Source organism: Phyllostomus hastatus, unplaced genomic scaffold, assembly GCF_019186645.2.
Source record: "Phyllostomus hastatus isolate PE091 unplaced genomic scaffold, TTU_PhHast_1.1 phas_scaffold_129, whole genome shotgun sequence".
NCBI lineage: Eukaryota > Metazoa > Chordata > Mammalia > Chiroptera > Phyllostomidae > Phyllostomus > Phyllostomus hastatus.
Genome location: NW_025334009.1, coordinates 7162160 through 7223107, shown reverse-complemented (window position 1 = coordinate 7223107; position 60948 = coordinate 7162160). Strand labels below are relative to the sequence as shown.

Here is a 60948-nt window from a genome sequence, read left to right as displayed (position 1 = left end):
GCCCCTGGGGCAGAGTGCTTGGCAAAGGAGTTCAGCCCCAGGAACACGCATCCCGGCCCCAGACCCCAGCAAATGCCACCGTTTCCAGGCTCACAGAGGGGCCGCTCTGGCCAATCCGTGACGGAGCCCTGTCCTCCCTCAGGCAGCAGCTGGCACTGCAGTGAGGGGGGCCGTTCAGGCATCGAGAGAGTCTCCCTTTGAACTTGCTCAACCTCCTGGAAAGCAAGATCTCAGAGAAGCTGCCTGATTCAGGCAGATGGTCCTCCCACCCTTTGTTCAAACCAGATGGTGTCCTGGCCTGCTGGACACTGGCCAGGCCCCCAGGGCCAGGACGGCTGCCAGACATCTGACCAGGGGCACAGTGGCCTCATTCTGGAAGCCAGGGGCCGCATCCCTTTTAACTGTTTTTTTTTTAAGATTTTATTTATTTATTTTTAGAGTGGGAAGGGAGGGAGAGAGAGAGAAACATCAATGTTCAGTTGCTGGGGGCCATGGCCTGCAACCCAGGCATGTGCCCTGACTGGGAATCGAACCTGCGATGCTTTGGTTCGCAGCCCGTGCTCAATTCACTGAGCTACGCCAGCCAGGGCTTCCTTTTAACTGTTTTTAATAAAAAAATATTATTGTATTTTTTCCATTATCATGGATCCCCACTACCCCCGCCCTCACCCCTTTAAAAACGAACTGTGCATTCTTTTTCTCAGGGCCCCCAGTTTGGAGGGGCTCCCCAGGAGCAGCTGGCCGGGCTGGCAGGGAACCTGTGCACTCATTGGCTAGCACATCCACTTAGTGCCCTGGGGCTGAGCCCTGAGCATGTACCAAGCACCGGAACATCAAGATGAGTAAAGCAGAGACAGCTTCCTGCCTTGGGAGCTGACACCTTCATGCTCGAAAGAGGCCGTGAAGAAGTTTGTCTCCAGTCTCCTCTTTCCATAGCCCTCCTCTCCCAGGCTTCCACCCCCACCAACCCGATACTCACTCCTTTCAGGCCAGTTCCCCTGGCAATGGCGTTCTCAGACATCCTCCTGGGTACTTACTATGTGCTAAATGCGTTATGTGGACCATCGCATTAATCCTTCCAACACCCGACAAAGGACGCCCTCCATAGCCCCAGCCTATGATGAGGACACTGAGACACACAGTGATGAAAGGAGTGGCCCGAGCCGGTGAGTCGTGGGGCCTGTATTTGAACCCAGGACACCTGGCTGCAGAATTAGTAGTCGCTGAGCCGTTCCACCTCGCCGGCCCACCGAGGTCAAGTTCTTTTCTGCACTGAATCAGTCGGGTCTGCTGTCCCTTCCATTTTTCTCAGCACCAAAAAAGCCCCTCCTATGTTTGCCTTGGTGAGTTACGAGCGACTGGAAGTCCACATCACAGAAGCTTCCAAAGGCAAAGTTTATTTCTCTCTTGCGTACCAATCCAGGCAGGTGCTCAGGACCGACGTGTCCCTCCATGGCGCAGGCTCCTTGTCTCTGGTCCCTCGGCTGCGTGGGGCTCAGGTGCATCTGGAGAGCACAGGTACACGGAGGTGTGAGGTGTGCGTACCTCCACCCGACACGGTTCCTTTTTCAGGATCGCATCGATGAAAGTAGCGGCTTCGTTTGCACACCCCCTTAGGCAGTGCAGCTCAGAGTGGCTGAGGGCATTTTGGGATCCGGCCCCGGGGAAGTGGAACTGGGGATACATTTAACTGGGGTGCGGTGGGATGTATTCATGTAATTCACAGTCGCTTTCATGTGCGGTTAGGTCATTGCCTGCCCAGGTGTGTAGTGGTGGCTTCCAGGAATGCCCCTCCCAACTGCTGGGCTGACTCACTGGTGAGGTGACCGAGAGGCGTAAGGCCAGACGTGGTGTCACCCACACGTGGTGTCACCCACACGTGGTGTTGCATTACAAGCCTGCTGTGCAGGGCCTAACACCCGCGACAGGTGGATAGCGGGGGAGGAGGGATCAAGGTTGACGTGAGCCACGGCCCAGAAGCTAGTCTGTGGGAAATTCCTCCAATGATGAAAACCCAAAACCTAAGCAGAACATGCAGTTCTCTACAAAAGGCTAACAATGCATAAACCTTATCCAAAATGAAGGGGTTTTTTTTTTGGTCAGAAATAAATGAATAGTGCAGCTTGTAAAACTACACACGTACCATACTGTTTAGTTCTTTACATATAACAGGAACCACCCACGTAGAATTTGTAAGAACCTCTGCATCTGCAGATGAATTTCTGCATTGATCTTCAGCGTTTCTGTAAACGATGAGCATTTCTCTTGTGTGCACTCACATTTTATGCGTCTACATAAACCAAGATTGCATCTCAGCTTGTCCGATACATCTTCTCCTGAGGAAGTCCGGCGGTTGCAGGAGAAAGAGCACCTGCGTGGATGAGGCAACGCGACCCGGAGAAATGGACGCTACAGAGCTGCGCTGGCGAGCTGACTGTAAAGAGACTGTTAGTTCTCCTGGACTTTGTGACCATCTTCACCTTTTTCAGATTTGTCGTTTGTTGTGATTTCCTTTCTCATTCTAAATAAATAATCATTTTCCACACCTGGTTTTCTATTTGTAACTGCATTCTCTTTCCTGGGTGATTAAGTTCAGCCCCGTGGACCTGCATCTACTCCTGTTTCACGCATCAATGTTTCTTGTTTCTTGTTTTCCTGGAACACCCGCCTCCCCCCCCCCCCCATATTTCCCTGAGAGAAGGTGTGTGAGAGTTTGTTGTTTGAGGTGTTGGGTTTCTTTTGTTTGTTTGTTTTAGATCTTGGGTGTCTAAAGGTGCCCCCTGACTTTTTAACTCTTTCACTTAATTGGTAGATTGGCTGGGTATAAAATTTTAAGTCAGAAGTTATTTTTGTTCAGAATTTTTAAAAAGGATTTTATTTATTTATTTTTGGAGAGGCGGGAGAGGAGAAGGGATGGAGAAAGAGATGGAGAGAAACATCAACGTGTGTGTGAGAGAGAGAGACGTTGACTGGTTGCCTCTCAAACGCGCCCCAACTGAGGACCGAACCCACAACCCAGGCATGTGCTCTGACTGGGAATCGAACCAGCAGCCCTTCACTTTGCAGGATGACGCCCAACCAACTGAGCCCCACCAGACGGGGCCAAGTTCGCCTCAGTTTTAACCTTCCTAGAAAACAGCACTCCCGATTTCCTCTGGGGTGGAGGAGGACGGTTGCCCACCGGGAGGCGTGAAGGACAATCTCCAGGGATCTTACCACTGAGTTTCTAAAACAGCTTCTCCCCAGCTTCCTTGGTTTAGCCCCTCCTGTCCCAGAACACCCTGTGCTACCAGTTGCTGAGCTGTCTTGCTATTAAAGAATTCCACTGTATACATCATGCTGTTTCTCAGTGTCCCCCATTTCTGGCTTAGGGTTCCGCTGTGTCCACGCTCCTAAGGCTGTTGCCGTTTGTCCATCTGCTTTCCAGCTTCCTGGAGGATTTCGCTGCTGTCTTCTCTCTGTTCTCCCCATATCTGTGGGCTCATGCCTTAAAAAAAAAAATCTCTGTTTTGTAGCTCTGTAGGGCTCCCGGAGGGGTCAATACTAGCTGGGACTGTCCGTTTCAAAACTTACCCTTCAATCTGTCATTTTGCTTTAGCAACAGACTATACCTGCCTGGATTTTTTTTCCAGTTCAGAAATAATCTTCAAATGGACTCCTTCCATTGAGCCGTATTTGTAAAGACAAAATACTCCCACACCTTAGCAATCGTTGCTCACACTCCTTCCCACGAACCAAGATGTTACCTGAAGGTATCCTGACTTCGACCATGCAGCTGGGTTGTCGTGCGAAGGATGCTCAGATGCCTCCCGCCTTTTATTTCTTTGGCTTGCAATTTATTTAACCACTCTCTATTGCACCACATTGAGGGCTTTTTAAACATTATTAGACAAGCTGTGATGGGCATACAAAGATAGTTCAGTGGCCACTATTTGAATATTTCTTTTTTTCTAACATAGTTTATTTTTTAAAAGATTTTATTTATTTATTTTTAGAGGAAGGGGAAGGGAAGGGGAAAGAGAGGGAGAGAAACATCAATGTGTGGTTGCCTCTCACATGACCTTTACTAAGGACCTGGTCCCCAATCCAGGCACGTGCCCTGACTGGGAATCAACACGGTGACCCTTTGGTTCACAGGCCCGCACTCAATCCACTGAGCTACACCAGCTGGGGCTGAATATTTTATAACGTGTGGAATTACCGAGATGCCTCCCTGCTTTTTCATCTCTTTCTCTTTGGCCCCGCTGTTTGAGACCATCTTCACATCTGAGAGTTATTGGCTCTTGTGTTATTTACGGGAAGTTAGTTTCACTGTCTCGGGGAGGCCAGTTAAGCAAACTGTGGAGAAATGAAATAACTCGTTCCTTGAGGTTAGACTTGTTAAGCAATATTCCCAATATTTTCAACTCAACATACTGCCACTCATCATTATTATTGTTGTTGTTATTATTGGGAAAGCATGGTGTCCTGGATGCTAGGGAAAGAGGCTGGGGCATAGTTCCTGCTTAGAATGAGAAAAACAGACAATCTTTGCTTTTACTCCCCTGGTCTGCATCACCATTTTAAAAGAAAGTTAGATTTCTTTTTCTTGATAAATTTGCCCTCAATTCCAGGGTCGGGGGGGAGAACCAAGAGCCTCCCTCCTTTTCTCACCCTTCCCCTTCTCTCTAGGACTGGTCTCCTCATCCGTCTGCCTGATGGGGACCGCGGACCAGAAGAGACACGCGGAGGGCCCCTCCTGCTCACAGCCCAGGCCCGGAGCCTGGGTCGGGTCATGTCCCCGGTGTGGACATCTCCGCCTCCGTCTGGACTGTGTGCTCCCTGAGCACAGAGTTTGCTAAATTCTCCCATGGGAGACACAGAGCAGGAAGGGGGAGATGCCCCTAAGACATGATGTCTCACCCCGTTCACAGTGAGAATTGGAGCAGCCTGACAAGGTTCTGTTTCCAGAAGAAAGAAACCGGCGCTGGGGCTGGACTGTGGACGGATGCTCTGCACCAGCTCCCGGTCCCGGCCCAGCCCTCCCAGGTGGTTCCGCCTGCCCTGGGCACCGGTGGGCAGGCCCTAGGGGGGCTATGGAGGCATTTTGGCCAAACCCTGGTTTGCCAGCTCAGAGTCCGTAAACCATCCACCGCCTCTCCCAGTGGCCCTGTAACCCTGAACTTGGTGTGTGGCCCACAGAATAGAAGGAGAACCCAGAGGCCGAAGGCACACGGGCCGCTGGGAGGAGGGAAAGGAGCCAGCACCCTTAATTTTTACAACCCAGCAACTGGCCTGCCTGCTGCCCACGCGGACCGCAGGGACTACCCGGCTCACAACCGATAAGAGGGGCCCCGTGGACCTGTTAAGTTTTCTTCTCTCAGCGGTTTCCAGCCTCAGGCATTCATTCACGAAGTCACTCAATCTTCTTCGAAAAATTGAACAAAGCACCTTCGTTTGCGGAAAGCCCATCCAGCGCCGCCAGCTCCTGCCCCTAAATTACTCACTGGCCGAGAGAGGCCGGGGAGGTTGCGACACTCGCAGCGGGTCTGATTCATCTGCGATGCGGGGGGGGGGGGGTCTCGGGGAGCGTTAGGAATGCTCCCGGTGAAGTCCCGGGGAGTGGGCGGCAGGCTCGCAGCGGTGGCGCCGGCTTTGGAGGCCAGTGCGCTCCTCCGTCAAGTCAGGTGGCCGAGGGCAGAGCGCGGAGGAGGAAGCCAGGGCCTGGGGGATCCGCACACATCCCGGTGCAAAGTGGGGAGCGCAGTGGCCTCCTTCTTCTGGACAGCGAAGGGAAAAGGCAGGCTGGCTTCCGCCAAGGGCGACCACCACGGCTTTAGACCAAACGGGAAAAACAAGTGAACAAACACCACCACCAACAAACGGGTCCCTCTCAACCTTGAGTGAGGACTAGACCCCGAAGGTGGAGACAAGTCCCAGCACCCTGGGCTCGGAAGAGGCGGGTGCTGACGCAGGAAGGGGAGGAGGGGAGAGGAGCAGGGACAGGTCCCGCCAGCCAGAGCTCCTGCGGCGCAGGGCGGGACCCCGGCCGGCCCGGCCCGCCCGCCCGCGCGCAGGTGAGAGAGCCCGGGCGGGGCGGAGCGCAGGCGGTGCCAGGCTCCCGTGCCCGAGGCCGCCGCTCCGGACCACGGGCCACTGTCGCTTTCCCCGCCGAGGCCGAGGAGCCCGGAGCCATGGCCGGCCTGAACTGCGGGGTCACACTCCCACTGCTGGGGGTCCTGCTGCTGGGAGCCGTGCGCCTGACGCGCGGAGCGGGTGAGTGAGGCGCTGCGAGTGCGCGCGGCGCGGAGGGGCGAAAGTGGCCGGTGAGCGGACGAACGTGGGTCGGGGGTGGAGAACACAGGGTTGGGGCAAGGGGAAGAGCAGTCTCCCGGTGCGGGGACAGCGCGGGGTCCCCCGCACCGCCCGATTCCCGGGCGCGCTGCGTCGGGCGCGGTGGCTGTGCCCTCCTGGATTTTGAGCGACCTCGCCCTGGGCGGAGGCCGCGGCACGTGGGAGTGTCCTCGAACCCGGAGCCCAACAGTTTGGGGCATAAGCCCGGCGCCAATCGGGAAAGGAAAGAAGAGCGCCTGGAAGCCGAGCCCGGCACCTGCCCCGGTGGCGCGCCGCGCGCGCGCGGGGGCGCTTTACCTGGATTACTGGCGGCGCTGGGGAGACAGCGCGTGGGGAGGGGACTTTCTTTTTGGCCCCCAACTTTTCGCCCGGACCAGGGAGAGGTGCAAGGAAATAGGCTTTGGTGTGGGGATAACCCAGGGGTTCATCTTTCCCCCTCTCCGTGCGCTCCATTCTCGCTCCCCTGAAGTTCAGGAACATTAACAGAAAGTGACAGCGCCAGGTGGAAGGCCGCGGAGGCTCCGGGTTCCCCGGCCCCCGCCTGGTGTAGTGGACCTTGACCGCTGAAGGGGCCTGCGGAGCCCGGCGTCCCGACGTCTCTGAATTAACAGCTGTTCCGGTTGGGGGTGGGACCGCCACACCCCAGCCGTTCGTGCGCTAGGACTGTGGAGACAGTAAATCACCTGGTTTCTTGTGAAGAACTCGGTGTGAGGCCTTTCCGGAGACTGGCGCAGGTTTCGGGTTTTGGAAAGCTGTCCGGGGAGCGATTCGGGTCTTCGGCTGCCCTTTCGCTGTTCCCGAGAGGGCTGTTTGTATGCGGCAGGTGGGTCCATTAGGGTAAATCATACACTGAGGGATAGCACTGAGCCCAGGAGGTGAACCTGGGCGCCTGGGTAACTGCCGTCATTATAGATCCAAGATAGGAAAGCTTCCCGGTTCCTTCCAGAACATTGAGAGACGTCATTTAAAACACGGTGGTCGTAGCTACTGTAATTTAAGACTGAGTTTTCAAGATTTCCGTTGAAGGGAAAGAATTTAAGAATAAAGTCTGTGCTCTGGCTGGGGTGGCTCGGTTGACTGGAGCGCTGTTCCCGTCGCCCCGGGGTTTCGGGTTCCACTGGGGGTCAAGCACACACAGGAATCAGCCGGTGAGTGCCTGAAGAGGCAGAACAGCAAATCTAGGTTTCTCTCTACCTCTCTTTCCTTGTCTCCCTCGCTCTCTCTCTCAAATCAATAAATAAAAACATTTAAAATAAGAATAAAGAGTAATTTAAATGTATGAATGTCTCCTTAATGTACCATATTTTACCGTGTGTAATGCTCACCCATGTTTCAGCGTTGATTCCCCTGTATCCTGTGCATCCTTATTTTCCCCTCAAACATTTAGGCAAGAAGTGCGCATAATACATGGCAAAATACGGTACTGATTACAAAGCAAAAAAAAAAAAAAAAGAAGAATAAAGAGTAATTTACCAAGTGAGAATGTGAGTGATTGCGTGTGTGAGAAAAATGTACACTTAAACTGTACTTGAACAATGGTTAAAATGAAAAAAAAAACAGATTAAAAAAAATGTACGCCCACCACACCTGGGAGCTGTATTGAAGCTCAGGGAATTGTTTGGAATGTTCCTGGTGGTCCGTGATGACAGTTGAGAACTTCTGCATGGTGTTAATCAAGGCGTTACTCACGACGGAACAATTGCAGCCAGTTCTGAGCTGGCCTCTGCTTCCACCTGCCTGCCTCCCCTCTGTGGGCCTCAGGGGCTGCCCTTTGGTCTCTGCGGCTGCAGCGAGCCCCTCCCTGCAGGAAGTTCTCGGCTCGGGAACCGGGTCTCATGGTTCAGTGAGTAAGTAGGAGGAAGCCGAGGCACTTTCATTTCACGTTCTTAAATCCTTTCTGCGGTGTCGGTGTCGGGAACTGACCCCGTGAGGCCAGGTGACAGACTTCACCAAGGGCCGTGCCTTTGTGGTCGGAGGGGTCGCCTAGTACCTGTGCTTTGCCCGAAGTCTTGGGGTTGGTGTAACCCACCGGGGTCTTGGAGAGGTTGCTGGGACCGGTCCTGAAAGGAAGAGGCAAGCCAGAGAGAGTGCTGGCACTCTTCCCCTAGACTTGGCAGAGTGAAAATGAACTTGGCCTCACTGCGAAGAGCTGACGGGTAAAGGGAAGTTCGCTTCTTGGTGTGCTGTGTTTGTGTGAGTTGGTATCAGACCAGCTCCCCCGCTTGCAGGAGAGAAGGACTGGTTCCGTTGGAATTCAGTTGTTAAAGCCTTGCAAGCACCACCCGGATACCAGAGTCGGGCTCGGTGACCCCATTCTTGCCGCCATTGTTCCTGGCCGGAGATGTGAGCAGACACCAGACGGCGTGTGCCTTCGCCCTGGGCGTGTGTTCATCACTCTCACGTTCCAATGAGGAGCTGCCAGCTGGTATCGGCCAGGCGTGCCTGGCAGGACTGAGGAGCGGCCCTCCCCCCACCCCACGCATCTGCAGGGCTGTCCTGTCTGAGGTGACTGTTCCCGGCCCCACCCCGAGATCTTCCAGGGACTGTCCCGGGCATCGCTGTGAATCTGGGCGCGCTTGTTGTGGCACGCGGGCTCTTCACCCCTCCACTGCCCCCAACCGCGGGTCACTGCTGCCTTTATTCTGTCCAGTGGCAACTAATGGATGGCTTTCGGTGAGGGGAACGTGCTGAATTCCCTTCCAAATATTTACTTTCAGTTAAGTGGTCAGAACGCCCTGAGCGCTGTGTGTCAAGGAGACTGGAGACAGGCGTGGGCTCTGTAGCTCCTCATGTTTACACTGATGAGTAACCCGTTTTCCCCGACTTTTCACATCGATGAGTCTGCGTGAAGGTGCAACGCACCGTAAGCTGCTGTAACACGCAAGCCCAGATGTGTGTGGCGGCTGAGACACACACAGCTGTTTGTTCGTTTCTTGCTCACACAAGGTGGCAGGCAGGGGTGCGGCTCCAGGCAGGGGTCTGGGCTCCTTCCACTTTCTGTCTCTCCATCCTCAACAGGCGGCTTCTCTGTTCGCCAGCATCCCATTCATTTTCATTCATTCATTCATCCATTCATTCATTCATCTCTGCCTCACTCAGAGCCTGGGGTCCTCCCCGAGCAGACCGCGCCTGCACGTCTCTGCTGCTGGGCCCTTCACGTGTGTCCAGGGGGCAGTGGAGGGGGTGGGGGTGTGTTTGCGGGAACGCAGCCCCATGGCCGGCAGGTTTCAAGGGAACAACCAGAAAACGGTGGTGCACGGGCCGTGGAACAGTGAAAGAGGCCGGTGTGAAGTGTGTGTATGTGCCACGCGAGGCTGGTCCTGTTGTGTTGCTGTCTTCCCGGCGAGGTCGCGCGTGAGCTTAGGGGAAACGGCTGGAAGGAGTGGGTTACACTGGATGTGCCTGGCCTCCCGGTGTGAGGACAGTGGTCGGGAGTGCTCACGACCGAGACGGGGACTCTGTATTGTCCGGCGTGTGGTCCCACGACAGCCACGCCGCTCCACGGTCCCCCGACTCCGCTGGTTTGGGTTCTCCAAACAGGAATGCGGGGTCGGTGAAGGAATACAGTCCAAAACCAGGATTTGCTTTACAGGCTTGCGTTTCACTAACTTTTATGAAATTAGAAGTGTTTTCTGCAAGTACAATAATTACTTTAAAAACAACGCACACTTACCAGTTCCCTCCCGAGTGCGGCCCAAGCCGAGGGCACTGCGGAAAGAAAGCCTGGCGGATCTGACTTGGACGGCGGGGTGGGGTGGGGGGGCTGTCCTCTCTGCTGGGGGGACTTGCCCATTGGTCATGTGACCGTGCAGCCAGAAGATGCCTCCCCTCAGGGTGAGCACCCCTAAATAACACATTTGGAAATGTCTTTAAAAAACAAACAAACTAGAACTCTACCACGGGCAGGGGCCGTGCAGCTTTCTCGAGGTTTCAGTGAAGTGCGAGCCCCGCTACCCTGGATGACAGGAGATGTGAGCATTCTGGGTGACGTGAGCCATTTCCGCAGAAAGGCAGGAGGTGCCAGTCTGCCGCCTTCGTCAGGGACAGTAAAAAGACTGTCTCCAGAAGTTCGCCAGCTCTCCACACCCAGCGGTTACGGAGCTTAGAAGTCAGGCTGTCGTCTTTGCTTTGAGGCCCGCCCACGCGCGGGGCCTTGTGCGACGTCATGCAGCCCCAGGAGCCCCGGAGAGACTGCTGCGGCGCCTGACACCGTGTGGTCCGGCAGCGAGCTGGGCTGCGATGCTGCAGGTCCAGGCACCTGCCGAGTTCCTCCAGACAGAAACCTTGTCTCCGTGGCTGAGCCCAAGGCGGGAAGGTCATGCTCTTTCAAAGGAGGATGTTTGGCTAAAGCCACCTGTGATCCGAGAACAACTCACACACCTTTGGCGAGGGGTTCCAGGACGTCACAGAGGGTGCAGCCGTAGTGAGACGCAACGCCTGAGTCTAAAGGACTCGGGGCATCTCCTGGACCCAGACAGACCCTCCGCCCTTGTGCGGTGGTGCTCCAGCTGCGGAGAGGAGGCCACGAGCCAGCAGCCTGGAGGGAGGGGTGATTAGCACTGCTGCTCCCGCTGGAGGCTCCAGCCAGCCCCGGACGGACAGACGGACGGACGGATGGATGGACATTGTCACGGGAAGACCACCACCGGCAAATCTCACTGCAGCTGGGCCTCGGAGCGTCTCCGGGGCTCAGACCCAGCCTCTGGATTCTTGCTCGCCACTGCACTTTCCCCTTCCCCAGGCCACGCATCCCAGGAGGCTCAGACCCCTGACTGCACACCGGCGGAGCGAGAAGGGCAGAGATCTCCCTGGGGTGCCAGTTCCCTTCTGGCTTTTTGGAAGCAACCGCGTTCTGACAAGCCTCAGAGGTGGACGAGGCCCGGTTCAGATCCTGACCTCAGCACTTACTGACGAGTCACGTGGGCAAAGGACCTCGCCGCCCCCAGACTCGATGTCCTTAGTTACCAAACTGGGGTGCCAGCTCCTGGTGGGGGCTGGAGGTCTGAAAAGAGTAAGATGTGCAAATCGCTCCGCCCGGCAACTGGCCTCGGACAGGTTCCTCGGTTAGTGGGACTTGGGACTACTTTGCGTATTTGAGTCATTCCCACAGCAGACACCTGGACCAGTCCGCCAGGGCGGAGCCTGTGTGACCGGGCCACTCTGGGGAGCGTTGTTTTTGGGTCTCTGCCGCTCTCCCCGGAGCCCTAGTGACTGTCCCACTGCAGGTGATGTCGGGCACTTCTGAGGACTTCTCGGGGGAAGTTTCTAGAACTGAAACTGCTAGAGTAAAAACGGCAAGAAGTGTTCTCAGCCTAGAGCAAGCTTTTAAAAATTGTTTGCAAGTCTACACTGTGTCCCTGAAACTCAGCTAATTTTGTATGTCAACTGTAATCGGAAAATAAAAAAAAAATCATACATTGTTTTGAACGAGCTTCTACACACACACACTTCCTGCTACGGAGGACCCGACCGGACCAGTTTTGTAGGACGTACGTGTGAGAACTGCGTAAAAACGCCCCAGGGGGCTTCTGGGGAGTACAGCTGGGTTCGGAGCCCGTGTCCGCAGGGCGGGGCTGGCGTGGGCCAGGCCGTGCAGCCGGAGCTGGGTCTTCTGCGGAGCCTGGCAGGGCGCCGGCCTTTAATCCTCGGGGAGAGGTGGAGAAAGATGGCCAGGAAGTGGCTGACAGTCTTATCAGGCACTTGGGCCCCGGGCTCGCCCTGTCAGGCGAAAGTCCTCAGCGCGTCAGCAGACAGAAGGCATTTTTCAAATGCAGATGGTGCTCGCATCATCTTGCAGAAGCCCACCACAACCCAACCGACCCTGGAAGTGACATCTCCCAGCCTCCTTGGTCACCGCTGCCTTTGGGAGTACAGTCCAAGTTCCAGGCACTGTCCTGGGGCTCAGGATTGGGGCGGGTAGAGGCATGTCCCATTGGCACCTTGAAACTCCAGATAAGCTTCTTCTGCTCCTTGCCCTGGAAGCCGGAGAGTGGCAGCAGCCCAATGTTGTTAGAAGTCTGGGTGGATAAAGGACGGTGCCGCCAAACCCCGGGACGCTGCACAGCCATTTTAAAGAATGGGGTACAGCTTCTTTGTGTGCTGAGGTGGTCGATCTCAGGGACGTGGCGCCTTCCGTAAGATGCAGCATATTCCACAGTGGCCCTCCTCGTTGACATAACGCCTCCTGGGGGCTGTCCTGGTCCCCCTGGGTGAGGAAAGCGTGTGTCCCCCTGGCCCAAAGATCTCCTGGGGTGGGCAGCCTTCCTCTGCTGACCTGGTTTCCCCAAGGCTGCCTGGATGGCCAGAGGGATCCCTTTATTGACCAGCCCTAGGTCACTGAGAGAGCTTCATTCGGAGACTTACGTACTCTCTGCCCTGGTCAGTGTGTGGCTCAGTTGGTGGGAGCATCGTCCTGTAACGGAAAGGTTGAGGGTTCAATTCCGTGCAGGGCACATGCCTAGGTTGTGGGTTCTGTCCCCGGACCAGGTGCTTGTGCGTGTAAATCCTGGTCCAGACACATACATCCTGGGTCCAGGGGCTGATCTCTGGTCTGGGTGCTGATCTCTGGTCTGGGTGCTGATCCCTGGGTCTGGGTTCTGATCCCCGGGTCCACGTGCTGATCCCCATTCCAGGTGCTGATCTCTGGTCCAGGTGCTGATCCCCATTCTGGGTGCTGATCCCTGGTCCAGGTGCTGATCCCCATTCTGGGTGCTGATCCCTGGTCCAGGTGCTGATCCCCATTCTGGGTTCTGATCCCCGGGTCCACGTGCTGATCCCCATTCCAGGTGCTGATCCCTGGTCTGGGTGTTGATCCCATTCCAGATGCTGATCTCCAGTCAAATGATCCCCGGTCTGGGCATGTAGGGGGAAGCAACTAGCCGATGCATCTCTCACATCGATTCAATGTTTCTCTCCTTTTCTCTCTAAATCAATGGAAAAGAAATGTCTTCAGGTGAAGATTTCACTCCAACCACTTGGTTGAGAGCCCACTGTAGTAACCGTTATGCCATAGGACCCCATTCAGGTGAGGACTTTTAAAAAAAGGGTTCTTCTCCATGCCACGTGGGTTGACACCCCTTTAAGATTGCTGGCAATAATGATACCAAGAAAAGGTCCTAATCCCTAGTCCCCAAAACAGGAGGTTTGTGCAGAAGGACGCACTCCCAGTTGGCCGCCGTGGCTCCGGGCAGTGAAGTAGCGAGTAGACCCAGGCCCCCACCCCTCCCAAAAGACCAGTTTCACCAGTCTCTCAGCTGCCACGGGTGAAGGCGGAGGTCCCCGATGGCCACCGCCTCTCACGCCCCAGCTGCAGTGGGCAGAGGCTGCAGTCTGCCCGTCCAGTGGCCCCAAGGATGGAGCACGGGCCGGGTCAGCCAATGGCCCTGCTCCGGACCAGGCAAAGGCAGTGTGACGATGGCTGCCAGCGTGCCAGGAGTAAAGGTAGTGAAGGAGGCGGTGAAGACGTCCATGAGGGTGACCATATGCCACCCCTGGCTGCCCAGGACCTGTCATTCCTGAGGTCAAAACAAGTGTCTTTGACATCTGCCCCTCCCTAGCCTGTGGCCTTGAGGGTGGAGATCTTGGCATAGCATCGGGTGTGTGGGCTTGGGGGTCAGGCAGTCCTGGGTGTGAAGCTCCGCTGTGTGTCTTTCCAGCCGTGAGTGTGAACAGTTTTCCTGAAGAAAATAAACATATAGAAAGTACCCAGCACGTGGCAGATGCTGAGCCAGTGGGGGCGGGCCAGTTGTTGCCATTGTTCCTAGATGTTAGCCACCTCCCCGCAACCCTGAGCCTCAGCCAGCCCCTCTGCCCCCGGACGCTTCCGTACTCTGGGTTTGAGGCCAGGCTCCCACGGAATCTTGCCTGTTTCCTGCTCGTCACCTGAGCTGCCCGCAGGTCTAGGTGAGGTGACCAGCCATGAGCCCTTTCGGCCACAGCGTCTCCTTCTCCTGGACCCACTTCTCCACCTCCCACCCCGCCACCTTCCAGCGTCTGGACACTGGAGCTGTATAGTAAATACAGTGTCCTTAGCCCTCCTCATTGGCGTGCCCTGCTATAAGGCCGCCCACTCGGCATGACCCCGCCCACAGGGGTGACTCAGCTCCGAAGGGGGGCAGGGGTGCTACACAGTACCTCACACTTCCCCTTGGGCAGTTTTGCAGGCCCTGCCTGGGGTCCCATCTGGCTCCAAGTTCTAGATTATGTTTCTATTGCTACATACCGAGTTGTCAACAGACTTAGTGACTTAAAACAACACCCATTAAACTAGGTCATAGTTCTGTAGGTCCAAAGTCAGGGATGGGCTCTCTGCTCAGTCTTATCTGGAGCTGGAGTCCTTTTCTAAGCTCGCATGGCTACAGCAGAATGTAGCTCCTCGTGGCTGCAAGTCCGAGGTCCCCTTTCCCTACGGCCGAGAGCCAGGGCTGCTGCCAGCAGTTAGAGGCCGCTCACGTTCCCGGCCCTGTGGCCTTTTCCACCTTCAAAACCGGCTTCCGAGAACCCTCCTCACGTTGAATCTCTTTCTCCAGGAAAAGCCCTGTCTCTTAAGGGCTCAACTGGCCCAGCCCTTCAGGATAAAGCCACCTGGGCCACACAGGTGGCTCCATCTCGTTCACCGTCCCTCCCACACTCAAGGGGACGACCATACACCAGGGCACGGGCCGTCGGAGTTCAGAGACCCGGCCGTGGCTTTGTCCTGCCTGCGGGGGTAGTGGTGACAGGGGCCCTCACAGTCCCATTCTCTGCACTTGACACCTGTGGTCTCATCTCAGGACTTGTTGAAGCCCCGCACGGTTCATCCGTTTGGCCAGATTCTACAGTGGAGACACCTGCGGTGTACAAAGGCCAGGCGGCTTGTCCTAGTGGCCCGGCAAGTGACCTAAGTGCCTGTGCTTGTGACTTGGGGGGTGCCACCACCTGGGGCTTAGTGATGCAGGCCAGGGCTCCGGTGGCCCCGGAACAGGTGTCTGTCTTAACGGAGCCTTCTCTCCTGCTCCCCCTCCCCGCTCCCTCGTGGAGGGTTTTCAGAGCTGCAGCTGAACTCGAATCCAGGCTGGGGGTTTTAATAACGAACGTTTTCCCGCCGCCTCCTGACCTTCCACTCTCCCACTGTGCTTTGAGGGACGGTGAATAATCAGGAAGAAATGGGCCCGTGTCAGCTTCTGGAAAGGCCCGTTTTAAACTAAACTTGTATTTAGTTTAGCCAGCTCACGGCTGATGTTCAGACAAGTAAGAGAGTTTTCTTTTCTATCACTCCTAATCGCCAAGGAATGCAGTCCTGTTGGGGCGATTCTCCGGGTGGCTGTGCGCGCCTGCCCCCAAGCCGGAATCCATCGTCAGCCTGGAAGTCAATGTCCCTGAGCAGTAGCGGCCGGGGGCGTGGCCATCGGACCACATTTCCACTTTGCAGAGACATGCTCCTGCTTATTTCTCATTGCCTTTTGCCGTCTTTTGAGTTTTCTAGTTATTGCCATCACTTTTGGTTTAAAGAAAAATTCCTGCCTCTCTCGCAAAGGGATGATTTTGTGTAGGTATGACTTTGAGTCTCTGTGTGCTTTAGCTTAATTTCTGGTTGTTATTCAAATGCACAATTAGCAATTAATTCTCAGGTTTGAAAGCGAAGCGCTCCTACATTCTGCTGTGTGAAATGATCAAGACACAAAAGGGCGGACACGGAAGGATCCCATTTATGTGAGGTTCCGAGGAGTCAGAAAGCAGAACAGTGGTGGCCAGGGATGGGGGTGGGGGGTGCAGGGGGCACAAGGAATGGGGAACTGGTGTTCCGTGGGGACCGAGCTTCCGTTTGGGGGAGTGAGAAAGTTCTGGAGAGGGATGGTGGTGCAGGTTGCACAACGTTGTGAATGTACTTGATGAACCGCATGCTAAAAAATGGTGACCCTGGTACAGGTTGTGTTTTATATACTTTATCACAGTAAAAGAAAAAAAGGAAAAAATGTCTGCAGGGCTTATGCACGAGTAGTAGAAAGATGGGTGCTCTTTTTCCATTTTTAATTTATTTTTTTTTACCTTCCCTTCCCCACCTCCTTACACACGAAAGGGAAGCATGCCCTTCCCTTTTGGGGTTTCGGGGCTTGCTCTGCAAACGTGCGAGTGCAGCAGACTGGACCCCTGACCCCAGAGGAGGGCTGGACACAGCCAGGGCCCGTTCTTGCCCACGGCCCCCAGGGAGGTCACGCCCACTCAGGGTTCAGACCACAGCTAAGCTCCGTTTATTGAATCAGAAGCCAACAGGCTTCTGTCCTCCCTCTTCAGAGCTGGGCAAACAACAGGTTGGTGTAGCAAGAAGTGTGAGGCTTTGCCACAACCTCGTTCCCTAAGGGCAGAGACTTCGAATCCTTTGTCAGGAGACCCCGGGACTGTGGAGGGCTCGGCGCCTGCCCTTAAGGCCCGGAGGGTTGAGCGTCTCACCAGGTAGTTAGCAACAGTCTTCCTGAGTTTTAAAATGTGTTTTATTGAGGCACACAGTAAGTACACAGATCTAAAGTGTACCACGCGATAAATGTCACAAATACACTTGTGCATCTCGTTGCAGCGCCCCTGAAGTTTTCCTCTTACCCCTTCTGCGTTAACACCCGCGTCCACAGGGTCACTGACACCAGTTTAGAGGGGTTTTATCTCCTTGATCTTGACGTAATGGAATCATACAACATGTAGTTTTTTCCTTTTCATCATTGTCCCTGCTTTTTATCAGAAGTCCTTGAACAACTAATCTCTGCTGGCGAGAGGAGGCCATCAAACCGAAGTGCCCTAGGGCTGCACTAAAGACGTGGGAAATTCTGTAACCACGTTTAGCAGGAGGGGGAGGGGGGCCATGGCCCACTGCTCTGGGCACAACCCTGGGCGCCCATTCTGACGGGATTTCTATCCCGCCCGCGATTCCTCCCCGTCAGTCCCGTGTCCTCCAGGACACTCACGGTCCTCGTGACTCGCACTCCCAGCTCTGGAAAAAGGAATCTTCCTAAGGCTTCCTAAAATGTCCACGTGATTTAAGTGGGCCCCGTGGCATTGTAGCATATCATCGTGAATTATTTACAGGGGCCATAAACTGACTTACGTTTTCCCCGCCTTCCCGGTCTGTCCTTACGCAGCTTTCCCTACCGCTCTGGGCCTCTCGGAAACCATCCCTCCCACCAGCGCGGTTGGGTGTTGAGCCCGAGTGTTGGGTTGGCCGCTGTCCCAAAGGGACCTACCCACATATTAACACGTTATGCAGGTGAGGGTGTCCTTCTGCTGCAGACCGTGGCCCAGCAGGGCCCCCCGCCCAGCTGTGGGTCTCTGACACGGCGCGTGTCTGTGGTCATAGCAGGGAAGACACCCCGGGAGGGTTTGGGTGGCTCCTAGCAAACCTGTCACCGCTTCAGAAAAGCAGCTCTCAGCCCAGGCCCGGCGGACAGCGATCGCCAGTCCACCCCCTGTGCAGGGCCATTGGTTACTTTAGGAAGTAAAGAGCTTGCATCGTTGCCTATAAATTTCCTTCCTGAGTAGTTTGGGGAGCAAGGGTGAGGAGTGAATGGTGCACCTAACAGCCCCCTGTCCCAAGAAGTCAGGTTGGCTAGGAGTTCCTTTGAACAGTGCAGTTTGAACTTTATTTTTTTAAAGATGTTATTTATTTATTTTTTAGAGAGGGAAGGGAGGGGGAAAGAGAGAGAGAAGGAGAGAAACATCAGTGTGCGGTTGCTGGGGGCCGTGGCCTGCAACCCAGGCATGTACCCTGACTGGGAATCGAACCTGCAACACTTTGGTTTGCAGCCCGCACTCAATCCACTGAGCTACGCCAGCCAGAGCTTTGAACTTTATTTTATATGTTCTCTCTGATCCTCTAAGAACTGTGGAAGGGATAAACTATTTTAAAGGGAACTGTGGGTCTCTCACCCCACCTGAAGGAGGAGGAAATTCTCTGAAACCTAGGTCCGATTTCGCCCACGCGTCCCCCTGGTTGTAGCCTGGAGAAGCGAGTCCCACGGGCCGGGTCTCCTGCAGGATGTCGCTCTGCCAAGACCCGGCAGGAGCCCTTTGCTCCCGAATCACAGCTGTTTTTCTTGTGCCACCAACTCAGCCACCTCCCTGCCTCCCCTGGCCCCACCCCCTGCACACCTGCAGGAATCTCCTTCTCAGGTCCCTGTACTGGGACACCGCCAAAAATAGGCACAGAAGCAGAACCACACCCTGATCATTTTAAATGCCAGGGAACTCGATGCTTCAATTCGAACTACACGTTCCGGTTATTTCGACATGAAGGATCCGTGTTAATGCGGTGTGCCCCGGGAGCGATTTCAAACAACCGTCTGTCCCTTTCGCCGTCCTGGAGGCCCCGCAGAGCGCCAGCCCGCCGCTGGGAAGTGTTTTATCCCGCCGTGACTGGCTTTGCTGGTGGGAACAAACCATTCTGCTCAGGAAGTTCCTGGCCGTGTGTGCAGCTCCTTGGGCAGGGCCAGCTCTGCTGAGTAATCGTTTATCAGGCGCTGGGCTCCCGGGTCAGACTGCCCGGGTGCAAAGGCTGCCCGGCCTCTGACTCACCACGGAGGCCTGGACCCACGGTGACTCAGCCGCTGTGAGCCTCGGTGCCCTCATCTGTGAGTGGGGGTGAACGTTAGATATTCGTATTCATATCTGTGGGGGGTGGGGATTCATAAATACTGGTCAAAGGCGTGCATGCACGAAGCACAATGGTGTCTAGATTTCAAGGGCTCCTCCCCCAAGGGACGAGAGAGGCCCGTGAGTCCCGACACAGCGACCTGAGCTGCGGTTCTCCTTCACGTGGGCGTGGGAAACGAATCGCTTCCAGGTGGGCAGGCCGGTGGGCCTCCCGCCGTCGGGAAGACCTTCGCTTCCATTCACCGGTCTGTGAATAGACCTGGCCAGTCACTGCCAGGTGGGTTCCATGAGGTGGCTGCGCCAGTTGTCCCTCCGCTGCCTGCAGGTCTCTCGGCCCCAGGTCCACGGCACGGGCAAGACTCCGAGTCTCTGGTGGTGTGACGGCCTGGCACCCCTCGCCCCTCCATTCAATGGATTGATTCTGTTGGTGGTGCCGCCAGGCCCTGGGGTCGGCCCCCAACTCCACGTGCTCCCTCTGCTTGGCTGGTTGGTTGATTTGACCGGCCTCGGCAGCTTCCACGAGTGCGGTTCCCGGGGAGTGGAGAGGGCAGGGGTGCTGAGGTGGGACCAGACTATCCCAGCTGCCTCCCGAGCTCAGGGATGGGACGTGCGGTCTCTGCTGTGAGCCCCAGAGGGGTGCGGAAGTCATGTGAGTCACTGTGTAGCGAAGAAGGGCCTTCCTGGCCAGTGACCGGGGCAGGGAGGCGTGGAAAATTTAAGGAGGCGTGGAAGATTTAAGGAGGCACCACACGGGCACAAGCCCGACAGTGAAGGCGCCTCCTTAGAGTCTGCCCCTCAGGGCCTCGCCTGGCTCACTGTCGTCCCGGTCCAGCCAGCCGGGACTGGGGCCTCAGACTGAAGCCGCTGCTCCCGATGCTTCCCCGCCTCACCCCCGGGAATGGTGCCCCTCCCTAGTACTAGTGACGGTGAGCTGCTGTCCTCCGTAAGGTCAACGACAATGGCCATGAATATGGACTGGCTCCTGGTAGGGTCCTAAGCACTCGAGGGCTATTAACTCCTATAGTTCTTGCAACAATGGCATTTTTATTCCCCTTTGCAGACGAGTAAATGGAGGGCGGAGAAGCTGAGGAATCTGCCCAAGGGGACACAGCTGGCAAGTGGTAGAGCCAGGAGTCACCCCAGGCAGTCAGGCGCCAGAACCCAGGCTCCTGGCCCCCACACGGAGCTGCTAAGATATGCTGGTCCCACCGGGTGAAGTCAGAGCTCTGGGGCCAACCGCCAAGCCCCCCCGGGAGCCTGGCCCCCGCCTCCGTCTTTAGCCTCCTCCACCCAAACTTCCCTTGGCCCCCGGCGAAAACATACTCCCTGGATGGGCTCCAGGGAGGGCCATGCTCTTCATACTCCTGTGTCTTTGCCTCTGCCGTTCCCTCCACCTACCCTCTCTGGCACCCGTCTCACGACCCCTGGCTAACAAACTCCTATTCATTTTCCAAGACCCGTCTGAAGTCATGCCTCCTCCGTGAAGCCTTCCTTGACCACTGCCCCCAGAGTGTTAATAGCCGACCCTGGAGCAATCGTGTCAATGGCATGAGTGTCCCCACTGGGCGGAGGTGAGGTGGGGGAAGGGTAGGTCACCCCCCCTTCTGCCCGCGTCACTTCCTCGGGCTCCCGAGAAGTGCTCATCCCATGCCCGAAGGGAACATCCACAGTTTATTTATTTTATCCGGTGCTCAGCTGGAGAAGCAGGAATCCGCCCCACGGAGGAGCACACCCAGCCGGCGCCGGTGAAGTTGTTGAGAGAGGGATGTGGGTCTGAGATGCGTCGTCTTTCTGAGAGGGGACAGGGCTGTGCTGGCCCCAGTGGCTTCCCCTCGTGGGCTCGCTCTGGAAGCTGACTCCCACGCAGGCCGTGCGGATGAGCACGGCCGATTCACGTGGTGCAGCCAGCGCCTGCGTCCGTGTCCCTCCGCGTCCCGGGGACTCCTCCGGGGGCACCGTTCGTCTTTCTGCGCCCGTCTCCTGCTGCCCCGGCCGTGCCCCGGGCCTGGCGGAGGGCCGCTCCGTTCACCTCCACGACACAGAGCGAATGGGACCCGCGCCTCCCAGGGAGCCCCACCCAGATTCGAAGCAGCTGATTGCGCCCCGTCCCGGACAAGTGAGGTCACATTTGTCGGTCTTTGAAGCTGCACTTAACGAATCTGCGAGCCACGAACTTCCCTGGGGTTCATCCGGCGAAATCCCCTTGCTCGCAGCTGCTTGCCTTGCAAAGAAAATAGAACGGCAGGGAGGAGAAAGAACCCGGCTTTTGCACCGTATCCTGTGATACAGGGATTAATGAATGGTGATTAATATGATTGGAAATTCCCCCCAGAAAGGCTGCTGGTGAGGCAGAAGCCGGCCAAGGTGTCCTAATAAGGAGAGATCGGGAGGCGGGAGAGAGAGGAAGGGCCGTGACTCACGCCCCAGTGTGGCGCCCCCGCGCGCCCCGGCAGCTCTGAGACTCCGTCAGCCGATGGGGCGTCGGCCCCGCCGCAGAATGTGGAGCTCCGTGTGGCTCTCTGTGAACTTGGGCCGTTAATCTACCGCCGAAATCCTACAGCAGTGACATACCAAGTTCCTGGGGAAACCAAGCAAGAGACGGCAAAGAAGAAAACACCCACCCAGTTTCTTTAAATGGCAGCATACTTCAAAAAAAAAAAAAGATTTTATGAGGGGAAGGGAAGAAGAGAGGGAAGTGTCAATGTGTGGTTGCCTCTCATATGCCCCCTATGGGTACCTGGCCCATAACCCAGGCATGTACCCTGACTGGGAATTGAACCAGTGACCTTTTGGTTCTCAGGCCGGTGCTCAATCCACTGAGCCATACCAGCTGGGGTTAATAATGGCTGGTTTTTTTTTAAGATTTTATTTATTTATTTTTAGAGAGGGAAGGGAGGGAGAAAGAGAGAGAGAGAGTGAGAAACATCAATGTGCAGTTGCTGGGGGCCGTGGCCTGCAACCCAGGCATGCGCCCTGACTGAGAATCGAACCTGCGATTCTTTGGTTCGCAGGCCGAGCTCAATCCACTGAGCTATGCCAGCCAGGGCAATAATGGCCGTTTTTAAGCCACTGAGCCCTGGGCACTTCTTGAGCACTCATGTGTGCCGCCGGCTGGGGGTGACATGTGTGGGGGGAGGGGCTGAGGTTTATTCCACAGTGCTGGAGGTTTCCAGTTTCGAGGTACCGTTAACGGTGATGAGAAGAGGGAATGAATGCTGCGCGAGCAAGTGTCGTCGTGCTCAAACCCAAGCATTTGTGGTCAAATGAGATCGTTATTTTACCCCACAGCGGGGGGTGTCTCTGCTATTTTTGTTACAGTGACGTGAATGCATCTGGCAGGTGGTACAGGTGGTGGGGGGTGGGTTTGGGGAGCCCAGATTTCAGGTCTGTACGTGGTGGTTGAGTTATCTTTTCTCACGCTCGGGGCACCGTTGGAAGTGACAGCCCTGGGGGTGATGTGGCCTCGTCGGGAGCCCTAGGAAACAGGTCGTCACATCCATCATCTCCTCCTGCTGCAGAGGTGGTCGGACTCGGCTGCTGGTGTCTGTGTCTTTAGCTTCCTGTTTCCTCTGGGGTGTGAGCTGGAAGCCAGGTGCGGGTTATGCCACCAGGTTCTCTGGCCTCGGGGACTGCAGGAGATACAAGCTATGTCTGGGCGGTGCAACATGCTGGGTCGGTCATCTCAAAGTCAGAACAAAGAAGCACGGTGAGGTGTTAGAGGTACACCCAGAGCCCTGACCGGTGTGGCTCAGCGGGTTGGGCGTTCGATTCCCGGTCAGGGCACATTCCTGGGCTGCAGCTTCAACCCTAGGCCAGGGTGCTTTTCTCTCCCTCTCTTTCTCCCTCCCCTCCCCTTTCTCTAAAGATAAGTAAATAAATTCTTTAATGAAAAAAAAAGTACACCCAGAGTGAGTCATTTAACTCTTTCAGGGCTTGATCTTTGTTTGCAAATGAAAGCCTGGGTCATAAGTCACAGAGACAGCATCAGGGATTCAAAATGGAAGGACTGACATATTCAAGAATTATAGTTGGGACACTTGGCTTTCCATACGGGGGAAAATGGGTCCCTACCTCCCACCATAGACCAAAGGGACCGTTTCCAACACAGATCCCCAGGTCCCGTGGTGGCCTGCTGGGACTTGGAGCCTCCCCACGTTACAGCCCTCCCCACAGCATTCGGACGCCCCTGGGCAGATCGTTTGCTCCCTGGGCACAGAGGTGCCAGCTGCAGGGGCACCAGCTATGGCCTCTAGAACATATTTATGAGCCCAGAAGATGTTTGTTGAATGAAAACATGATTTCAAGGATTCTAAAAAATAATTTCCAAAAGAGATTATACATTTTCCTCTGGCTGTCATTAATAACTGAATAAGTTGTCATATACCCGAAATGACCTGGTGGGGGCGCTGCCTCCCTGAAAGCAGGAGGGATGGGCATGAGAACAGCTTTGTTCTCCTCGGAATCTAATTCAAAGATAGCCGCAAATGTTGCACACACCTTGAGAGAAACTAGGACCATCCCCCCAAATATTATTGAGCCACATTTTACCTGTGGGCATGATGCTTCTTTTTTTCCATTCATGAAGTGCCTACTTTGTGTAGAAACACAATCTTTCTAACACAAGTTTCCCCCCTTCTCTGTTTATTAAGACATAACTCGTGTGTAATAAACTGCACCAATGTTTAGCATACAGTCTGATGAATTGTGGCGTGTGTGTGCAAGGCACACCCGCCACCGTGGTCAAGACACAGAAGGGTTCCCTGATCCTGGGGTTTGCTCCTCTGCCCCTCCATGAAGTTGATTAAAAACAGAAACTTTTAAAAGGCAGGGAAAGCACAGCTGGAAAACCAAGAAAAGCTTTCCGGCGGGCGGCTGTTCGGTGGCTGGATGTTTCCTGAGTGGCCTCCATGGGCAGGCGCTGTCCCCGCTGCTGACCGTCTCTCTGCTCCAGAACGCGCTGGAGCACAGGCAGCAGCCCTGCGGGTCTCTGGGGGGGTCCCTGGGTTCCTCCCAAGGGACCCACCTGCGGACGATCATCCCTTCACGCCCCTCCCAGGCCATCAGCCGCTGAGCTCTACTCTCAGGACCCGCCGGGGAAGGGGCGGCCGCTGCCAAGGAGGAAAGGGGCTCTTCCCTGTTAGTCTGAGAAGACTTAGAGGTCGAGAAAGCCAAGGGAACAGAGGGAGATCGTGCTTGTTCACCAGCCGGGGACCCTTCCTGGCTGGAGCGCACGCCTCTGTTTAACAGCCAACCCCCATCTCACTGGCTCCATCTTGTTTGTTCAGATCATTTGGCTGGACCCCAGCCTGAGGTATTAGCACTGTTTTGCTCAAACTTTCCCAGTTTGTGGACGTAATATGTGTATATCTAACTTCTGTAAACGTTTTCCTACCCTCCGAGACTGTATGGCTGTGTGGGAATGTGTGTGTGTGTTTACATGTACGTATGCACGCATGTACTGGCATGGGAAGCACCCACGGCAGGAGACAGCCGCTCTTCGCTGAGGAACGAGTCCCTCCACAGACGGTTCCTGCGTGTGCACTTTGGTCTGCAGCCAGATCGGGGAGAAATGTGGCAGTTTCTCTGATGGCTATTTAATTGCAACTTAATACAGGCAGGGTATCTGAAAACGTATGGCTTAAGGCAGGTAGGATGCGGTATAGAGCAGTTTTCATTTGTGGAAAAACAAATAAACCGAACAAGAGACCCATGTCAGGGCCCACCCACACGGCCCGATTCTTCCCCACCGATAGGGACGCCGCCGTCATTTCCCACCGTCCCCTTCTCTGGGGGGGGGGGGGTGAGGAACAACGTTGTCAGAGAGAAGCGGGCACCCTCCCGGGAGCCACCGGGGGGAGGACAGCAGGTCCACAGACCCAAATCGCCCTGCTCACTGCGTTTCTCTTCCTTCTTCCCGAAGCTTTCGAGATCGGCCTGCCCCACGGAAGTGGCATCTCTGTCTCGATAAGGCCCGGGGCCTCACTTCTGCCGCCAGGGAAGCCCTGTTACATCTTCAGTAGAAACTTGGCAGACTCGTTGTTCATCAAATCTGGAGAAACAAAGGCCTTTTCCTTCAGCTGCCCGAATCCGGAGAAGCACTTTGTCATTGAGATCCTGAGGAATATTGGTAAGTGTGCCCTCGTGGACGGTTTGGGAGTCCGTCTCCAAGGCCAGGGAGGTGAGGTCTGCTTCGGAACTCTGTACGCCATGCAGCTCTCTCAGCGTTTTATGGAGTAGGTTCAGTTGTCAACTCCCCCAAACGGCCCTAGGAGGGGTTCGAGAGGAAAGTGACTCGCCCGAAATGGCACAGCCGGCGGGACTCGAACCCAGGTTCTCGGGCTCCAGAGTCTGGTCTTGTGGCCCCTGAGCCACGGTGTCTCTGAACAGAGCTGTGGGTCTTCAGGTCTGTGATGCTCAGTCCGAAGTGCTAAGAACACCTGGCTGGTGGCAGGCGAAAGTCAGGGGGCTGGAGGACCCAAAAGAAGTGAAGGGTGAGGAGGTGAGAGCAGAGAAATGGGTGGACGAAAGAAACACAAGGCGAAACACAGCGGCTTTGGAGGCTGAGGGAGCTGGGTTGTGGCTTCCCGCTCCAGGGCAATGCTGATCATGTGACCTGATCCTGTGACTCATGCAAACGACTCAACTCCTTTGTGACTTAGTGTTTTCTAGTCTATAAAATAAGAGCCGTTGTACCAACCAATAGGGCTTTTATGAGGGTGAAATAAAATAATGGGTCGAGACTGTATGATATACAAGAATTCAACAAACTATGGATGATTGGTATTATTATTACTCAGAACTTGAGCTTGGGGTAGGAGACTGACACATGAAATGATAATCAGGCGGAAAAAAACAATAGATGATCTCCCAGTGGTTTGAAGGGGGGCTTGCCAACCAGCCACCCGCGGGAGTGATAACCGACAGTGAGGGTACTTTTGTGATCTGAACAAAGCCACACTCAGAAAACTTCTTTGCCTTTAGCTGAAAATAAATGAATCAGGTAATAGATCATGAAGGACGAAAAAGGGGTGAAAGAAACCTTAGGAGGAAGGAATTTGGAAAACTAAAAGGAGAGATTGTAAGTCCTTAGAAGCAGTTTTAAAACTACGTTCGATACCTAAAACCAAGGCCTGGTTTTTGATAAAGAGCAACTGCGTAGACAGATCTCTGGCTAGTCTCTGGGAAAAGAGAGAGAAATTACAAGTAGGCAGCATTGACAGTGTAAGTGTGGATGTAATGGCGTGTACCAAGGCGATTTTTCTAAAACTGTAAGAGACTACAACATGATGATATTCCATATGAAAATCTCAACGACACGGTGATTTTCAGGAAAGACCGAATGGGCCAGGTGGACTCATGAAGAGGGAGGAAACCTGAATGAATAAGTAATAACAGAGGAGATTCAGAAAATGTCCCAGATGGAGGAGAGCAGGGATTGGGTCAGTGAGAGATGGTTTCGTGGAGGATCCTGTAAAACCTGAAGGAGCAAACAATTCCCATGATATCTACACCCTTCTAGCGGAGGGTTGGCCAGCTTTCTCTGTGCAAGTCCAGCTAGCAAGTGTCTGAGGCCGGATGGTCGCTATGACAACGCCGCCACTGTGCGCTCACAGCACAAGCTCAGCCGTAGAGAACAGGGAAATGAACAGGCAATGAAAGTTCCAGAAACTTTATTTACAAGAACAGGTGTTTGGCTGGATGCACCTCATGAGCTGTAGTTTGCCGACTTCCATTCTGAGTACAGAAAGAGAAGTTTCGTAGCTCATTTTATGTGGTTCTTACAGCCCTGATGTCAAAATCTGCCAAAGGTTAAACAGTAAACAGCAACAACGAATCCGTAGACCAGTCCGTTATGACTATCCATGCAAAAACCCAAATTCTAAGTATACATATACCAAGTCCAAAAAATGCACGAAGAGAACAAAGAGCAGGGAGACTGGGAGACTGGAAGGGTCCTTCTGGGAGAGAAGACTACATGTGATCAGCTTAATAGGTTCTTTGACATGTTTTTAATACAACGTTCTCGGTAAAGCAGAAGCAGGAGGGTGTTTTCTCAATCGAATCGAGTGGATCTACCAAAACCTGATGGCCAATGCCATACCCAGCGGTTGGGTCGTGTTACCAGTAATGGGAAATGGCGTAAGGGTTCCCACCGTGCCTGCTCTTGGCCACTATTGTTCACAAGTTCTGGTTAAACATTTAGGGGTCATCTAAATATATGCAGAGGATGTACATAAAATAAAATATAACATTTTACTGAAGGACGAAAGAGAAGATATAAATACATGGAGAGAGGTGCTGGGTTCCTTGATGAAAATCTCAGTACGTTTTAAATGTCAATTCTCCCCCTGGCCCAATTAATTAATCAGTTTGCATTGATTGCAATTAACATCTCAGCGACGTTTTTACAGAGCTGAGGAGACCATGGAGGCACTAAAGAAAACTCAGTGGAATGGTGTGTTGCTCTCGAAAGACTGACGCCAATCCCCGCATCTGATATGGAAAGATAGTTTTGCTTTATTGGAAACAGTGCAGCTTATAGTAGGAAAACAGCTCAACCCCACCTTATTAAATACACACATAGGCGCAGGTGGTCATCCGGAGTCCAAAGTCTGGAGGGCTCAACGCCAGAATGTTAACCTTATCTTGTTTCTGTAGTGGGTGGGGGAGGGGAACAGTGACAGCCATTTCCTTCTTTCTGTTCCTCCATAGTATTGTTTGTTTGGTTTTTTTTTTACAAGCATGCATTACTTTATAATCATGTCAACCAATAAAGTGACTGCCGTCCTGGAAAAGGAAATGGGTTGACGTCATGCTTTGCACTACTCAGTGAGAGAGAAAAAAACTGCACGCGATCGATCGCCTTAATAGACGATCACCCCACAAGCCAAGCGTTCGAATAACTGCACCAGGCTCTCAGCCCCGGGATGCGCCACGCAGTTCACAGTGAAAACCCATGCTCGCAATGTTTGAAAACCATAGGAAGCTACTAATTTCTAAAATAATAAATCTACAGCCCTGGCTGGCATAGCTCAGTGGGTTGAGCAAGGGCTGCAAACCAAAGTGTTGCAGGTTCAATTCCCAGTCAGGGCACATGCCTGGGTTGCAGGCCATAACCCCCAGCAACCACACATTGATGTTTCTCTCTCTCTCTCTATCTACCTCCCTTCCCTTTCTGAAAATAAATAAATAAAATCTTTTTAAAAATAAAGTAAAATAAAATAATAAATCTAGATTCAAGAATCCAATCCCAGGTCCTGCCTGCCCCTCATTTTTTTAAAAAAAACCTGCCCTGAGGAAGCATTCTGAAAGTGTCAAAGTTTGAGGTCTCTCCTGTTCCCCGTTCTCGAATAATGCCGTTCGCGTGAATGAAAGCGGAGGTCTGCCTGGGGGCACGTGAGCTGTGAACCACCTCTGAACGGACACTTCTCCATCCTCCGAACCTTTGCTTACTTCACACTTGGGCACCGGACGGAGAACCGAGACTTGGAGGCGGGCCAGTCGCTGTGACTGCTCTTTGCTGCGTGTCCGTCCTCAACACCGAAGCGCTCGGCAACAGATTAAAGAGTACGCACGCACCCTGACTCTCCCCAAGTCCACGGCTGGAGCAGAGCCTGGTTGAGGGGCGGGGCCTCGTGACTCCCGGTTCTTGGTATAGAATTAAATCATTATCTCTCAGGTGGCCCAGGCAGGTGCATTTTTGAAACGCTTCCGAGTGAGTCTGATGCGGAACCAGGGCTGAGAACCATCGACCCCCTCAGCGCGGGGGTAAGCGACTCCACCAGGGTGCAGAACCCAGCAGGAGCCTCTCCACGCGGCCCTGGGCACGGCTGGAGCCTGGAGATGGGAAGTCACAAAGCCAGTTTTCAGAAGGAAAGACGTGGTTCGATGTAAACAATGAAGTTTGCAAGAGCTCCTAAAAATAGGTGCTATCTATATTGACACACAAAATCTCATTTTAGCCACATTCATCACCGTGTTATCTAACCCTGCTTTATGGGTGAGGTGATGCGGCGCGTTGGCAAGGACGCGGGATGAGCAAACACAGCCCGGGCCTCCGTCCTGGGTCCTGGGATCGTGTAAACTGGAAGCGCTGTGCTCACCCCTCTGGGCCTTGGGGCTGCCTTTTGAGAAGCCGACATGTATCATGGATGACCTCAGACGTCCAGTTCTGAAATTCCCCCATAGTTCCATTTTAAGTTGATAGTAGCTTTTTAAATTATTATTGATTTGAGGGAGAGAGAGAAACATCCATTTGTCGTCCCACTTATTGATGCATTCTTTGGTTGACTCTTGTATGTGCCCTGACTGGAGATTGAACCAGCAACCTTGGTGCATTGGTTGACACTCTGACCAACTGAGCTACCCAGCCAGGGCTGGCCGTACCTTCAAACACCCCACTGGGTCCCTCAAACATCCCACTGGAGCGCAGGGCAGACTTGCAGGTTGTTATCACAGTGGCCAGAGCCCACCCCCCTTGCACACTGCCCCCGCCTGCGACAGCAAAAGCCTCAACTGCTGCCTTGGCCGCCTTCTGCCCCTCCTGCTGCGTGCTCTTCTCTCGCTCCTCCCTGGCGGCAGCGTTTCTCCCTTCGTTTTAAAGGCCTAGAACACAAGGCACATCAGAGGGTGTCATTAGCTGTTAGCCTGTAAAAAAACATCTGGCGTGGTCATAAAACAGGAGCACGAAAGCCACGAGGCAGGAAGAAACAGTGCCTCCAGGGTCCAGCCGTTAAGGGGCTTGTCCAGTCGGAGTGGACTCGGCGTGCTGATGAGCGTGCTGATGGGAACGCCGGGTTTTAAAGGCACTGCCCCCTGGAAGTTGTGGAGCGGTGGCTGCAGGAGCGCAGCGCGGGCTGCTCTGCAGCAGAGCAAAGGGCTGTGCTCAGCCTTCTGGGAAGGCCCACCAACGGGACTGCGCTGACTTAATCTGAAGACGCCAGAGTTAGGAGGCGTCTTGGGTGTGGTTGCCTGGAACAGAGCCCGCGTGGGGACTTTCGTTCACGGCACTTGTCAGGAGAGTGCCCTTAGAGGCACCCTGTGAAGGAGTGGGGGAAAGCAGGAGAGAGCAAGGGAAGAAGCAAACCAGGATGTGGGTTTAGCTAACGTGTAGCCTCAGGCCGATGCACCGGAAGCCAGGAGGTCAGGCTCTTCCACTCCGCAGACGTGAGCCCTGATGGGCTGTGGGCGGCTGCTCCCTGCTGGGGTGGGCGGCGAAACCCCTCAGGTTTTTCTGACCCCGGGAGGCACTGCCAGCCGAGGCACTTCACCAGAGAAGGGGGGCATCGGTGTGCCAGTGGCCATCCACACTCGGGCGACCTGGAGGTGGGTGTGCCCGCCTGGTGGTGCTCCCAGAGAGCCTACTAAAGAGGTAGGGAGGGGCAGTGAGCCGCCAGCAGCTTTTGTGACCAAGGTTGTTGTGTGACTGTGTTTCAGACTGCATGGCAGGCCCGTGTTTTTTCGGGGAGGTCCAGCTGCAGCCCCCAACGTCACAGTTGCCCACCCTCAACCGGACTTTCATCTGGAACGTGCAGGCTCACAAGAGAATCGGTCTGGAGCTGCAGTTCTCCCTGCCGCGCCTGCGGCAGATCGAGCCAGGGGACAGCTGCCCGGACGGGGTCACTCACTCCATCAGCGGCCGCGTCGACTCCACCAACGTCAAGATCGGAACCTTCTGTAGCAACGGCACCGTGTCCCGGATCAAGATGCAAGAGGGCGTCCAAATGGCCTTACACCTGCCGTGGTTCCACCCCAGGAATGTCTCCGGCTTCAGCATCGCGAACCGGTCGTCCATCAAACGTGAGCACGCCACGCCCCCCTGTCCTTTGCTGAGGTTGCGACACACAAAAATCACCACTTTCTGCAGGTCGGAAAGGGCCGGGTGTCGGCAATTTTGTGTGGTTCGACCCGAGTGCCTCACAGGGAGCTGTCGCTCTTCCGTAAGCGACACAGGCCGCTGACGCCCGAGGTGGACCCACCCTCCTCTGCTAACCCAGGTGGTGGCTCTCTCTTCTCTGTCCTTGGTGCATGCGAGGTTTGTTCTCAGGAATGAAATGGGATTGGCTCTACAGACCTCCTGCAACCCCTCCTTTCTCTAACTCCTTTCTCCTGTCTTCTCTCTAGTTCACGTCTTCTCTGATGGCGTCAGTGGCAGGTAGCGCTGGCTCCCCCTGGCTCCCAAGAGCTGATAGCTCCTCGCGCAGGAAGGTTGTGGGCTGGTGTTCCACAGAGCTGCTCCTGCACATAAAATTATGTAAACTTACAAGTAAAAAAAATGAGTTTAGAAACAAAGGTCGTAAACACTCAGAACTCACTGCCTCCTAGCGATTTCACTACAGTTTCCTTGTGTCTGTGCTCCCGAGGTTGCGTATGCCCATCGCATCTGGAGGCGGCAGTCCTGGGTGACGATGAGTTGCTGCCCGTCTCTTCCCAAGGCCACGTTCAGTCATCCCACGTTGGTAGCTTGAAATCAGCTACACGTTAGGACTCCCCGCCCCCACCCTGGTTGAGTCAGTTGTTAAACACTGACTCGCACGCCACCGGTGTCTTCTCCTCATGCTCTATCCAGACCGGCGGCTCAGGACCCGAGAATCGCCTTCCCCTGACCTCAGCCTGCGGCCCCTCCGCCCGGGACAACCGGGGCAGGGTCTGATCGCCGGGCTTGGGTTCCCCTCCCAACAGGACTGTGCATCATCGAGTCTGTGTTTGAGGGCGAGGGCTCCGCAACCCTGATGTCCGCCAACTACCCCCTGGGCTTCCCCGAGGATGAGCTCATGACGTGGCAGTTCGTCATCCCCCCGCCCCTGCGGGCGAGCGTCTCCTTCCTCCGATTCAACGTCTCCAACTGCGAGAGGAAGGAGGAGCGGGTTGAGTACTACATCCCGGGCTCCACCACCAACCCTGAGGTGTTCAAGCTGGCGGACAAGCAGCCCGGGAACATGGCCGGGAATTTCAACCTCTCCCTGCAGGGCTGTGACCAAGACGCCCAGAATCCAGGGATCCTCCGGCTGAAGTTTGAGGTTTTGGTTCAATATCCACAACATGAAAGCAGTAAGTGAGCCCGCCTTCCCTTCCTCTCCTGCTCCAGCACTCTCTCTCCTTCCTGGGGAGTCTGCTTGGGGTGAGGCTCCCGTCCCATGTCTCATCGGTGGCTTCTGGGCCTTGCGGACCCCGGACCCTAGGAGAGGTGCGGGAAGTCCGTTGCCGGGCAGCGAGACAGGCTTACGGGTGAATGAATGGCGGGTGCATTCATCTCCACGCAGTAAGAAGGTGCTGTGGTGGGATTAAGTCGGGACCAGGACGGCTCCAGGGGGAGAGCAAAGGTCAAAGTCACATCCAGGATGGCCGGGAAGGACGTTTAGAAAGTTACCCTGACGGGACTATCCATGCTCCCACCCAAGTGTGAGGGGCTGTCCCCCCATTCCCTCCCCAGCACCCAGGATCATCAGGCTTCTGTATGTCTCCCCCCGTCTGACTAGGGGGAGTTGGTAACACTTTGTCCTAATTTGCTTTTCCCTCATTGCAAGTGAAATGACAAGTTACACAAGAACACGTCATATTTTGTGTACTTGGACATTTGTATTTCCTCCTCTGTCACCTGCTCAGTCATCCCGTGTCACACATATGGTCTCCCCTTGTGTCCCTTGCCCCTTGACATTATTTGTGGTGCCTATTATCAGAACGATATTTACATTTTTCTTTTTTGCCTTTATAATTTGCATTTGCTCTACAGGGCATTTACAAGGTATTCTCTTTGTTTTTATTGTGGTGACTGCTTTGAGGTGCTGGGCTCATTGTGTCCTTTTACTAACAGGAAAGGCAGTTCTTCTGGCCTAGCCTAGTTTTCATATGCACTAGTCTTTTAAAATATTCATTCATCTTAGCGGCGGCTGCATGATAGTCAACCCAGTGAGATTTATCATCACTTATATAAATAGCCTCCTACTATGAGTGGTGATTAGGAACAGTGCAGTATTAGGGCAGGAATAGAGGATTCATAAACAGGATGAAACCTCACATGCCATAATTTAGCCTCTAATAAACACTATATTTCAAATAAGTGAGAAAAAACACGCATGCCTGTGAGCAAGGGCGAAAATGAACCTGAAGGCAGGAAAGAGGGCCAGTAAGGGTGGTAGAAACGCGTTCCATTATTTTTCCTTTAAATTCCTTTTGACGTTCTTGTGATGCCGCCCTGATCGTGAGAAGACGTCCCGGACGCTCCCCGTGCCACGGGGCTGCTGCGGACGCGGGTCTCACGCCCGCCCTCGCTCTGTGCTTCCAGATGTCAGCTACGTGGTTGACCTGAGTCACGAGCGAGCCATGTCGCTCAGCATCGAGCCGAGGCCCGGCAGGCAGAGCCGCCGCTTCATCCCCGGCTGCTTCGTGTGCCTGGAGTCTCGCACGTGCAGCACCAACCTCACCCTGACGGCGGGCTCCAGACACAGGATCTCCTTCCTCTGTGACGACCTGACACGCCTGTGGATGAACGCCGAGAAAACCTTCAGTACGTGCCCGTGGGCCCCTCTCCCCATCCCGCCCTGTCTTCTGGGGGGGGGGCCCACTGCATGAGCCGTAAATGGCACCGCCAGAAAGGTCCCCCGTGGTGCAGGGTGAGCAGGGGCGGCCACGGAGCAAGCCGTGAGGTGGAGGCGAGCGTCCTCGGGGACCGGCAGCCTCAGCCAGAATGCGCGTCTTTCAGAAGGGCAGTGCGTGCGTGACCTGTGTCCGCACTCGTGTCCCCCCTGTCCAGCCTGCAGTCTCCTCCTGGTCTCAGACTCCCTCGTCCTCTCCCAGCTGCATGGCCCCTGCTGCTCCCACGCTCCCTGCCCACTTGTCTTCTCTCACTTGAGACCTGGGGTCTTAAGGTCAAGACCTTTGACCTGTTCCATCTCTTACCCCTTTACCCCCCTAGCAGTGCTGAACACATGCTAGTCACATAGTAAGTGTGTGACGAATGGGGGGCAGCCAAACCAATAGTCCCCTGCCTGCAGGGCCCCCATCATCTCTGACCTGGACGCCCCTAAAGCCCCTGCAGAGGCAGGAGCTGAGGCCACCCCGTTAGGGAGCCACCCCGTTAGGAAGTGGCGGAGCTGGAATGTGAGCTGAGATCTCCCCGAGTCCCTCCTTGCTGGAGTCAGGGCACAGACCTGCCCCCCCGTGGACAGAGACACTGGGCCAGGGCTGGGTGGAGGCGAACCTGTGCCCTGCCCACACGGCACTTAGCATCTAGGAGACAGGTGCACAGAGGTGAGGACCAGACAAACAAGAAGCTGGTCTGCCAGGTTAGGAAGAATACGAGAGAGCAGGAGGGGAAGCCAGAAGCCGGGAGGGAGGACAGTGGAGAAGGAAAGACCAAAGGGAAAAGCCAAGAAGTCTCAGGATGGCTCGAGGGCTGGGACGATGCTCTTCACCGTCTCCTCCCCGCTTGGGTACCACGAGCCCCTCTCTTCCAGGCTGCATGGACCACCGGTACTGCCTCAGGAAGTCCTACCCCCTCCAGGTGCCCAGGGACATCCTGCAGCTGCCTGTGCAGCTCCACGACTTCTCCTGGAAGCTGCTGGTGCCCAAGGACAGGGTCAGCCTGGCCCTGGTGCCGGCCCAGAAGCTGCAGCAGCACACGCAGGAGCGGATCTGCAACACCAGCTTCAGCTACCTGGTGGCCAGCGCCGGTGCCGGTCCCGGCCAGGACCTCTACTTCGGCTCCTTCTGCCCTGGAGGCGCGATCCAGCAGATCCAGGTGAAGCAGAACACCTCGGTGACTCTGCGCACCTTTGGCCCCAGCTTCCGACAAGAGGTCTCCAGGCAGGGCCTGACCGTGTCCTTCATACCCTACTTCAAAGGTAAGCAGGAGTCTTTCACTCTCTCCCGTCTCCAAGCCCCCTCAGCCTCTCCCATTTGGGAAAACTCATCTTATTTTGCTTTGGTGATCATCTCAATCAAGTTGTCAATTTGAAGAGGAGAGAGAGTTGAGTGGGCCGGTTTTCAGACAAGAAATTTGAAGGATGGTGAGTCCTAATGCTGACTCTGCCATGAACCTAGCGTGGAAAATTCCAGGAGCTGGAAATAAGAATGCCCAACAGTGGGTGGGTAGCACAGGTTGATGGCAGCAAAACACGTAATCAGATTCGCGCTTGTTTGGGATGCAGGCTGAGCATAAATTAGAAGTGGCCACACATGCCCACGTCCTGGATTTTGAAGGTGGTGACTCGAGGACCCTTATGCCGACATGTTTATGATCCTGCTTTGAGGAGGAGTCAGGGTGTGGTGTGGAGAGTGCCGGGAAGGAATGCTGGGAGACAGAAGGATCTAGAACTCGAGGGTCCCGTTCTCCTGGGAGGCTCCAGTGGCCTTCGGGGTCCCAGGCAGGAAGTGAGGTCTAAATCGATCATAGACGTGACCTCTAGAGCTCATTTTAAAAATCCTCGTCACCGTTACGAGTTACTCAATGTGAGAGGCCGTTTTGACACTGACCAGGGGCTGGGGTTTGAGGCTGACTTCGTACTTTTGTTTGCGGAGGCAGGAACGCGAGGGATGAGAACCGTCGGCCATGAGATCACGGTCAGTCTAGGCTGCCGGGTATCTCTGGGGTTATCAGAGAAACCCCCCCCAGGGAGTCGCACAGTGTGGAGCGTGGGTGTTGGTCTCACCCCAAGGGGAGGGGCGGAGCAGTTGTTGTGTTGAAGGCTCTTTCTGCTTCTGCTACGCGGTTCCAGAATTCTTCCCGGGACCGGAGGTGTTCTGCACCTCGGAAACAGAAGTTGGTATACAGCCCTCCCGAGGAGGAGCTCAGAGAACTGTTAGCCACCCTGAGGGAGGGTGTCACTGAAAGGAAGCTGAATTAACTGCCGGTTTGGCCAACTGCCTTGTTTTTGCTTGTTTGTTTGTTTTGCACGAGACCCAAGAATGTGATTGGACTGAGAGTCCAATCCTGAGCCGGCCAGTACAGTGGCCACTGGTCACGGGTGGCAATTTAAGTGGAAATTAATAGTAATGAAAATTTATTTTGTTTTATTTTTTTAAAAAGATTTTATTTATTTTTAGAGCGAGGGGAAGGGAAGGAGAAAGAGAGAGAAACATCAATGCGTAGGTGCCTCTTGTGCGCCCCCTACTGGGGAACCTGGTCTGCAACCCAGGCATGTGCCCTGACTGGGACTCGAACCTGCAATACTTTGGTTCGCAAGCCTGTGCTCAATCCACTGAGCTGCACCAGCCAGGGCTAATAGTAAAGAAAATTTAAAATGTAGCTCCGTAGTCACACCAAGCACGTGTCCGGCCTTTAATAGATACATGTGGTCATGGCTCCTCAATAGGACGGTGCAGATAAAGAATGTCTCTGCTGTAGCAGAGTGCTCCAGCGGTCAGCACTGCTCTGGATGGCTGACCGTCCCCTGCAGCACAACTCTCTCTGTCCCTTGAGTGAAACGTCTGTGTGTCTTGTCTCCCCTTTCCTGCAGAGGAAGGGGTTTTCGAGGTGACCCCGGATACGAAAAGCAAGGTCTACCTGAGGACCCCTAACTGGGAACGGGGCCTGCCATCCCTTGCCTCCGTGTCCTGGAACATCAGCGTGCCCAGCGACCAGGTGTCCTGCCTGACCTTCGTGAAGGAGCGGACCGGCCTGGTCTGCCAGACGGGGCGCGCGTACCTGATCGTGCAGGAGCAGTCGTTCGCGGCCGAGGAGGTCTTCAGCCTGGAGGAGGTGCTGCCCAAGCCCAGCGCCCACCACCACAACTTCTGGGTCAACATCTCCAACTGCAGCCCGGCCAGCGGCAAGCAGCTGGACCTGCTCTTCCAGGTGTCGCTCACCCCGAGAACTGTCGGTAAGGGCCTTCAGGGGCTTTCGGGAATGGGGACGGAGAGCAGATTGGGGGCCGGGGGGAAAGGAGCAAGCCTGGGAGGGGAGTTGAAAACGTAGATTTGGGTCCTGGCTGTCCATGTGTCCATCAGCTGTTATTATATCAGTAATGCTGCGGAATGAAGCACCCCAGGACTCAGTGGCTTAGAAACAGCCATTATTAGCCCTGGCTGGTGTGGCTCAGTGGGTTGGGTGCCGGCCTGCAAACCAAAGGGTCCCCGGTTTGATTCCCTGCCAGGGCACATGCCCGGGTTGTGGTCCAGGTCCCCAGTAGGGGGCACATGAGAGGCAGCCACACACTGCTGTTTCTCTCCCTCTCTTTTTCCCTCCCTTCCCCTATGTCTAAAAATAAATAAATAAGATATAAAAAACCCCAACCCCAGCCATTGTTACTGCTCACACATTGGCTGGGCAATTCTGGTCTGAGCTGGGCTTATCAGGGTTCATTCTCTCATGCGCCTGTAGGCAGCTGCGGGCTGGCTCTGGCTCCGGGACTTTGCTGGTCTTGGCCAGGGTCACTGTCACGTGTCTGGGGCCCAGCCAACATCAGCTGGGATCACGGGGCTTCCTTGGCTCCCCTCTGCCTGGTCTCTTATCTTCCAGCCTAGACCTGTCCTCGGGACAGAGGAGAGAGGTCCAGGAGAGGCCGGAGCAGGCCTGCAAAGTCTCCTGATGATTTGGTCAGGGATTCAGACAGCATTTCTTCTGTGGCGGTCTTTCGGCCAGCCCAGAGTCTAGAGGTGGACAAACCGACTCCACCTCTTGACGGGAGGAGCTACAAAGTAACTCGGGAAAGGACTGGCTCAGGAGAGAGAGAGAATGAGGGCATTCTGGTAGTTCACCTACCACCACCATTGATTACTAATCTCTCTCTGACAGAGGGGAAGGCTTTTCCCTTCTGACCTTCCTCACCTGTGGAGAGTCTTTGATAAACGTGTTCCTGGACCCTGGCCGGGGGCTCTGTTGGTTGGAGCTCTGGTCTGTACACCTAAAGGCTGCGGGTTCGATCCCCAGTCGGGCATGTATAGGAGACAACCAGCCGGTGTTTCTCTCTCTGTCTCTCTCAAACCAATAAAAATATCCTCAGGTGAGAATTAAAACAGAAGGCACCCTTGAGCATTCAGTGCTGGTGATTAAAACGTGAGGACCTGGAAAGGGAGACAGAGGCACCTGGTGTCAGCTTGCTGATTTGTTCAGGGACACACAGGAGGCCACGAGACGCCCTTGGTGGCCGCCCCAGGGTGTGCCCCTGTGCTCAGAGTGGCAGGGCCCACTGAGGAGTTCCAGGCCAGACACCCACGCGTGGCGGGGCAGTCCGCTGGGGCCGTGTGTGCCCTTGGTTCCGAGACAGTCTCGGAGCATCCCGGGCTGCCGGAACCGGAGGGGACCGTGCGGGAGCTTCCTCCCAGCCTCTTCCCTTTGCGGTGGGCAGAGGGATGGCGCGTCCGCCCACGGCCGCCCAACCGGGTAGCAGCAGGAGCACCGAGGGGAACCCAGAGCCACGCGGGGAAGGCTGTCCGAGGTGCTCAGGCTGGCTCCCGGGTTTTCTGCGTCTCTGACGCTCATCTTCTGTCGTTTATTCCTGTCCCTGTTTTTTCCGCGTCTCCCACTTCGTTTGCCTGTAGGACAGGCAAGGAGCTCTCCCTCCCTGGCTGGCGCAGAGCTCCCTCTCTGATCCATTTTCTTTCCTTTGTGTGACTGTAGGAAAGGAACAGCACAGAATGAAACCACCCTCTCCTTAACGCCTTCTCTTCTGGCTTCTGGCTCCCCGCTTTTTCCTGCACCCTTCTGCTCTGCTGTCTCCTCCTCCTCCACAGGCTGTGGCGGCCGGGGGAGCTTGCCCAGGGTAGCCCGGAGTAGCCTTTGAGTAGATCTGGTAGGTCCCCCGTGTGTTGTAGTTCCTGAGTGGCTCAGACAGTAACCGTCTTGTTTGCTCATAAGTACTTGCACGGGTCAGGGGTTCGGGCCGGGCCTGGCAGAGCAGCTCATCTCGGCTCTGAGCTCTCTGGAGCCTCAGCCAGACGCCCTGATCAGCGAGAGGGTGGCCGGGTGTCCCACCCGGACACGTGTCTGGGGCCCTGATGCCCACGTTTGTCCAGGTTCCTCGGTTTGTTTTCCTCGTGGAGACTCCGCGCGGCTGGCGGGGGGCTTCCTCCCAGCACGGCGGCCTCCGCAGGGTCAGGAGTCTTACCTGGTGGCTGGCTCCCCCTCGGACAGCAGGGGCGAGAGGCGGCCCTGCCTCCCTCCCCAGGGGCGGGCCCGGAGCCGGCACAGCCCAGATTCACCAGGAAAGGGGCTCCTCGGAGTGGGAGTGGGCACGCAGCACCTGGGCGCAGGGAGGGGGGCCTGGGCGGTGGGCAGCTGTGGGGGCGACGTCGTGGAGTCCGTCACACCCTTCACCCCACACGGCCCTGCCCCTCAAAAGTGTCTCTGCTCACAGACCTGACCGTCATCCTCATCGCCGTGGTGGGAGGCGGCGCCTTGCTGCTGTTCGCCCTCGGACTCATCATTTGCTTCGTAAAGAAGAAGTAAGTGAGAACCCCGCACCTGGTGGGGGAAAGACCCCCAAAAGCAAAAACGCGTGTGTGGTGACATTGTAGCCTGCAGCTTCTGTGCAGCTGCCTCGGCACCCGCCCCGGGTGCCTGCCGTGGGTGCTCAGCGGACAGTGAGCAGCGCAGGGGCGGTCCTGGCGCAGGATGACGGCCTGTGGGCGGCGCCAGACCAGCCTCCAAACGCGATCCCTCCGTCGCCTCGGCGCACGAGCGCCTACGGCCCCAGCTCGTTCCCTCCGGCTTCTCCAACAAACACGTGTTATGCGTGTTCGCTGGACTCTGTACGAGCTCCGGAAGAAGCCGGTTCCGTGGGCAAGGGGAAGGCAGACCCAGGGTGCTGACTCGTGTCTCCTTCTGCCCCCTTAGCGCGAGGGGTTCTGCTTCTCGGGGGAGGAGGGCGGGGCCTCTGCAGACGGGGTGCACGCCGCTGCCAGACGCGGGTCCGTTCTGCCCGTGTTTCTGATTAGAACCGTGAGGGGAGGGAGAGACCGGTTTCCCCTAGCATGATTGGATCTTCCAAAAAAACAAATTTTTAAAAAATTAACTGGGGCCATGAACAAGCAACTGGAATGCCCGATCAGCCGATGGACACTGTGTAGAAATGTCGCCGCAGATGAGGAAGGACCTGCCCACTGGGGAGCCCCAGGGCGAGGCCACTTCCCCGATTCATGGGGCTGCACGTAGGTCGCAGGGGAGAGAGGACTTTTAACAAAGGACCATTATAACGTTTCTCCCGGAAACTTCCTTACCCCGGGGTGCACACTCTGCCCGCTCCCCCCCAGATCGGAAGCATGGCATTGACCCTGGGCCCCAGCTCCTCCTCCGGAGGGCGCTGGGCGAAAGGAGGGTGCAGCGTTCACTTCCATCTCTCAGCTGCCCCAGCCCTGGCCTGCGGATCTCCGGGCCCGGCCTTGCCTGGGGGAGGCCACTGGCTGGCAGCCTCGCATGAGGAAGGCTCACCGGTTCCCAGCCCGGTGTGGTCTGCAGTGGGCAGGAGGAAGGGCAGCAGCGCTGGACTTGTGTGTGTCTGCGTGTACTTCTGAGGGTCTCCTGGGTGCTGGGAGCCGTGCTCGGTGCTGGGGCCCCAACGAGGAGCCAGAAATAGGCTCCCCTCCCACCGCCGGGGGGGTAGGGGCCCTGCAGAGGCAGGCAGGGGAGGCGGCAGTCCCAGCACAGAGCGAGGAGAGCTTTGGTGGGGACACGGAAGGGCAGCCCTCACAGGCTCCAGGCCGGGGCCTTGGGAACCCGCCATCCTGGCCAGAGTCTCTCTGTGTGACAAGCTAAATGTACTGGATTTATTTTTATCTCGGAAAAGTACAATTAGTGAGCCGCCAGCCTGCACATTACAGGGCCCATTATGTTCTTTGAGATAATGCCCTCCCTTTGAATCAGCAGTCAGCTAGAAAGCCGGCAGCTCCTGCCTGTGGTCCCTGCAGGTGGAGGGCGAAGCTTTGCTTTCCGGAGCAGAGAGCGCTAATGCCCATCCACAGCCAAGCACCAAGGAACGCTACCAACCAAAGGTTAATGGTGTCACTGAGGACTCTGGCACCCCAGCCTGAATTCTTCTTTTCTCGATGTTTTTTCCCCTGCTGGAGGTCACTGCCGAAGGGACTGGATCCCTCTGCTAATGCTGGCCCCACCTCCAGCTTAATGCAAACAAACCACCGCCCATCCTGGGCCCCGTGTGTTATTGCTGAGAATCCAGATGGTCTCCAGGGCAGGGGTGGAGCACTAGCTGTGGGGAAAGCACTGAGCGTGGTAGAAGGTCGGCCCAGGCGTGCCCGTGCCTGGCGTGGCTGGGCCGGGCCAGCACCCCTTCCCAGTAGGGAAGAGGGGTCGTCAGATGTCCCCACCATTGAGTACTGTGCATCTATTGAAGCAAATTCAAGTGCAGGAAGTGTTAAAAGTATCTTCTCTAAACCGCTCTCTTGAAAACTGGAGACCGAAGCCGGTCCCCTTTAAATATTCACTGAGGACAGCAGTTTCAGGTTTGAATGCCGAGTGGTTTGTGGGGGACACGGGGTCAGAGCCTCGAAGGATGGGAGGTCCAGCGGGGATGGGCAGTGGTGCACATCGGGGCTCTTTGTCCTCCTGACGTCTGCCCGCTCCCTCCCTCTCAGCAGGAAGAAGAAGAGGAACAAGGGCCTGGCCGTGGGCGTCTATAATGGGAACGTCAACACCCAGATGCCGATGCAGCCCAAGTTCCCGAAGGCCCCGAAGGACATCGACCCCCACGTGTACGCAGTCATCGAGGACACCATGGTGTACGGGCACCTGCTGCAGGGTTCCAATGGGTCCTTCGTCCAGCCCGAGGTGGACACCTACCGGCCCTTCCAGGGCCCCATGGGGGACTGCCCGCCCTCCCCGCCCCCCATCTGCTCCAGGGCCCCGACTGTGAAGCTGGCCCCCGAGGACCCATGCCCTGGCTTCAGTCCTGGGTCCGAGAGCGAGCCGTACACCTTCTCCCACCCCGCCAAGTGCAGCGGAGGCGACGGGAACACGGACGTTCCTTTGCTGGACGCCCGAGAGGCGGAGCAGCCTGGGGAGTAGCTTCGACCCATCCCAAAGACTTTGTGTGAAGCCGGGCACTGAGGCACCCTGTCGGGTGCCCACCTGAACACACCGAAAGAAGAGGGCCCGTGTGGATGGAGCCGCAGGAGCTTTTCCCAGACTCCCCAGCTTCTCATTTCCAAGGGGGCTCGTTCTGATGATGAGCCCCCGGAAGTGATGAGTTCCGGTCTGGATGCAGCCCTCGCTGCGCACGTCTCTGCAAACTCAGGTGGGCTGCAGACCTGGCTGCGGGGAGTGAGAGGTGCCAGTCTCCCAGGCCGGGGGTGCCTTGAGCCCTGGTTTGGATTTGGATCTGGATCTCTTTGGGGGGGCCCTCCGTGTGCCTGCTGCGCCTTCCTGCCGCTGAGGAGAGACTGCGAGACCATCCAGCCTGTGTGTTTTCTTTAGCCGACAGAATCTTTTTCAAGAGTAGATCCCTAACATTTAAAATGAGAAAATGTTTACATCCAGATCAGAAGACCTGGCCAGGCTGGGGCTCACATTCTCACTGGGCAACAACTGGCTGCGTCAGAAGCTGGGCCACCTCCTGCTGGGGCCTCTGGTCTGCCGGCTCCCCACGGTCCCCACCCCTCTCCCTGACCCACCCCTCTCCCTGACACAGGGGCCTGTGTCGCCCCATCTAACGAGAAGACAGCTCCCCCCCCCGCCCGAGGCCGGTGTGCGCTTCGGGAAGTTCTCTTATACACAGCCCACACCCCTCATGCACTGTAATTACCTGCCCGGCTCCTGTGGGTGTCTGTTTGCCTCCGCGGGCCCTGCTCTCACCCGGGAGGAAGCAGGCTGTGTTATGGCTTGCCAGCGCAGTCCGAAGTTCAGTGTTTCCATGGCAAAGCCTCTGGAAAATAAACGCACCGCGCCGAGCTCCGTGCACTCACCCTGGAGACTCACTGTCTGGACTTGTCCGTGGGCTGCTCTGCCTTCCCGAGAAGGAGCTTCGCAGCCTCCTCCGTGGTGTGCGTTCTCAGGCCTCTGGAACTCCTCCCAGAAGGAAGAGTTGTGGTTTGGGTTTTTGTTTTTATTTTCATCACGCCCTCGGGGTGGCTGTGGCACCTTCTCCTTCTCAAAGGCTGGCACCCCCGGCCAGGGACCCCCACCTCCTGACCTCTTCTGAGGGTCACTGGCTCGGTGCTCTGCCTTCCGCCCCAGAGGGAGGCTGGCCGTCTTTGGCATAGCTGTCTGTCGTCACACACATCACCTTTAATGAGAGGGTTGCCAGGTGGCCATTGTCTTGTAACCCAGAGCCCAAAACTACAGGCCACCTCGTCTTCCCGAGACCTCGGTGTCCTGGAGACAAGCCACCGGAAGGAGCCGGCCCGGCGCGCTCATGGTCCTTTAAAGCCCAGGCCCCACTTACGTAAACTACTTCGGGGTCCCAGGAAACCAGTCAGATGCGTTTGCTGAAGCCCCCACACTGGGTCTGCCGCTGCCCGGGCTGCCCTCGTGCCCACCTGCCATGGCTGTGAGGACCCCTGCTCAGAGAGGACCCTCCTCCAATGCCGTGGTCACCGCTCACGGGAGGGGCAGGTCTCCAGGACGAGAAGAGGGGGGAAAGCCTGGGTCCCCGGGGCATAACCTTGGTCGCCGTTAGCAGACTGGTTTGTGTGAATCTACAATGCATCCCTGGAAATAATTTATTTGTTGTAGATACTTTTTTAGGTACCATTTTATTTCCTATGCTTTTTAAAATAAACACATGTACACGAAAAAAAGTGGGTGCTGGGTTGTTTAAGTGCTTTGGCTACTTGTCCCCGGCTCCTCTGAGGCCCCAGATGTCCCGGGGGTTCCCTAGGACAGACGCACGGTGGGCTCAGCACGGGCTGCCTTCTGCATGTCGACGGGGCTGTGGGCTGCCAGCAGGCCCCTCGGAGGCCAGAGCCTGTCCTCTTCTCTTCCTGTTGAGGGCACAGCAGCCCCCTCTGCATGGCCTCTCCCAATACCTGACCCCCACGGCGGCCTGGGGCCACCCTCAACACTGACCGCCACTGAGCTCTAAGCCAGTGCGGGTCACGAGCCACCGGAACAGAAGTAAAGGAAGGGCGGGAGAGAGGGCAGCCGCAGGTGGGCCCCCAGCATGCACCTGGGGCGGAGAGCAGATGTTGCTGCCTTAGCCCACCGCCCCAAACCTCGGTGACTTCGCTGACATCTCAGTGGGAGAGGGGGGTCAAAGAATTTGCAGGCATCTTTTGTACGGTACAGCGGGGCTGGGCAGGTCAGAGCCCAGTGTCCCTGCCCGAGGAGAACACTGACCATGTCCACCTCTGGGCCACCCACATCCCACCTTTGACTGCCCCCTGTTGTGGCTCCTCTTCTTGGACCCCAAGCCTCGGTCTTTGGACTTCTGGCCTTTGGACTCGGCACGCTGCCCCAGGGGCTCCAGCCCCGTCCTCCGTTCTGTGACGATAACTCCGCCAGTCCCAGCCAGCGCCTCCCCAGGCACCAGCTGCACATTTTCACTGCCGGGTGGGTTTCCCCACCCACACATCCCCCCTGAGCACCCTGACCTGATTACTCCCCAGATAAACCCATCCTCTCATCTCTTGCCCCAAATCTTCTCCCTCTTTCCTGTGAGTTCATTTCCTGGCTCTGCCCCTAATTAGCTGCGTGACCTTGAGTTAGGCCCTTTGTTTTCAAATGCCTGCACAAGATTAAATCTTCAAAGGTCTCGCTTTCATCTCTAAAAGACTTTGATGTCTCCAGTCACCCAGGCCCACAATACTGGACCCCACCCTCGGCTCAGCCCCGTCTGTCACTGGCCCTGACTGCTTTCACTCTGCGACCAGGCCTCCCCCTCCTCACCCCACTCATCATGCGACTCCCTTGCTCTGACGTCTGTGCCTCTGAGAGGTGTCCCTCTGAACAAAGTCCTCAGTTTCCTGCAGAGGCATGGCACCCCCAGGTTACCACCTGGCCCTCCTGACCTCTCCAGACCTCTCCCTCCACCCAACCCCCGTCCATTCCAACACTACTTCAATCCTCAGGGCTCACCAAGGACACTCCTGCCCACTTATGTGTTCATGACCCGGTCCTGGACAACATCCCTTCAAAAGCTGCACTCCCTCACTCTCTGTGAAAATCCTACCAGCACTTCCGAGTCCATCACAAGTCCACTTCCTCCAGGAAGCCCTCCAGCCCCACCGAGCTCTCCCTCTAAATGCCAATGGTCCTTACAATGCCTAACACTGCACTTGGCGACAGTAGTTTCAGTGCTTAGAAGTGTGTACTTGCGAGTCTCTGCCTAACAGGATGAAATTGTTCTGTTACTCAAGCAGCTCCTAAGTCCTGGGAGCTCTGAGACGTTTCTGAATTCAGATTCTTCCCTCTGCATAAAGACAGAAGGTGGACACCTCGGTTCTTGGGAGTAGCTGGGTCAGATCTTTGAACACAACTTGCTTTTATCTTTGTTATCTACTGAGCTCATCTTGGCCTCCTGGAAAGGGCGCCACCTGGTGGTGGACACTCAGTGGGAAGGGAGAGCTCTTTCTTCCTCTCTCACCCACTCTCTTGCTCAGTTGGTGCCTGCGGTGGAGGAGGGGGCTTCAGGAGGGGTGGAGAGGGGAAGGTTTACCCTCTGCAGTCTCAGACTTCCCTGACAAGCCACTGCCTCGGGCCCACTTGCTGGCTTGCTGTGGCTGGGGCCCTGGATCCAGACACTGGAATTCTAGCCCTAGCTTCACGGCTGTGGGACCTTAGGCACGTCACCACGTGTCTCTAAGCCTCAGTTTCTCATCTGTGAAAGGGAGCTCAAAGCACCTGCTTCCCTGTGCTCTTGGTAAAGAGTAAATGAGATCATGCATTGTCCGAGTTGGGGTTCCCCCAGAGCCGCTCCCCAGAGATTCAGAGGTAAGTGGTTTGTTTGGGAGGCAGTCTCATGAAACACCACTCGAGGAGGGTGACGTGAGACCTGAGGGGGAGACGACAGTGAAAGTGACTTATCCAGCCAACCTGCTGTCACCGAGGGCCCGGGCTTGGTCCCTTATTTGTGACCTGGCCTAGGGTGTCGGAGCCGGGACACTCCTCCACCGATTCCCGTCAGCCCCCCGGGGTGCCTTCACTGCTCAGCACTTCTGCTCACTCGGTGCCTGGGCATCGTGGGCTCGGGTAGATCCAGAAATGACGGCATTTGGAGGCTGGGCCAACACACACCGACATGGTCCGTGGAGAGCGGCTCTGGGCAGGGAAATACCAAAGTCTCTGTACGCATCTTTAAAAGTTCTCAGGACGGAGTCGGACGCTAGTAACATCTCAATAAACAGCGCTCCGATCAGACCCACCCCTCGCCTGTCCACCACAGGGTGACATGGCCGATAAACTGGAAGGGGTACAGATAGGCTGTGTGCTGTGGGGAGGTCTAGGCAACAACCTCTGTACAGCAGGTGTTCGATGGCCCCCGTTTCATGGGTGACAGAGCGTGTGCTCCTTGAGCCCTGAGCCCGGTCGTGGGAGTGGGTCCCATCACGTCTGGGTTGGTCTCCCAGGGGGCGGGTGCTGCTGCTCCCATTCCCCCGCCTGTGCAGGGGCTGTAACGGGTTTTCATCCTGTGCCTGCACAAAGACGCCCGCACTCTCTCTCTGAGCCCAGCCATGACTGTGCAGAAATTTATTTCCTTCTGTGAAATGTCAAGGCCGCATCTTTTATGTCCTGCCCTGGGTCTGGGCACCCCAACGAACTACATCCAAGCCCCGAGGCTGCCTCCAAACCCTGAGATGCCTTGGGAGTCTGGGGAGAGTAACAGAAGGAAGAATTTTCAGTGGCAGGAGGGAGCAAGGAAATGTTTAATTATATTTTCCCCTGCAAGACCCAGACCCCAGAGAGAAGAAAAGGGAACGTTGGAAGTGGGGAAAGGTCGCGCCTCTCTCGCTCATTTCCGGTCCTGCCCCCAGGGACCACTGGAGCTTGTCTGCCCCGGGGGGTCTGCTTCAGGTCGGTCCAGAAGCCCAGGGTCCCATTGCCTGCATCACGGTCGGGAATAGAGGGTCTGCTCAGCTCTCCCTCCTAAAAGCCACAGCTGCATGTGTCCGTGCTGGAGACCAGGAAAAGAGAACCCCAGGTACCTCCGTTCACGCTGTGCTAGCAGGAGAGCACTCTGGGAGCGGGTGGGGCGGGCGGGGCAGCCACGGAGGGGGCGGGGCAGCCACAGAGGGGGCGGGGCAGCATAGTTCCGGCATGGAGCTGTTTCTGGGTCACTCTACGGGGCAGGGGACAAAACCCATCTTTTCTGGCCCCAGTTGAGTTCTTTGTTGGAGCCAGGTAAGCTTTTCCTTTCTCGTTATTATTTTTAAAAACACATTTTTGTAGTAAAATATGTATAACATACAAGTTGCCATTTTAACGACTTTTCAGTGTACGATTCAGTGGCATTAATTACATTCACAGTGTTTGGACAGCATCACCAACCTCTATTTCCAAAACGTCTTCACTACCCCAAAGAGAAACCCTGTAGCCGTTAAGCAGTAGCTCCAGTGCCCCTCCCCCAGCCCCTGGTGCCCTTTACTTCCCGTCTCTCTGAAGCTAAGTCTTCTCCGTGCCTCGAGTAGGTGGAATCACACAGTCTTGGCCCTTTTGTGACTAGCTTACTTCACTCAGCATCGTGTCTTTGAAACTCATCACGTTGTAGCGTGTGGGGGAATTTCTCTCCTTTTTAAGACTCTGCCACGTCTTATTCATTCATGTGGCTGTGGATGGAGGTTCGCCTCTCCTTTACATCCACACCCAGTTGTTCACTTTTAAAAAAAGATTTTATTTATTTTCAGAGAGGGAAGGGAGAGAGAAAGGGCGAGAAACATCCATGTGTGGTTGCCTCTCACGCACCCCGCAACTGGGGACCTGGCCTGCAAGCCAGGCATGTGCCCTGACTGGGAATCGAACCAGCGACCCTTTGGTTCGCAGGCCGGCACTCAATCTCCCAAGCCACACCAGCCGGGCCAGCCGATTGCTCATTTTAAAAAGAGAAACAAAGAAAGCACTCAGCTTCCATACGATATTCTCATAGCACTGGTCTGTCTTGCTCAGGCCACCGAAGACACCGGTGGTCACTGACACCCTCTGGTGATGCTTCTGAGAACAGTGACTAATAGTAAGAACACCTCCCACAGGTTCCCGTCAGTTACCCATGAGCATGGACTGAACCTTCTGGGCCTCGGAGGTGGCTAGAATAGGCTGTGTGTTCCATGAAGGCAAGGTCTGGGCCTGTTGGATCCTCACTCTGCACCAGGGCCTCGCCGTGGCCCACGGGGCGTAGAGTAGCCCCAAGGAAGTGCTTCCGGAACACGGAACAAGGCGGCTGGCCTGCAGGACCGGACAGGACGGCTGCCTTAGAGTAGAAACACTACCGGGGCCGTTCGTTGAGCATCCGCATGGGGGTGGTACTTCACAGACACTCTCACTCCTCCTCCCAGCAGCCCTGCAGGGATGGGCGTCATTCTGCCCATTTTACAGGCAGGAAAGCTGAGGTTAAGTATGTAACCCAAGGTCGGACAGGGCAGAGACAGGGCTCCGGTTGGAATCTGTGTTCCGGGAAGGATGTCGGGAGAAACGGAACTCTTTGGTGCATTCTCTTTTAAAATCTTTACAGCAATAGCCATGGGGAGGTACTGTTATGATTCCTATTTTCAAATAAGGAAACCAAGAGACCTAGAAAGCAGCTAGAAAGTGGGGCGTGGGGGGGGCAGGATTTGAACCTAAGCAGTCTGGCCCCATTTTCCGCACCTCTGCCCCACCTGGCTGGCCCGCACTGCATTCTGCAGAGATAAGAACTCCAGGAGCTGATACAGCAACCGTGGCTGGGTGTTTGGCTTCCCTCTGAATGCAGCCGGTGGGCTGGAGTGAGCCTGCAGGGGTTCTGCCGTCTCCTCTGGCTAACTCCGTGAGCGCCGGGGGCTCCCGCAGAGGCGGCGGATGTGAGTCATGATGAGCCTGGGCTGGTCCGAACCCACAGGCACGCTCGTCACGGGTCTATGTTTAGAAGGGACTTGGGGAGCCACGAGATCCGGCTGGGGATTCCTGGAATGACGGGGCGAGGGGAAGGACGTCCTCACGGTGCCGGGGGAGACTCCCGGGGAGGAGGCTGAGACTGAGTGCGCTGCGTCGTCGTGACGACTGCGGAGCCAGTGTGTGTCAGTCCGCCGGCCCCAGCCTCTGTCGGCCTGCACTGCTCGCTGAGCCGGCGGGCTCTCCACCGATGCTCAAGGTCACGTGCACACCTGAGAGAGACACGGTGTCTGCCCCTGGGGCAGCGTGGGGGTTGTGGTTCAAAAAGCATGACCTGCCTCGTGAGACTGCTGTGGGGGAGGACTTGGAGGGCCAGGCGCCCGGCGTGCCGTGGGCACACAGCCCGTGCTCCTGTCTCCTCGTCCGTACTTCGTGTAGACCCTGCCTTACAGTACGATGCCCGAGGCCACGTGACAAAGCCAACAATGTCAACAATTTCTCATTTGCCTCACTGGCTTAAAATATCTTCATTACATGGCAGTGGCCGTTTGAATAGAGGAATGCAAAGCTCCTGAGTGTGCAGATTATGAGACCCACACAAACAGCCAGTTTAGACAATCCAGGGGCAGAAACCCTTAAAGCTCCCTTTTCTTATTTGTGTCCTATTTTCCCCCTGAAGCCGCCCAGGAAAATGAGTGGTCCTGGCCCCGGTTTCAGTCTGCCAGGCGAAGAAACCCTCGAGGGGTGTTTCTCTGTGGTTGGGCCCCGCAGACCTGGCAGACAGTGGGGAGGGGAGTGGAACCTCAGCTGAGGGCCTGGAGGGGCCCCGGCCTCACCTGCCGAGCAGCCTTATCCTGCAGCGGAGGCCACCGAGGCATGGAGGGGGAGGGCTTTGACCCCACTGAGACAGCTCGTTAATGGCAAAGGAGGTGCCCTGGTGTCCTGTCCCCTGTTATCACCAGCCTGCCGGCTGCTGCAGAGATACTGTTACTGTAAATAATATCAATATCAATATACTACCACTCATGCTAATACTGCGGGACCTCCCTCCTAATAATGCAGTATTGGGGAGCCGGGACCTTGAGCACAGAGACAAATGACTGGCTCCATCAGGGAGGGCTGGCGTGGCACAGCCAGCTGCAGTTCGGTTGGCACAAGCGCGGGACACCCAGAGGCTACGCCAGCCAGCCAGCCCTCACCTGAGACGGGCCAAGGCCCGGACGGAGGTCAGCACGCAGGCCAGATAGGGAGTTTCGAGTTCAACTGGCCTGGCTGAGCTTCGCTCCCCACCCGCCATCGCTGGGCACGGGTCTCAAGAGCAATGCGAGGCCTGCAGTGAATGCACCGGGACCTTGCCCAGGTTCCCTTCGCAGGCCTGCGGACTGTCCCCCCCGCTGCTGCTGCTTCGATGGCAGGCAGCAAGCTGCTCCTTCTCCACCGGACTAGGCCCGGAGAAAGGGGAGCTGCCAGGGAGGCGGTAGGGCCCCCAACACCAAGGTCTTCCCGGTGGCTGAAATAGGAAGACAAAAGGCCAGCTCCTTCCCTGCAGGTGGGGCAACGCTGAGGCGTCGTTCCTGCTCAGCAGCTCGCCCCCACACACACACACCTGCAGTAACCCCTTGCGGGGGTCCCTCCGTGCCAGGCCCTGCTTCCAGGGAACTCAGTCCTGGACAAGACCCACCACAGAGAACCTTAGCACCGCCCATTCACTGTGAGGGGTGCTGAGCGCACTTGACGCCCCCCCCCATGGGTCCTGTCTCGGTGGACTGACTGCCCATCTCCTTCCTCTCCCTGGGCGGCGGGTCCTCGGCACCCAGCCCTGCAGCAAGGCGTCTGAATTCGGCCGTTACCCAGCCCTGTGGGGGCTGTGACAGCTTTTCGGGCAGCATCGTAATATCCTCCCAGACGCAATATCCGTCCTGCTTTTTGAATCTCAGAATTTGTTCTTGCACGGAAGACGTCCAACAGACCTCGGCGCCGTAAGGCGGTGCTGTGGTGATGACTCCAGGAGATGAGTCGCATGGTTCCTCCCGTGAAGTTCCGTTCTGTGCCTCCTCATCAGCCACATCTGGGGCCCTGAACTCGAGAGCGGAGCTCTTGCTCCAGACGGGCGGGAAATCCAGTCTGGCGTCGATATGTCTGGAGGCGATCAACTCTGGACGGGAAAGACGACAGCACACCTTCCCCCGCCCCTCCTCTCCATCGGGCCTTTGGTCCTCAGCTGGATTTCAATATCCTGTGCGGCCGACCTCTGAGCTGCGTATCAGCAACATCCCGGTGAGTCAGCCCTCATAAACCACCTGCCCTGAGAGGCCCTCCATTGCCTTCTGTGGGGGGAGGGGACCACCACGGAGTCCCTGCGTGGGGAATGCAGAGCCCTGAGAAGCAAGCACCTGCTGGGTCGAAATACATATCGTATGTGCATGTGAACATTTTTGCTAAATATTAGCCATGGGCCCTTATGGGTGCCGGGATTGTCACTGATATTAATTCATGGACCTGATGAAGGGCGGTTTCTCCTCGTCTGTGATGTAGCACTTGCATAATGAAGCAAAGTTTTAAAAACCGTTCCAGTACGGCAGCACAATTCCATTTTCAGCTGTGCCACTAGCACCTCAAGCTGTCTCCAGGAGGCTTTAAGAACAACAGGCTGGGATCTGGGGGTTCCGCCCCTGCGCGCAGGCAGGCGGAGTGGGCACGCTTCTTCCCCCGTCCAAGTCGTTAGCGACTGCCCTTCCTCGAGCTGCATGCTTGGCAGGGTTGCACCGCGGAGACCCTGCGAACCGAACCGGCCAGATGGGGCACCCACCCCGCAGTGGCGGCTGCTTGCACCCGGCTTCCTTCACCCACCCGATGGTCCCAACTTGAAGTGGCCGAGAGGACACAGGCTCCATCCTCAGTCTGTGGTCCCCTGCCTGGAGCTCCAGCTCTCAGAAAGCAGCCAAAGTCAGTGTGAAGGAGAACTAACCAGTCCGTCAGATTTCTGCAGACGTGCACACATGCACCCCGCCCCCCCCCAGCCTCTCTGACAAGTCTGAGAATCTTCCTTCTGGAGCTCTATTGCAGCAGCACTCGGCACTGCTATTTCGGACCCACACCCTAAGAAAGTATTCGTTAGGGCCCATCCAACATGTGCATGTGTATGTATATAAAGTTATATTAAGTGCCGAGTTCCTCATTTAAAATTAATGCTCCCTGGCCCCTTTGAGTTTGTGGCTCACGAAATCTGACAATGACGGGGTGGGCCAGCAGAGGAACAGGCCCTGAGTAGCTGGCTCCTAATTCTCCCGGGAAAGGAAGCTCCCGGTGCTGAAAGAAGGCCAGGCAGGGCGGCAGGAGACCTGGGTTTGGTCTCAGCGGCGCCTCCTCATGCAGCGGCGTGGCTGTGAGCAGGGTGCTCAAACTCTCTGACCTCAGCTTCCAGCTGGGGAGAGAGCAGGGAGAGTGACTGAGTGTACGTTGTCCCAGAAACACTCACTGTGTCTTCCAGGCTTACAGATGCCATGATTCTGTTAACAGAGACCAAGTTACTGAGCAGTTACTTTCTCCTGCTAATCACCACAGGGCAGGAGGCGAGGGTAGTTCCCAACCCACCGTGCTCTGGGGCAGAAGAAGATTGACAGTGAACTGCAAAGGGTAGGGGATTTGCATCAGGTTGAACTTCTTCCGTGTCTGGGAGGCTGACCTCGGTCAGAGATAGCCCTGGACCCTAGAGAGCCAGAGGGCCTGCTGATGGTGCAAGGCAAGGACCCAGCCTCTCCTTCAGATAGATTCCCATGAAAAAAAACGCCTCGTGTTTCTTTGCTATAATACCGGTATCTCAAGATAAAAGGAGGCCACCTATGTGAAAAGTTCCCTGATTTGAAATGCGTCAGAATCCATTCGTGGGTTTGTGAAAACAGACTGCTGGGCTCCACCCCAGAGTTTCTGGTTCAACTGGTCCTGGGTGGCCCTCCCTGCCCCCCGCCCCACATCCCTAACAAGCTCTCCGGTGATGCTGAGGCTGCTGCTCCAGGGACCACACGGTGAGAACTGCAGCTCTGGAGCAGTGCAAGGAGTTCACTCAGCAGCGGGCAGAGGGAGCTAGGGCGAGCAGCTGTTGAGGCAATGTTGGCATTAAGTCACTTTAAGGACTTCTCATGTTTTCTTCTGAAAAGCAGGTACATCGGGAACTACTCAGTAGCCACTGTGACATGGACACCAGGACCAAAGAAAGCCTTGTGATCATTAACTGTTTAGTCCCCGAGAACCTACCTTCTAACAAACTCCTTCTCTTGCCCTGGCCAGCCCGTGTGACTCGGCTGGTTGGAGCGTCATCCTGTATCTGAGAGGCTGTGGGTTCGATTCCCCATCAGGCACATTACTTAGGTTTTGGGTTCAGTCCCTGGGTCCAGGTGCTTGCGATCCTCAGTCAGGGTGAGTGTGGGAGGCAACCAGTCAGTGCTTCTCTCTCACATGGATGCTTCTCTCTCAAAGCAATGAGAAAAATGTCCTCGGGTGAGGGTAAAAAAAAAAAAATCTTAATGCCAAAATATCTCCAGTGTTAAGGCCTGCTGCTGAAATGTGCTCATGCGCTCCAGTTTACACAAACGAGAAGGGAATCTACATGCTTTTTAAAGTGAGTCATTTCCGTGAGACACCCGGCTCAGAGTATGTATTGATTTTTCCATTTTGGTACTTTACTGGGTGCTTTGCAGAGCCAGGGTCAGTGGCTAAAGAGATAAATCACATAAAAAAAAACAACCCTGTTTGCCACCATGACAAACGGCAGTGAGCTGAGAGGTCGGGGGTGGGGGGGGCAGTATAGGGCCAGGCAAAGCAATTGCCACCAGGGAAAAGAACCTGCTCCCAGTTCCCATCTCCCACCTTCCCCAGGCAGAGAAGAGCGTCAGAACGAGCCCTTCTCCAGCTTCTTGGCAAATCCCTCCCTCCACATTCCAGGGGAACATCTTACAATTCTTGCTTCTTTTTCTTAAGTCAAATAAAGAAGAAGCGACATACGCCACTCTGGAGGAAAATGTCTGTATTAAAAGCCAAAAAAACAAAACAAAACAAAACACAGAAGTACAAGAAGAAACGCCCACCAGGCCACGTCACTGGATAGATCGACTTGGAAAAGGTTCATCAAGTTCATTTTCAGCAGTAACAATGTGTCAGTGTTAAATCATTCCCATGCCCGCCCCCTTTCAAATAAATTTTTTTTAAAAAACAAACAAACTTCAAATACTGTTTGGGTACAAAGAACTTCCCTTACTACAGCAATAGCAATTTGATTTTTTTTTTTACTAAAACTTTCATTTAAAACAGTTATTAAAGATATAAAACAAATACACAGGATTTGGTCATTTTCTGCCATGAATATAGGGCACGTGGGTGCGGGAGGGAGAGGGGCAGGGGGTGCAATCGAGGGGAAAGGGCCCAAGTCCCTGCTCTCCGCCTTCCCAGCGGCGGACCCCACCCCGCGGCAAGGGCCAGGGCCGGTGGCATCGCCTCGGAGCCAGAGCGCCGCACACGCCTTGCTTTGCAAACACGCCGGAACCTTTCTGGCGACCCCCTCCCCCGGAGAACTAACGGTCACTACAGCACGAAGCACACGGGCCGGGCTCCGGCGGGAAAGGCCCCCGAGAGCGCGGACGCCGGGCGGACGCAGGGGGGCGCGGGGCGGGTCACTTGGTCGCGGCGCCCGATGTCACGGCGGCGGCGGCGGCAGCGGCGGCGGCGGCGGCAGCGGCGGCGGCGGTGGTCCCCGCGGGCACGGCGGCGGGGGCGGCGCTGGCGGCGCTGGCGGTGGTCCGGCGCTGCTCCATGCCGTTGGGCAGGAAGCCGGCGATGATGGGCACCGGCCAGATGAGGGCGGCCACGCTCCACACGACGATGACCAGGGTCATGAAGCAGGCCACCAGCGTGGACTCGATGGGCTTGCGGTTCAGCCTCCAGCCCGGCTCCCCCTGCAGCTCCTCGAGGCTGAAGTCCAGGCAGCAGAAGTGCAGCGGCTCGCCCTGCAGCCACAGCGGCCCCGCGGGCTCGGCCGCAGGGTAAGCGGGCAGCGCGGTGGGCGCCCCGGCGGCGGCGGCGGCGGCGGGCCGGAGGCGGCCGGGCGGACGCCCGCGCACCCAGCCGCAGCCCACGCAGAGGCGCAGGTCCTGCTGCGCGCCGCCGGCCGCCAGCCCCAGGTGCTCGATGAGCAGCGGCGGCCCGACGCGGTGGAAGGCGGCGGCGAAGAAGGCGCGGCCGTGCGCGTTGGTGGAGAAGAGCAGCAGGTCGCACTGGAAGCCCCGCGGGCGGCCCCAGCGCACGAGCAGCGAGCTCAGCATCTGCCGCTGCACGCTGATGTTGCACGGCGTCGCCGCCTCCTCCGGGCCCGGGCGCTCGGGGGCCCCGGCAGCCGCGGGGGACAGCAGCCGCGGGGCGGCGGGCTCGCCCGCGGACGACGCGTTGACCGAGGCGTTGGGGGGCGCCCCGAGGAGGCCCGGCGCGTCCGCGACCCCGCCGCGGGCGGGCGGCAGCGGGCAGGCGGCGGCCAGCAGCGCGGCGAGCAGGGGCAGCATGGCCTGCGGCGGACGCCTTACGCGCGACGCGGGGCCGGCGGCGGCTGCATGGCGCGCGGGAGACGGGCGGGCGAGCTGACGGCGGGACCGCGGGAGCCGGCGGCCGGGCGGGGAGCCGGCGGCCGGACACCTGCCAGCCCGCGGGGGCGGCGCGGGGGCGGCGGCGGCAGTGTTTCGCTCGGCGCGGGGATCCTTCCCAGCTCGGCTGCTCTGGGGTTCCCTGCCGCCCCCGGCGCGGGGGCCCTCGGACGGCGCGCAGGCTCTGCGGGGTCCGGCGCTCGCCTGGAGCAGGATTCCCTGGCTCGGCTCCGCCTCCCGCGCGCCCCGCCCCGCCCCGCCCTCCGCCCTCCGCCCTCCGCCCGCTCCGCTGGGGGGCTGGGGGAGGGCGGGGTTCCACGGGAGGGATTCGGGGCTCGGCGCGGGGACTCCGAGGCCAGTTCCGGGGCCAGGCCGGAGGAGGGTTGTCGTCGGGGGGTCCGGATGGGGTGTTGGCCGGGCCGCGGAGGTCTGCGCGCTGGCGGCTCGAAGACACCGCGCGAGTCCGTCTCCAGGCGGAGAAGGCGCTCGGGGAGAACTGCGTGCTCGGAGGGAAGCGGGAGGGCCCAGGGACAATTCCTTTGTCACGCCTCGGGGAGCCTGCGACGTCTTACTTGGTGCTCGCCTGGTGCCCACCTGGATCCCGCCCCCTTTACAGAAGGGGAAACTGAGGCCGGGAGAAGGGGAATGACTTCCCTAGGTCACCCCACGACGAGCCAGAACCCGAACCCCGGGCCACTAGCTCTTTCTGCGTTTTTAAGGTGTCTCTTAGGACCTCAGATCTGGAGGGTTTGGCTAGGTTTTGATGCCTCCAACACAATAGACCCACCTGGTATTGCCCTCACAGCAAGCAGACCCTGAGGAAAATTCCAGGAATTCTCCGGAGTTTGGGGTGGAGTGGGGCTGGCGTGGCGGAGGGGGGGCGTTCCTGATGGGGCACTTCAGGGACAACCCCCCCGCCCCGCCCCCGCCCCGCCCTCGGCAGGTCGAGCAAGCCCTTGCTCATGGAAGATTTTCCTGTAGAATCCATCCATGTCAGGGCACAGTTCAGTCCTGCTGGGTCAGCAAGCGAGGGGAGGCCTGCCAGGTATAACATGTCACAAACCAGACTTATATTTTAAAAATACATTCCCGGTGGATTTGGCTTCTTACCCTTGGGAAAGAAATTTTCCCTGATCCCACTCTAAGGGTGAGCCTGTGTGGTTTGAAGTCGTTGTGCCCCAGGGCACCAGCTGCCCCAGAGTCTGGGGGCAGGGGGCGGGGGGCGGGGGCAGAAACAGGGAGTCCACTGAAGCGCCCTCCCTCCGACCCAGCCCCGTTTCCTGAACAGAACTACCTTGCTAGGTATCCCGGCCTGTCACCTTTCCGGAAGCTTTAGTCCATGGTTTCTGATAATGAGTAAAAACCAGGTTGAGAAAGATGTTTAAAAAGAAAGCACCCAATATAGGTGCCAAACCTACCTAGGCTCTTTCCTAGGTCGGCCCGTCATTACTCTGCCTTGGCCTTGGTGACCCTGTGGAAGGGGGGTCCGTGGTGCCTGTCCAGCAGGACTGCTGTGGTAAATGCATTCGGCCCATTGTCTGTCCCTCTGTCCCTCTGTCCACAGAGGTGCGGCCGTGGTACAGTGGCTGTCCGTCCAGCCCCCGCTGGCTGTCTCGAACAGCTCTTAGGTTCTGCAGAAACGGTTAATTTCCCTGAGGGGATAAGACTCCCTTTTGTTTAAACCTTCATTACTTTTCTGCTGGGAAGTGGTGCTACCAGAGAGGACAGTGTGACACTCCGTGCCTTTATTAAACACTGTGCGTCAGGAACAGTATCTGCCGCCTGCCCAGCCGGGACTGTTTTGGTCTGAGCCGTGTGGCTGCTGAACAGCCCGGGAACGCGAAGTAATTAATCCCGAGGGCTGAGAGACGCCCCCGTCTTCCAGGGGTGAGTTTTGAGTCAGGTCACCGTCTGTAACCACGGTGAGCCACTCCGAGGGTTCCAGCCGGAGGAGCGGGCTCCCCGGCTTTGCGCAGCGGGGAGGGCGGCAGCAGAGGCAAAAGGCACAGATCTCAGGGAGCCACGCTGTTCCCTGCAAAGTGGTGAGGCTGTAGCCCTGCGTCCGTCTGTCCGGGCGACCTGCTTTCCGCCCACTTCCCCTGCCCCCACACACACGCACCATGGACCCTGACACCTCCCACTCCTTCTGAGGAACATTCCATAGTTCCTGTGTTTTCTAGATTGTTGCTATCTTTTGGACCACTGGAATTTGGGGAAAGGAGATTAAAAAAAAAACCCCACTATGTCATTTTCTGCCTTGTTTCCTGCTGTGTTACCAGCTCAGGGAAAGAAGGACCCAGCCCAGGGCAGAGGCTCCGTACTTGCCGATGGAACCAATGTGCCCATTAGCCAATAGCTCTGACGAGCCGTCGTTTGCTCTGTGCTTGCCCCGTGTCAGGTGTTTGCCACGCACCACCTCTCCTCTTCGCAAAGGTCCCATGGATGTGGTGCCCATTTTACGATGAGGAAACCGAGGTTCAGAGAGGGCGAGGAACCAACCTGAACCCCCACAGCAGCGAGTGGCAAAGCCAAAATGTCGGTCCACTCCTCAGTGACTCCAAAGTCTGTGCTTTTCGGAGAAGGAGGGGCCTCGCATCTCATGGAGGTTGGGTCCCAAGGTCTGTGCATCAGCTAAGAGGGTGCAGTGCTGTTTTATTTGGAACAACGCTTTGGGTTGAGTTTCTTCTTAAACATATATGTGTTATAGACCTACTATAGCAGCATTATTCAAAGGTTGGGGAACCGGAGGAAGTGTGGATCGTCCCAGCTACCTGATAGCTTGACTTTTCTGCGTCCACATGATGAGCTGTCTCCACATATTTCCTATTGTCTAAAGCTGCAGCGCTCACTTTTGAGGGGAAAAAAAGACAAGGATGTTAAAGGGCCACTGTCTTTTACAACCACCCCTGCTTCGTGCTCTTCCCCTCAGCCCAGCAGGGACGTGGAGCGCTGGCCGGAGGCACAGGGTCATCGACGGGCAGGGGCTGACCGACTGAGCTGGCCCGCTGCTTACGTGGTGGCCAACCTGCTCCTACACTGTAGCTCCTGGCCCCTCCCTGGTCCAGCCCCTACCACTTTCCCTTCCCCTCGCCCCCTGGGCTCCAGGTGAGCTGGCTTCCTGGCTGTTCCCGGAACGCCGGGCGAACTCGGGGCTCGAGGGCCACACTCGGGCCGTGTCCTCTGCCCAGGACGCCGGTCCCCCTGCTGGTTCCCTCGCTCCTGTCAGTCAGAGCCGTGCTGGGTGTCGGCTCCTCAGAGAGGCCTTTCCCCACCCTCCTGTGCCATGGCACCCACCCCCTCCCACCCCGTCACCCCCCACCCCTCGTGCACTGTTCTGTGTCTTCCTGGTCCGTGTTTTCAGCTGATTCACTGTATGTGTTTCTTCTTCAGCGTCTCTCCCTGCATCGGAAACTCTGCTTCCTAGAAGGATGGTTTTACCTGCTTTTTCAATAGAACAGCCCATGGCGCATAGTAGGCTTCAGTAAACACGAGGGGAAATCCGTCCCCCCCCAAGCCTGGAATTTATTTGTAAAAAAATGTGTATTTATTCTCACATGTTTAAACTTCAGTCGACTTCAAAGTCCCCTCTGTCTGATGCAGCACACCTACCGAGATTTTTTTCCACTGCTCAGAGCAGTGTTTGAACTCCTCGATGTTGGTGCCTTTTAGTGCTTCTGATGTTTTTCGTTTCATCTCTTCCGCATCGGCAAAACCTTTCCCTTTGAGGACTTTTATCATCTTGGGAGACAAAAAAAAAAAAAAAAAGCCGCTCGGGCGAGATTGGGTGAGTAGGGGGGTGGGGCATGGGGACCATGCAGTTTTCAGTCAAAAGCTGCTGACCACTCAGCGCGGTGTGGGCAGGTGCGCTCGTAAATCACCCATCATGAAATGGGCAAACACATTGCAAGAGTTTAATTGTTTTTTTTTTTAATGAAGCCAAACGCAGCCTCTCACACCAACACCAGCTGGTGCACTGATGGAGATGGGTACCTAGAACATTGACCTCGTGGGGGAAGCCTGCACTACAAGGACCCGCCCCCAAGAAGATTATTCGGGTTTGTTTGGGTCCTTCCTCCTAGTTGACGAATGAGCGCGTGAATTCAACAGACCGGACCCGCCCAGCAGGCAGGATGTGGGCGGCAGTTTAGGGAGTTGAGATGGAGAGAGGCAAGTGGTCCCATAGCAGCAGGACTCCATGGTTCATGTCCGGCTGTGGGCCTGGAGCCCCACCCCATCCCGGGCCTGGCCCCTCCCCACCCTGGGCTGGCCGGAGGAGAGGAGGAGCCGGGCCCTGCTGGGGAGCATCCTGGCTGGGCAGGGTGCGGCTTGGAAGGCAGCCCGGAGAAGCGCCAACCTGCGCCGGCCTCGTTACTGTACAGAATGCCCCGGGAGAGCCCAGACTCTCTTACCTCAGATTTCAGGGTAAAAAGCAAATGAGACTCCTTTCCGTTCCCCAGATCCTGTAAGTTTTGTAAAGCGAATGGGAGACTTTGATGGATCTCCGATTCGTCCATTAAATACGCATAGCTAGTCTTTGTTGGTGGACTGTGCTGTTAGAAAACAATTGTCAAGGACTTCAAAGAAAATAATTGAGACGCACAGTCATGCTCATCACTCTCTCTGCCCCTCCCTGGGGTCGGCTGATTTTCCCCGGTACCGCCTGCTCAAGTGTGGCATCCGGAGCGGGTCTCTCCGGGTTATTGTGAGTTCCTTTCATCCGCTGACCTCAGAGTTGCAGCAGGTACAGTAATGCCTCAGTCCTCTCCTCCCACGTGGGTGGAATCAAGATCTTATTACCACACATCGCAGACCGAGAAATGAGCAAGGACCATAAAAGAATCATAAAAACAGGAGAAGAGAGGGGCTGAGAAACCAGCAGGTCAGAATCCCTGGGGAAGGCTGTGAGATGTGGGTTGGGGGGGGTGTTGGGGGGGGCCCACTGGGAAATGGGGAGGAACGTTTTTCACGCTGCCTCCGTGCACAGTCCCGTTCCTCAGCTGAGATCCCAGCACTGATCCGGGACCCGCTGAGGAGCTGGCCTCGGTAGCGGCCCCCGGAGGAGGGCTGGGAGCCCCCCAGGTTCGGCTCATCAGCTCCTGAAGATCCTAGGCCCTCTGCTTCCATGCAGATTCTCAATCTCCTGGGGTGCCTTAGCCAGATCTCCGGGGTGTGGATGCTTATCCTTCCCAACCACGGTGGGCAGAGGGAGATTTGTCATCACACACGTCTAGCAGTTACAGCGGGACAGGGCTGCTGGTGCCGGCTCGAGCTGTGGCGTGGACTTAATTCTGTCCGGGCCAGTCCTTGTTTGCCCTGCCCCCCGCCCCACCCATGTGCAGGGTGGGCAGGGCCGCCGCTGCTGTGGCTTTTCCATCCAGAGACCAGAGCATCACTCTGGGCCTCTGGGAAGATGTCAGCAAAGGCTTTTTGAGGAAATAAGAAGCCTCTGCTGTTATGGAAAGATGGAGA

General features: G+C 56.4%; 2 protein-coding genes across 3 annotated transcripts; one reads left to right on the top strand and one right to left on the bottom strand.

The window, feature by feature from the left end:
• Positions 1-5978: 5978 nt before the first annotated feature.
• CDCP1 (CUB domain containing protein 1) lies at positions 5979-43635 on the top strand. Of its 2 annotated transcripts, none has more exons than XM_045857119.1 (9): positions 5979-6255; positions 24869-25075; positions 30385-30747; positions 31630-31998; positions 33233-33454; positions 34404-34790; positions 36405-36767; positions 39243-39330; positions 41479-43635. In XM_045857119.1, exons 1-9 carry the CDS (start codon positions 6174-6176, stop codon positions 41903-41905), a joined length of 2508 nt encoding a protein of 835 aa, XP_045713075.1. In that variant the 5' UTR covers positions 5979-6173; the 3' UTR covers positions 41906-43635. The 2 variants fall into 2 exon arrangements, with proteins under 2 accessions (XP_045713075.1, XP_045713074.1); XM_045857118.1 differs by having other exon boundaries at positions 5980-6255; positions 41476-43635.
• Positions 43636-53859: 10224 nt separating this feature from the next.
• Positions 53860-55707, bottom strand: TMEM158 (transmembrane protein 158). The gene has a single exon (XM_045857106.1). The coding sequence runs from the start codon at positions 55399-55401 to the stop codon at positions 54520-54522; it is 882 nt and encodes a 293-aa protein (XP_045713062.1). The 5' UTR covers positions 55402-55707; the 3' UTR covers positions 53860-54519.
• Between the last annotated feature and the right edge of the window lie 5241 nt (positions 55708-60948).

Bases quoted from the DNA above. Each gene is read 5' to 3' on its own strand.
- CDCP1 (XM_045857118.1), top strand. From the start codon at position 6,174: ATGGCCGGCCTGAACTGCGGGGTCACACTCCCACTGCTGGGGGTCCTG. The intron at 25,076-30,384 runs GTAAGTGTGCCC...ACTGTGTTTCAG, and splicing joins TGAGATCCTGAGGAATATTG to ACTGCATGGCAGGCCCGTGT. The intron at 33,455-34,403 runs GTACGTGCCCGT...CCTCTCTTCCAG, and splicing joins GAACGCCGAGAAAACCTTCA to GCTGCATGGACCACCGGTAC.
- TMEM158 (XM_045857106.1), bottom strand. From the start codon at position 55,401: ATGCTGCCCCTGCTCGCCGCGCTGCTGGCCGCCGCCTGCCCGCTGCCG.